At 44.1% G+C, this 72,089-nt stretch overlaps 1 protein-coding gene across 1 annotated transcript; it reads right to left on the bottom strand.

The window, feature by feature from the left end:
• Positions 1-19,093: 19,093 nt before the first annotated feature.
• On the bottom strand, positions 19,094-50,919 carry rnf212 (ring finger protein 212). Its single transcript, XM_033039540.1, has 5 exons — positions 50,880-50,919; positions 50,124-50,187; positions 35,964-36,006; positions 31,214-31,404; positions 19,094-19,356 (listed from the first exon to the last, which is right to left on the bottom strand). The coding sequence occupies exons 1-5, from the start codon at positions 50,913-50,915 to the stop codon at positions 19,094-19,096; spliced, it is 597 nt and encodes a 198-aa protein (XP_032895431.1). The 5' UTR covers positions 50,916-50,919.
• Positions 50,920-72,089: the final 21,170 nt, after the last annotated feature.

Genomic DNA, 72,089 nt, shown 5'->3' with positions numbered 1-72,089 from the left:
CCAGTTTCGCCACCTCCAACGTGACCCCACCACTCGCCACATCTTCCCATCTCCCCCCATGTCTGCCTTCCGCAAAGACCGCTCCCTCCGTAACTCCCTTGTCAATTCTTTCCTTCCCTCCCCTCCCGTACCACCCCCTCCCCGGGCACTTTCCGTTGCAACCGCAAGAGATGCAACACCTGTCCCTTTACCTCCTCCCTCGACTCCATTCAAGGACCCAAGCAGTCGTTCCAGGTGCGACGGAGGTTCACCTGTATCTCCTCCAACCTCATCTATTGCATCCGCTGCTCTAGATGTCAGCTGATTTACATCGGTGAGACTAAGCGGAGGCTGGGCGATCGTTTTGCCGAACACCTCCGCTCGGTCCGCAAGAACCTACCTGACCTCCCGGTCAGCACTTCAACTGCCCCTCCCATTCCCCGTCTGACCTCTCTGTCCTACATAGAAACATAGAAAATAGGTGCAAACAAGTTGATTCACATGTGTGTCTGAGGTTATAGGGAGAAGGCAGGAGAATGGGGTTGAGAGGGAGAGATAGATCAGCCATGTTTGAATGGCGGAGTGGACTTGATGGGCCGAATGGCCGAATTCTGCTCCTATTACTTAGAAACATAGAAAATAGGTGCAGGAGTAGGCCATTCGGCCCTTCGAGGCTGCACCGCCATTCAATATGATCATGGCTGATCATCTAACTCAGTATCCTGTACCTGCCTTCTCTCCATACCCCCTGATCCCTTTAGCCACAAGGTCCACATCTAACTCCCTCTTAAATATAGACAATGAACTGGCCTCTACTACCTTCTGTGGCAGAGAATTCCAGAGATTCACCACTCTGTGCGTGAAAAATGTTTTCCTCATCTCGGTCCTAAAAGATTTCCCCTTATCCTTAAACTGTCACCCCTTGTTCTGGACTTCCCCAACATCGGGAACAATCTTCCTGCATCTAGCCTGTCCAACCCCTTAAGAATTTTGTAAGTTTCTATAAGATCCCCCCTCAATCTTCTAAATTCTAGCGAGTACAAGCCGAGTCTATCCAGTCTTTCTTCATATGAAAGCCCTGACATCCGAGGAATCAGTCTGGTGAACCTTCTCTGTACTCCCTCTATGGCAAGAATGTCTTTCCTCAGATTAGGAGACCAAAACTGTACTCAATACTCCAGGTGTGGTCTCACCAAGACCCTGTACAACTGCAGTAGAACCTCCCTGCTCCTATACTCAAATCCTTTTGCTATGAATGCTAACATACCATTCGCTTTCTTCACTGCCTGCTGCACCTGCATGCCTACTTTTAATGACTGGTGTACCATGACACCCAGATCTCGTTGCATCTCCCCTTTTCCTAATCGGTCACCATTCAGATAATAGTCTACTTTCCTGTTTTTGCCGCCAAAGTGGATAACCTCACATTTATCCACATTATACTGCATCTGCCATGCATTTGCCCACTCACCCAGCCTATCCAAGTCACCTTGCAGCCTCCTAGCATCCTCCTCACAGCTAACACTGCCCCCCAGCTTAGTGTCATCCGCAAACCTGGAGATGTTGCATTCAATTCCCTCGTCCAAATCATTCAATTGCATTCAATTCCCTCATCCTGGGTCTCCTCCATGGCCAGAGCAACACCAGAAATTGGAGGAACAGCACCTCATATTCCGCTTGGGGAGTCTGCATCCTGCGGGCATGAACATTGAATTCTCCCAATTTTGTTAGCCCTTGCTGTCTCCTCCCTTTCCTCAGCCCTCGGGCTGTCTCCTCCCATCCCTCAGCCCTCGGGCTCCTCCTCCTCCTTTTTCCTTCCTTCTCCCCGCCACCCCCTATCAGTCTGAAGAAGGGTTTCGGCCCGAAACATTGCCTATTTCCTTCGCTCCATAGATGCTGCTGCACCCCCTGAGTTTCTCCAGCATTTTTGTGTACCTTCGATTTTCCAGCATCTGCAGTTCCTTCTTAAACCCCTTCTTATAGAGGTCTCCCACAGTATTAATTCCCAGGTTCTTCTATTGAGCAAACACCATATCTAAAGTAGACGGTTTAAACAAGGGATTGTTTGCAATAGGAAGGAGTGCCATGTTTCTCAATTTAAGACAGTTTCAATTTCAATTGTTTCCAGATACGGACAGTACTATGTATTATCTGATTTTGCTCATACGTTGACTTATTCAAATGTAATGGAGATAGGAGGATCGAGCCTATACTAAAAGGCAAACAATCTTCCCTCTCCATTTTTAACCAATTTACATGTTGACATGTATCGTCCAATCAGAAGATTATATTTTTAATGTTAGTTGCCCAGTAGGAAAAAATATTAGGAAGAACTAATCCTCCATTTTCTTTGGATTTGCACAAATGTCTTTTGTGTATTCTATGGGTTTTGTGGTCCCAAATAAAGTTAGTGATAATAGAATCAATTTAAAAAAAAAACTTTTAGGGAGATATATAGGTATTGATTGAAATAAATATAAAAGTTGCGGACGGAAGATTAGATTAGATTCCTTTATTTGTCATTCAGACCTTTCGATCTGAACGAAATTTCGTTGCCAGCAGTCATACATATAATAATAAATAACAAAACACACAATAATCACAAATTAACATCCACCACAGTGAGTTCACCAGGCAACTCCTCACTGTGATGGAGGCAAAAGTTTAAAATTTCTCTGTCTCTTCCCTCCTCATTCTCCCTCTGCGCTGAGGCGATCCAGGCCTCCGATGTTGTTATCCCACCGGGCGATGATAAATCAGTCCCGCGGCTCAACCGAGCTCCGCGAATGGGCCGGTTCAAGCTCCACGGCCCGGGGTGGTCGAAGCTGCCGAAGATGCCGCCCTCCAGTCCAGCGGACGCAGCTGTGGCTGCGAGAGCTCCGTAAAAACAGGTCACCAACCTGTGACCTGCGAGCTCCCGACGATGTCGTCCACTGGCCCCCCGCCGGGCCCCGGATTCAGGTCGCCGCCGCCGGAATGCCGCCTTAGCCACCGGAACATCGCCTCAGCCCCGAGTCGGGCCGCCACCACCGGAGCACCGCCTCAGCCCCGAGTCAGGCCCCCGACACCGAAACGCCGCCACAGCTCCGAATTCGGCCAGCCTCGCGTTGGTAAGTCCTGGCTGGCTCTGCTTACGGAGCCTCGAGGTCAGTCGCAGTTGGAGGCCGCCAGCTCCGCCATTAAGCCTCAGCGCAGACGGAGGCAGAGAAGGGGGATACGACAAAAAGAGTCGCATTCCGCCGAAGGAAGAGACAAAAAAACATTTCACCCCCCCCCCCCCCCCACCCCCACACATAACACAACCTAATAAACTAAAATTTTACTAAAACAAGACAAAAAAAAACAACAACAAAAGTAAAAACAGACGGACTGCATGCGAGCCGCAGCTGTTCAACAGCGCCGCCACTTCCGGAGAACATCTTTATGGCATTTAATCCAGCTATAAGGAAGATAAGAAGTGTTTTCCAAAAAAGTGTTTTCCTAAAAAAATCGTTTTTTCTAAAATCAATATACAGCGTAGACAGGAAGTGGTCAAGATGAGACTTTTAGTTATATAGATATTGCATGGATGAGTGCACTGAAGGACCTGTTTCAGTGCTCTATAATTCTTTGACTCTAACCAATTAAACTGGAGCAATTCAAAAGGCCAAAGGGACACAAGTGCTCTAGTAACTGAGCAGGTCAAGCCACATCTCTGGGGAAAATTAATAGCTCAAGAGCCTTCTTCAGACTGGGGACCAGCTAACTACCCAATCTTTAAAAGCATTTAGGAAAGGCAATAAATGTTGGCGTTGCCCATTATGCTCACTCCCCACAAATGAACAAAACCACGCTATTTTTCAAGCTTCGTAGATTTGAAAGATTCAATAACTTTATTAGAAGTTGATGATTCAACTGTTTAATTCAGGCATCTATCTTTAGTTTCTTCACTTTTAGAGATACAGCTCGGAAACTGGTCATGCCCACCAGCTATCACCCCGTACACTAGCACAATCCTACACACTAGGGACAAGTTAACCAAGGACAATTAACCATTAGGGGCTGTCCCACTGCGGCAACCTAATCCCCGAGTTCAGAAGAGTTTCCCTCGACTCATATTCGCAGCATGGTCGACACGAGGTCCTAGGAAGTCTTTGTAACTCTCCTTCATGCTCGAGAGTAGTCTCCGCATACTCGAGGCCTCAGCTAGGTCGCGGCGTATTTTTCAACATGGTGAAAAATGACCGCGAGTAAAAAAAGGTCGCCATGGAAAAAAATCTATATTTTTTTACTCGTAGGTTTAGTCGAGGTAGGTCGTTGTTGGTCGGCATGTTATTCGTAGGTAATCGAAGGTAGTCGTAGATAGTCTTCAACATAGTCAAAGGGAGGTCGAAGGAGATCATCTTCACTCTCCACTATTCGGTGTCCAATTTTCCCTAAGCTAGTCGAAGCTAGTCTTCCACATAGTCGAAGGAGATCTTCAACGTTTTTCAAACTCTCCTAAACTCTTCTAAACTCGCTAATTAGGTCGCCGCAGTGGGACAGCCCCTTGAGGAGTATGAGAGGAAACCAGAGCACCCGGTAAACCTACTCGGTCACAAGTAGAATGTACAAATTCTGTGCAGAAGCACTCGTAATCAGGATCGAACTCGGATCTCTGGTGCTGTATGGCAGCAACTCTACTGCTGCACCACTGTGCCGTGCCACATAAGACTATATTAGAAACATAGAAATTAGGTGCAGGAGTAGGCCATTCGGCCCTTCGAGCCTGCACCACCATTCAATATGATCATGGCTGATCATCCAACTCAGTATCCCGTACCTGCCTTCTCTCCATACCCTCTGATCCCCTTAGCCACAAGGGCCACATCTAACTCCCTCTTAAATATAGTCAATGAACTGGCCTCGACTACCCTCTGTGGCAGGGAGTTCCAGAGATTCACCACTCATTGTGTGAAAAAAGTTCTTCTCATCTCGGTTTTAAAGGATTTCCCCCTTATCCTTAAGCTGTGACCCCTTGTCCTGGACTTCCCCAACATCGGGAGCAATCTTCCTGCATCTAGCCTGTCCAACCCCTTAAGAATTTTGTAAGTTTCTATAAGATCCCCTCTCAATCTCCTAAATTCTAGAGAGTATAAACCAAGTCTATCCAGTCTTTCTTCATAAGACAGTCCTGACATCCCAGGAATCAGTCTGGTGAACCTTCTCTGCACTCCCTCTATGGCAATAATGTCCTTCCTCAGATTTGGAGACCAAAACTGTACGCAATACTCCAGGTGTGGTCTCACCAAGACCCTGTACAACTGCAGTAGAACCTCCCTGCTCCTATACTCAAATCCTATTTATTGCATTTTTACCATTATTGCATTAAGACCATTCTTACTCATTATGGTTCACATTGTTCCTATGAAATAAGGATAGTTTAAAGGCAGCTTCTCCTTTTCTCTTATGAACTATTCCAGATCCAAATTCTAATTCTTCTCATTTCAAACCACTGCCAGATTTACAATTCAAGAGATTCCCAAATTTCACATGTCCTGTAATTTCTTTCCCAGTTTTCCACTGCCTTCTCCAAACACTACCTATTTGTGAAACCCAACTTTGACACCCTCAAGCCCCCAATGACCCAATTCCTTTTCCTTATGCCAATGCTAGCAAATATTGTTTTCTATTTCTCATTATACTAGCACCTTAATGTTTCTCCACACCCTCAAAATTCACCCTTTAACAGATAATGCATTAAAAAATGTATAACCCTGGTATAGCCCTCAGGGCGGCACAATAATGCAGCTGTAGAACTGCTGCCTCAAAGCATCAGAAACCTAGGTTCGATTACATAGAAACATAGAAAATAGGTGCAGGAGTAGGCCATTCGGCCCTTCGAGCCTGCACCGCCATTCGATATGATCATGACTGATCATCCAACTCAGTATCCCATCCCTACCTTCTCTCCATACCCCCTGATCCCTTTAGCCACAAGGGCCACATTTAACTCCCTCTTAAATATAGCCAATGAACTGGCCTCAACTACCTTCTGTGGCAGAGAATTCCACAGATTCACCACTCTCTGTGTAAAAAATGATTTTCTCATCTTGGTCCTAAAAGACTTCCCTCTTATCCTTAAACTGTGACCCCTAGTTCTGGACTTCCCCAACATCGGGAATAATCTTCCTGCATCTAGCCTGTCCAACCCCTTAAGAATTTTGTAAGTTTCTATAAGAAATGCATTACGAATGCAGGTGCTGTCTCTGTGGAATTTATACATTCTCCCTGTGACCACGTGGGCTTGTTCTGGGTGCTCCGGTTTCTCCCCACATTCCAAAGACGTGCTGGTTTGTAGGCTAATTGGTTTCTGTAAATTGCCCCTAGTGTGTAAGATGCAAAAGTGGGATAACCAAAGAAGTAGTCTATGGGTCAGTGTGGGCCGAATGGTCTATATCTATGCTGTATCTCTAAACTAAAAATAAAACATTATTGCATTTTTACCATTATTGCATTAAGACCATTCTTACTCAATATGGTTCAAAGCTTTAGTTATAAGTCATGAATGAATGAGCTGTAGTTGGTCTCAATGTTGGAGTGTAGCTTCTGATACTATCCAGTGACTTCTTGTTGGAATGCTATGCATGTATGTCTGATGATTATACACTATAGTTGGAATTGGTGCTTCATATAGCCAAATGGGCTACGACTACAATGTCTTGCTTCATACGGGGATCTGATGTACTGCTACCAAGCATCCAGATGTATCTCTATAATATTTATTAGGGTTTAAATTTTACGGGGTTAAATAGTCTGCTGCCGTAACTCTGTTTAGAGACTGGCGGACGCCCAGTAAAATAACTGAAAAGAAACAGATTTTAAGAAAAGGATAATTTCTTCAACAACATTTTAAATGCCAACTCCTTTATGTGTGAGCGTGTTATGGACACACTTAGAGGCACTTAGTTGCATTCTTTCAGTTAATTGCACAAAATACCATCTGTATAATTTTTTTAAAAAGTATAGTTATTTGTGAACTGATATCATTTTTGGCGCAACAGTTTGTAGCAAATCCATTATTAAAAAGGATATAAATACAGATTAAACTGTCATAAAAATGCCAGTACATGCCAAAAATAGCATACAATCAAACAATAGGAGATGCTAACACTCAAAGTACAAGTACTGCTTTGTACTGACATTTCCGGCTGACAAATAGCTATGGCCATAATAAAGTACCTTTTAGCAAGAAACATTTTGATGGATACGTTTCAAAGTTATAAAATATTTAGGAACAAAATAGTAACCAAATATTTTGTACATTTGGAAATAGAAAGGATTATTAACGAGCAGTGAGATTTTTCACTTTCCCCAAAAAGTAATTTAAGAAGGTTTCTCTCCTTGAAATTCTTCTCAAGAGATTAAAATCAACAAAATAAAAACATGGCATGCAGTGACATCACCACAAAATCAGAACCCTCTTATTCATTTTCTGGCATAGGTAAAGTCATCATTTTATATTGTTTCCTTTTTCCACTCCAGAGCTTTTCTTGTGGCAGCAATAAACTCACGAAAAATGTTAGAATAATAAAGACGTAACATTAATTTACATTGGAATTACCAATGATCGTTTCAGCATACCAAAGAAAAGCAATGACAATATCTTTGGGTTATGTTCGCGATTTATGCTGGTAATGCTGGAACTCAAACACGAGGCCCTACATGCTGAATGAAAATATATATAAATATATAACAATTTTCTTCTGTGTTACAGGGACAGGTTCGTTCAAAATTTCCATAAGGACTCTAATCATTCAATTGTTGTGCACCTTCGCCACTTGCCATATTGTGGTGTGCTGATAACATGCACGGCATAAGAATGCATATTTGGTGGCACAGTAGCGATATCAGCATCAGCGACCCGGGTTAAATCCTTACGATGGGTGCTGTTTGTTCTCCCTGTGACTGCGTGGGCTTTCTCTGGGCACTTCAGTTTCCTCCCACGTACCAAATACATGCAGTTTTGTGGGTTAATTGGCTTCTATAAATTGTGTCGAATAGAACTAGTGTCCGAGTGACTACTGGTTAGCATGGACTCTGTGGGCCGAAGAGTCTGTTTCCACTCTATCTCTTTAAACTAACCCTGCTAAAATGTGCCCTTTTGATCCAGCTTGGCCTTCCCAAAGACGTGTCCCTGCACAAAACCTACAACCTCCTCAATCCACTTGCATCAGTTACAGGAATCACCGCTGATTTACGAAAGATTATTTAGAGGAATTGTGCAGTATATTTTTTCAGCAAAAGGTAGCAGATGTTAGATGCAAACATACACTTTGCGCATCAAATATTGTAGGTTTGTCTTTAGTCCTACCAGGCCAACAGCATGAAAAGGGGAAGAGAGGCCCCAAGGTAAATGAGGTCCTTGCCAGAAGAGGCCAAAGGGAAGGATTCTGTCCAACAGGACTACCTTCAACACTATTTATATGTTCATCTATATACAAATATGACAAAAGACTAAGAATGCCCAAGGAAACAGATACTGAAATCTTCTACCTGCTTCAGGTAGACTTCTATGTACAGAGCTGTGCCCGGCTCACTCTGTTGTGGCAGTGAAGGTCTCAGTGGCCATCAATTACTTTGTTTCTGATCATTAAAAGAAACTGCTGTAGACATCAGCCATGAGTCAAGTTTGTAGTACAACTTTGCATTTGGGAACGTAGAGGTTAGCTAGGTAATAGAAAACATAAACTTTGCTCCCCATAGGCAGAGTTATACATGGAAACAGGCCCTACTCTTCAATTCGTCCATGATAACAGAGGTGTCTTCCTGAGGTGGTCACATTTGCCTCCATTTGGTCCATAACCCGCACGTGAAATCTAGGGTGAGAGCTAATTGAATACAACAGACTTGAAGGTACAAAATAAATGGATATTTTTCATAAACAGGCCTATAACAAGTGGAGAGAACCACAGGGATAAGTGCTACATCCATTGTGGTTCATTATTATGTTTGTGGCTGACACTAAAATTAGGGGCAAAGTGGACAGTGAAGAAAGTTATGTAAGATTACAACAGGACCATGATCAGCTGGGCCAATGTATGGCAGATTTATTTTCACATAAATATGAGCTATTCCATTTTGGTAAGACAAACCAGGGTAGCACTTACATAATAAATTGTAGAGCCCAGGGGGTTAGCTGTAGAACAGAGAAACCTCGGGGTGCAGGAATATTGTCCCTTGAAAGTGGTGGCACAAGGACACAGGGTGTGAAGAAGGTACAGTATTTAACATGTTTGCCTTCAACGGTCAGCGTAATGAATATAGGAGGTAGGACAGTTGTAATTTTACAGTTGTACACGATGTTGGTAAGGCAGCATTTGGAGTACACATACGGCATGGAGATAGGCCCTTCGGCCCAACTTGCCCAGGCCGACCAAGCTGTCTCATCTTCACGTCCCACCTGCCAGCATTTGGCCCATATCCCTCTGAACCTTTCCTGTCCATGTAGCTGTCCAATTGTCTTTTAAATGTTGTAGTAGTATCTGACTCAATTACCTCCTCTGGCAACTCATTACATATACTCACCATCTTATAAAAACATATAAAATTCTTAAAGGATTGGACAGGCTAGATGCAGGAAAAATGTTCCCGATGTTGGGGGAGTCCAGAACCAGGGGTCACAGTTTAAGAATAAGGGTAGGCCATTTAGGACTGAGATGAGGAAAAACGTTTTCACCCAGGGAGTTGTGAATCTGTGGAATTCTCTGCCACCGAAGGCAGTGGAGGCCAATTCACTGAATGTTTTCAAGAGGGAGTTAGATTTAGCTCTTAGTGCTAAAGGAATCAAGGAATATGGGGAAAAAGCAGGAATGAGATACTGAATTTAGATGATCAGCTATGATCGAAGGGCCGAATGGCCTAGTCCTGCACCTATGTTTCTATCCTCTGTGGCAAAAAGATGCCCCTCAGATTCCTATTAAATCCTTCCCTTCTCACCTTAAACCTATTTTCCCTGGGTAAAATACTCCGTGTATCTAATCTATCTATTTCCCTCATCCCCAGAGGGAAATTGGTTTGCCAACAGTCACAACTCACAAGGTACACAAAAACTTGAAATTAAAAGTGAAAACAAGAAGAAAAAGACAAGCGACTGTTGTCTGGCTGCCATGGGCACAGCGCCTTCACCGGAACAAATGTACAAACAAACACAGACTTATCCCCTGGGCAGAGGATTCTAAACTAGTGTCCCCGCCCGCACGCCGGGTCCCACTTTGTTCTCCCACTGTCCCTCACGGCTGTCCCTCCAAGCCTGGTCCACATTGTCTTCCCCTCCCCCCTCACGCTCATCGACCACAAGGCCCCACTGCTGCCGAGGCTCCCGCTGCCGCCGCGGACTCCCCGGGACATCTTATACCCTATAAGATGTCCCGTTTGTACATTTGTTCCGGTGAAGGCGCTGTGCCCATGGCAGCCAGACAACAGTCGCTTGTCTTTTTCTTCTTGTTTTCACTTTTAATTTCAAGTTTTTGTGTATCTTGTTCCCGATGTTTGGGAAGTCCAGAACAAGGGGTCACAGTTTAAGGATAAGGGGGAAATCTTTTAGGACCGAGATGAGGAAAACATTTCATCGGTGAGACCAAGCGTAGGTTGGGCGATCGTTTCGCCGAACACCTCCGCTCAGTCCGCAATAACCTACCTGACCTCCCGGTGGCTCAGCACTTCAACTCCCCCTCCCATTCCCAATCCGACCTCTCTGTCCTGGGTCTCCTCCATTGCCAGAGTGAGCAACAGCGGAAATTGGAGGAACAGCACCTCATATTCCGTCTGGGGACCTTGCGTCCTTATGGCATTAACATTGAATTCTCCCAATTTGGCTAGCCCTTGCTGTCTCCTCCCCTTCCTTAACCCTCTAGCTGTCTCCTCCCACCCTCCCATCCGCCCGCCCTCGGGCTCCTCCTCCTCCTCCCATTTTCCTTCTTTCTTTCCCACCCCCCATCAGTCTGAGGAAGGGTTTCGGCCCGAAACGTCGCCTATTTCCTTCGCTCCATAGATGCTGCTGCACCCGCTGAGTTTCCCCAGCAATTTTGTGTACCTTCGATATTCCAGCATCTGCAGTTCCCTTTTGAACACTACATCTTATCCCTCACTGGTCTATAGTTTCCTGACTTTCCTTGCAGCCGTTCTTAAATAGAGGCACAACATTAGCCATCCTCAAATTTGCTTGCAATTTCTTTTCGAGCTTCCCAGTGTCCTTGGATATATCTGATCAGGCCCTGGAGATTTGTTTACCTTCATACGCCTTAGGACTCAGCACCTCCGCGACCATAACATTGACTGTCCTGAAGACACTTCCATGGACTATCTCAAGTTCTGAGTCTTCATGTCTTTCTCCACAGTAAAAAAAAAAAATGCATTGAGGAATTCTCCCATCTCCTGAAATTCCACAGAGATGACCACTTTGGTTTCCGAAGGTCCCTATTCTCTCTCTAGTTACCCTCTTTCCCTTAATGTGCATAAAATCTCTTGGTTTTCATTAATATTACCTGCCAGAGCTAACTCTTATCCCCAGTTTTGCCCTCCTGATTTTCTTCTCAAGTATGCTTCTCAGTTCTCCAAACTCCTCCAGGTTTACACGATTCCAGCTGCCTATACCTGTCCCATGCCTCCTTCTCGTCATCCAAGCTTCCATACACAATCTGCCTTACCTTTCACTCTAACATGCATGCCCTGAACTCTAGTCAACACACCTTTAAAGCACCCCTCTTTCCAGACGTTCCTTTGCCTGCAAACAACCAACTCCAAACACATTGGGCAAGTTCCTGTCTAATACCATCAACATTGGTCTTGACCCAATTCAAAATCTTCCTGCATCTAGCCTGTCCAACCCCATAAGAATTTTGTACGTTTCTATAAGATCCCCTCTCAATCTCCTAAATTCTAGCGAGTATAGGAGATTGAGAGGAGATCTTATAGAAACGTACAAAATTCTTATGGGGTTGGACAGGCTAGATGCAGGAAGATTATTCCCGATGTTGGGGAAGTCCAGGACAAGGGGTCACAGCTTAAGGATACGGGGGAAATCCTTTAGGACCGAGATGAGAAGAAACTTTTTCACACAGAGAGTGGTGAATCTCTGGAACTCTCTGCCACAGAGGGTAGTTGAGGCCAGTTCAATGGCTATATTTAAGAGGGAGTTAGATGTGGCCCTTGTGGCTAAAGGGATCAGGGTGTGCGGATTGCTGGTCAGTGCAGGCTTGGTGGGCCGAATGGCCTGTTTCTGTGCTGTATCTCTAAACTAAACTAAATAAATAAGGCGAATAGGAACAATCTTTATCCTCACGTAGGTAAGTATGAAACTAGAGGGCATAGGTTTAATGTGCGAGGTGAAAGGTTTTAAAATGACATGACGGGGAAACCTTTTCCCACAGAGGGCGTGTGTATGTGAAACAAGCTGTCAGAAGATGTGATAAAAGCAGTTACAATTACAACATTGAAAATACACCTGGATAGGTACATGGATAGGAAGAGTTTGGAGAAATATGGGCCAAGCACAGGTAAGTAAATCTCACTCGGTTAGGCAGCTTGGTCAGTGTGGATAAGTTGGGCAGATGGGCCAGTTTATCTGCTGTATATGTAGCTCTTTAGCTTCTCCCATCCATGTATGAGTACAAATATCTTTAAAATGTTATAATTGTGCCCACCTCTACCACTTCCTCTGCAAAAAGCGTGATAGAATACTTTCCTTTTGCTGAAAAGGATGCAACATCAGCGACTCTCATTTTGACAGCATCCATGACAAGTGACTGTGAATAATCTAAGCGATATTCCTTCCTTCAATTACACAGTACCATAGTGAGAGTATGTAACATCTCCAAAATGCTTTACAGCATATTTTCAGGGCTTCTTCAATGTTACTTCCTGAACCTACAACCTCCACTACCTAGAATGACAAGGATAGCAAGTATATGTGAAGATCATAAAATCCCCACCAAGATACACAGCATCCTGAATTGGAAATAATTTCACTGTTTTTTTGGAAAGGTGAAGAGTCTAAAAATAAGACATACCATATTAAACACTGGAACTCCATATCTAACATCATTATGGCAGTATATTAACCTTATGGAATAGAACAGCGAACATAAAAATGTACAACACAGGAAGAAGCCTTTCGGCCCATAGTGTCTATACCAAACATAATGCCAAGATAACTAGACTGATCTAGCTACACATGATTCATATCCCTCCATTCCCAGCATTTCCACGTGCCTATCTAAACGCTTCTGAAACTCCACTTTCATATCTGAATCCACCACCACCTCTGGCAATGCATTCCAGGCACCCATCACATTCTTCACAAAAACCTTGCCCCATACATCTCCTTTAAACTTTGCCCCTCTCTTCTTAACGCATCTCTCTATCTTTTGACATTTCCATCCTGGGAAAAAGGGTTCTGACTGTCTACCCTGTCTATGCCACTCATAGTTTTATATACTTCTATTAAGTCTCCCCTTAACCTCCGGCATTCTAGAGAAAACAAACCAAGTTCATCCAACCTCTCCTCCTAACTAATCTCCTCTAATTCTGGTAAACCGAGATAACTCATTATCAGCTTACCAAAGGAAATTGGAGATTCGTGTTCACCATGCCAGCAACACCATAAACCGCAAATTAATTAAAATTATAGAAGGGTGGAGTTCTATTTTTATTTGTGTACATTTGCAACGTGCAATGTCATAAATATTACATCTCATCATACGTTTAAACAAAAGTGAGAAAAATAAAGAATTTATTAAATTTGTTTCATATATCTTAAAGAACTGTACAGCATTACACTATCAATTGAGGATGATAAAGCAGATTCGGTAAAGGAGTTGCAGTAGAATTAGATATTGAGCAGGTCCATGGATAAATGTTCCATTCTTTGCAGGCGCCTTCTTGATACAAATCTTCAAATTTCTGTAATGCATAAAATGTAATGATTTCACTGTTTAAGTTGGAATGTATTATGTAACTTAATAGTATACGAAGAAATATAATTTTCTAAATCCTCAAAATATCTGTCTGTATCTATGGTGACCAATGGGAAGGATGCATCTACCCTGCAATTTCTTGCTGTTCCCATGGCCTGTTTGATCATCTTCCACTTGATCTAACTGCTTGCTATGCTCAATACTCCAGCATTGGGTTTGCCAACAGTGATCACCAGGTAAATCTGAATTCCTCGAATTGAGTGGCGGCGGACGTCATCCATCAGTACACATGGGGACTGAAAGGAGCACTATGAAGTACTCCTATTAAGCAAAAAGATGAAAATTTACCACAGTAAATCTCTGGTACTGTGGCAGGTTTTGGTGGGGCTGGATGGATTGATTGATTTTCCAGACTATTGGGTGTTATTTCTTGTAATACCACAACTCTCTTTAAATTCAATTTTTAAATATTACACAGTATGATAGATAGATTCTTGATTAGTACAGGTATCAGAGGTTATGGGGAGAAAGCAGGAGAATGGGGTTAGGAGGGAGAGATAGGTCAGCCATGATTAAATGGCGGAGTAGACATGATGGGCCAAATAGCCTAATTCTATGCCTATTCCTTATGACCTTATGATAAGTTTTCCAGTGAACTAGGTCAATTGAATGGGAGCAGTGGAACCAAGGTCTTAGCAATTTCAAGGGATTTGCAGGATCTGGGGCACGACAGGTGAAAGCTTGTGGAAAAGTGAAAAAGCTTGCGGAGTGAATATCTTCTAATTTGTGAGCAAACATAAAGGGCGATTAAAAAGAGATGAGGGACTGGATATCCCTCAGGGTATGTTTCGCCTCCTGATTCCCCTAGGCCTTATATATAGAATATACAAATTACAAACATTGTGGAATAAATTCCATTAGCCTGGTGAACTGCTCCAACCGTGCAAGAGATTCAACATCATGCATAACCAACTTACTTAAATGACACCCTCTTGATCCATCTAGTCATTCCCTCTGCCACCAGCACACAGTGACTGCAGGGTGTACCTTCTCCAAGCTGCACTGCCAATACTCAACCAGGCTGATTTGATTGCACCTCCCAAATTTGTGACCTCTACCATCCAGAAGGACGAGGACACAAGGCACAGATCTCAAAAAAGAAATATTAAAACAAAACTCGACAAGTCTGTTCTGAGGCTAATAACTCATGCAAAATAGTATATGACAAAATAATCTTTGATGGTCTGCATTAATTAATTAGTGGAATGACAATTGGCTAGTCAAGTAAGGCCTTTGATAGAGTATTACGTATATACATAAGAACCAGCTCTTCAAGATAGGATGTGAAGAGAGATCCCTGTACACAAACAGCAACCGTGCAATCCAAATCAACAGGCGAGAAATAGAAGTCCTTCTAACCAAATGTGGAGTCAATGGGGCGGCACAGTAGCGCAGCGGTAGAGTTGGAGCGCCAGAGACCCGGGTTCGATCACGTCTACGGGTGCTGGCTGTACGGAGTTCTCTCTGTGACCGCGTGGGTTTTCGTCGAGATTCTTCGGTTTCCCCCACACTCCAAAGACATAGAGATTTGCAGGTTAATTGGCTTGGTATGTGTAAATTGTCCGCGGTATGTGTAGGATAGTGTTAATGTGCGGGGATCTTTGGTTGGTGCAGATTCGGTGGGCTGAAGGGCCTGTTTCCACGCTGTATCACTAAACAAAAAGTATGGCTATCCTCTGTTCCGTTCTACTGAGCCATTTTACCAAACCCATCAAGAAAAATAAGGTGGTAAGATGGGTTGGCAGTGTTGGCACTCAGAAGGAAGCATCCCTGAAAATGGATAACTTCATCATCTTCTGCTTCAACCCAATGTTGATCCGCAGACTGATGAGCATCTGCCCATATGAGCTGGCCTTGAGGGGGGGGGGGGGGGGGGCAGGAAAAGCTGTAGCAAAAGCTAAGCATGTTATTTAGCAAATGGAACCTGTTGATCCTTGATTCCTTCACCTTCGGGTTTGGTTAACTGAATGTGTTGAGAATAACCAGAGGGGCCAGAGCATGCACCAATAACAGGGTAGAGGGCACAGCTAAATAGAAACAGAAACTAGGAACGTAGAAACATGAAAAATAACTTGTTCCTCAACTGTGAGATGGTGTGGTTATCTCTGGTATAACAGTGTCCTTGGCTCAATTCTTGCCCTGCTGCAGTCACCTGTGCCTACTTCAACTTTGTCTAGAGATCCAAGATAGATATGGAAATTCCATACATCATGATGTGCGGTGGTTCTACCTGTACCTGATGTTGCAAGGCATGATGTCTCAGAATGTTCCATTCATTTGGACTATGCAATATCACCAATCCATTGCAGAGGAATTTGTGATGAACACCTCTGATAATGATGCCACTCTAATGTGATATCCTGTGGGGAAAGTTGACAATGGATCCTTCTCTGTATATACAGGTACTCTGCTTAGTTATCCCAAAAAGTGCTGATCCTATACTTCCTTGGCTTGTAGAAAAAGTAGGTTTTACCAAAAAATATAAACAAAAGCAACAAAAATTGTCAGACTGTTTGAAAATTGACCACATGCAAGAAACTGTAGATTTAAAATCTCGAGCAAAACTCATAGTGCTGGACCAGTCTGAAGAAAGGACAATTCACAGAACATTGTCCATTCCCTTTGTTGCTTGACCCTCTGAGTTCTAGAACTTTGTGCTTAATAATTTAGCAACTTGCCAAGTGATCCAGCCTACTGTTTAAATCATTCGATTTGTTAACATTCAGTTTGCCACTGCAACTCCAAAACATCATTGGCACTTGACCCATGAGGGCACTGAATGTATCTTGACCCTTTGCCAATAAGAATGGATGTGCAGTTTAAACCTCAGGTAATTCTTGGTCCAAGGTGTTTATGGTGGAAGAATTGGTGTTGCAATACCATTTTGTTACTGATATGTATTAAGGCCCTTGGTGCCATGTATTAAAGCATTACTTTATCCTAGATGGAAATTATCTGATACACGCAACATAATATTACTTGCTTTGATACTTTTCTAGATATCTACATATTAGCATGAACTATTCTATTCTTCCAGATTCAGATTCAGATTCAGATTCAGATTCAATTTTAATTGTCATTGTCAGTGTACAGTACAGAGACAACGAAATGCATTTAGCATCTCCCTGGAAGAGCGACATAGCAAATGATTTAAATAAATAATAATAAGTGATAATAAGTGTCCGGGGGGTGGGGGGGTGATTGGCAGTACCGAGTATTTGTGATTAGAGTGAGCAGCCGCCGGGAAGAAGCTGTTCCTGGACCTGCTGGTTCGGCAACGGAGAAATGATTGCTTTACGATTACCGGATGGTAGAGAGCAGGTTGAGGTGTTAACATGGTTAGTTTGAGCTAACCCTTTTTAAAATGTGATTATTTGCAAAGAAAAAGGTTGATAGAAATCTTAATGCCTCAGATTCAAAAACAGGGTATGCAATACTGACAATAGTAAATAGTTCTTTAACATTGGCAAGACAATAAGTTGCACATTGAAAATAGCTCTGATCTGCTGAAATCAATTTAACTGGATAGAGCAGCGTGTGAATTTTAAGTGTTTCAGGAACAAGAAATTAATCAGTCCTTTTCAGCAAGAATTTGGTCTCTTGAAACTTTTTGTCCAAAGTCTCTCTGAAATGTCATCCCAGTGTAGCCATACGGAGCATGTTTACTCAAAGAGCAATGAGGTTTGGCTAACCCTTTCCCCCTGAACTTCCCAAACAAACTACAATGTTCCTTCCTCACTGGATTTATCTTGCCTAAAGTTATTCCAATCAGTATCTCTACTCTGTAAATGCTTGATTGTAAACATGTATTGTCTTTCGCTGACTGGATTGCATGCAACAAAAGCTTTTCACTGTACCTGGTACGTGACAATAGTAAATTGATGAGGTGTGACCTCTATCACTATGGCCGACGCACTGATGGGTTCACTCGCCCCCCTGCAGGAACGCATCAGGAGGTGCAAAGAGGTAAAATCATGGGAGCCCCTTCAACCCCTGCAACGGACTGTTCCAGCTGAGGGTCAGAAAGCCTCCGTTGCCAGCGGTGAGAACGGAGAGGTTGAGAAAGAGTTTCCAGAGGCCATTTGGACTGTATCGATGCCCAGGGACTAACTTTACTGAATGTTTTTCCTGGCCCACAATATTTAAATGTAAGAATGTGATTCTGTTGTAGTTTGTTTGGTTGTGTGTTTGTTTGGGGAAAGTCCGGAGTGCCACTTTCATTTCATGCACATCTCGTATCCTGTTGTGACGGTACAAACTGACTTGACTTGAGTGTGGGGGGTAGGCAGCTTTGAGGTTTTGCCAGTGACCAGTCACTCTCAGAATCTTGGTGAAAGGATCATTCCAGGTTGCTGAAGTGTTGAGGCTTGCCACAGTGGAGTTTGTTGGCACTGGCATTAGGAGGTGGATTTAGATTCACAATGGGGCACAGAAAAAGGCTTTGTCAACTGTGACCAGGATGCCATCAAGCTGACCCATTTGCTCGTTTGGCCCACAGCTTCTATACTATTATTAAAACCCTCAGTGACCACTTCCGGTGCATTAGTCCTAATTTGTGCAAAAACGGTACCCTATGATAGGTTTTTTTTGCCACCTACTCACCGTTCTCCTCTACTCCAGCCCACCAAGTTTTGTTCCGATCAGTGGAATAATACAAGGTTATGAAGGATCTTGTGAGATCAGCAGATGGTCTTGGCCTGTAGTCACGTGAAGGTCACGCCCCCTTCCGGCACCCGCAGGAGAATCCGGAGGCGGGGCTGAGTCCGCAAGTCCTGTTTGAGTCCGCAGATGGAGTCGGAAAAGCCGGCTGTGTGGAGTCGAAAAGCGGCCTGTGGAGTCGGAAAATTGTTTGCTGTCGGAAAAGCGGCTGTGTGGATCGGGAAAGCCGCTGTGTGGGGAGGGTAACCTGTTGGGGAGGGTGACACTTGGGGGTCGGTAGTTTGTGGGGTAGGTAAGCCCTGTGTGGGGGTCGGGTCCCTGTGTGGAGTCGGGAGGTGCTGAGTGGAAACCCCTCCAGTCAGTGTTTCCAAAACACTGCTGAAGTGTGAAGTCCGCTTCCCTCTGATCCCCCACTTTAACCCCCTCACAGTTCATTTAACCCGATCTGATGAGTGGAGTACTTAGGGACAGGAACAATGTTTGTGATAGAACATGGTCAGTTGTTTGTCTTTGTACTTCACAATTTGAGATTTGTCCAGTGTCTTGTTGTGGTTAAAGTCACATGTGGAGTTGTAAAGTCCTTCCAACAGTTTGGTTTCCTCACTGGTGACAGTGAAGTCTGCTTCTTCTGTGCTTCTTGATTTCATTGGCAAACTTGGCATTGCAAACAGGATATAAGCATCCAAGGTGATAAGGCTGGAGGTAAGCAGTGTTGGTGAACTTTCTGCAGTAGACCAAGAGGAAGGAAACAAGAGGAATTGACTCAGCTGGTGGAGTGAGTGTCACCGAACATTATGGTGCCCGGCAACATGCTTTATTTGGCATAAACACAGATGAATTGCACTTGGGAGCATCAAATGGATATATTGCTTTTTGAGGAAATCTGCAGTTAGAAAGTGCATTTAACAAGAGGAACTCAAGAATTCTGCAGTATTGATGATTTGGATCCGTGCACCTCTTTAACCATAAGTATATGGATGAATATGGATGCAACTGGGATCTATATAATGAGGAAGTTATTCAAGTTAGTTGCTCGAGGGCATTTCCTTGAAGAATTCCTGCAGTATTGTCCTGGGATTTGGATCATTGACCTCCAATAACCACAGCTATTTTTATAGGGTATATAATTTAAACTACTGGATATTTATAATTTGATATCCTTGTTGTCAAGGATGGTAGCTATTACTTCTGTTAGTATTTGTGCCCATTTCTAAGCTTGAGCTGCAGTCAGGAAGCAAGTGTTTCTGGAAGATGGCAAACTGAGTTTTGATGAATAGATGTCAAATGATTGCTTTACGATTACTTATTTATGACTAATTGAGAGCAGGTTGATGGCTGTTAACATTTTAGTTTAGTTTGTAAACTAACCAACTTTTTAAAATGTGATTATTTGCAAAGAAAAAGGTTTGATAGAAATCTTAATACCTCAGATTCAAAAACAGGGTATCAATACTGACAAGATAGTAAATAATGTTCTTTAACATTGGCAAGAAAATAAGTTGCACAACTTGAAAAATAGCTCTGTTCTGCTGAAATCAATTTAACCTGGAGTAGAGCAATCGTGTGCATATTTTAAGTGTTTTAGTGCCCAACAAGAAATTAATCTATTCCTTTTTCAGCAAGAATTTTGGTCTCTTGAAACTTTTATGCTGCCAAAAATCTCTCTGAAATGTCATCAACAGTGTAGCAACATACAAAATTGGATGCATGTTTACTCAAAGAGCAATGAGGTTTGGCTAACCCTTTTCCCCCTGAAACTGTCCCAAACAAACCACATACTCAAAATTAATTCCTTATCCTCACTAAGATTTATCTTGCTCTAAATGTTATTCCATTATCATGTATCTCTACTCTGTAAATGGCTTGATTGTAAACATGTATTGTCTTTCCGCTGACTGGATTGCATGCAACAAAAGCTTTTCACTGTACCTCGGTACACGTGACAATAAAGTAAATTGAACCGAAGGTTTGTGACCTCTATCACTATTCGGCCGAACGCACTATGGGAACTTCACTCGCCCCCCTGCAGGAACTATACATCAGGGGGTGCAACTCCAGAGCCAATAAAATCATGGGAGACCCCTTCCACCCCTGCAACAGTCTGTTCCAGCTGCTACGGTCAGGCAAACGCCTCCGTTGCCATGCTGTGAGAACGGAGAGGTTGAGAAAGAGTTTCTTCCCAGAGGCCATTTGGACTGTAAACTCCTATCTCACCAGGGACTAACTTTACTGAATGTTTTTCCTTCCGCCCACAATATTTAATATGTAAAAGAATATGTGATTCTGTTTGTAGTTTGTTTGGTTGTTTGTTTGTTTGTCTTTTTGCACAAAGTCCGTGAGCATTGCCACTTTTCATTTCACTGCACATCTCGTATGTGTATGTGACGAACAAACTTGACTTGACTTGACTTGACTTGACTCAAAGACAATATTACAAATGCTCCTTAATTGTTTTGCCCACAGTGGTTTGGGTCACAGTCACTCTCAGAATCTTGGTCAAAGGATCATTCCAGGTTGCTGCTGCTGATGATGATCATTGCCACAACTCAGTTTGTTGCTGCTCTGCTGCATTAGGAAGTCACTCCATATTAGATTCACAATCACACAGCACAGAAAAAGGCCCTTTGTCCCAACTGACGACCAGGATGCCCCATCTAAGCTGATCCCATTTGCTCGTGTTTGGCCCACATCTTCTATACTATTATTAAAACCCTCATTGTGACCACTTCCGGTTTGCATTTTTTTTAAATTTGTGCAAAAACGGTACCCTTTATCGATAGGATTTTTTTTGCCACCTTACTCACCGTTCTCCTCTACTCCAGCCCACCAAGTTATCAGTGGAATAATACAAAGGTTATGAAGGATTAAAAAATTGTGAGATCAGCAGATTGGTCTTCTCGCCTGTCAGTCACCATGAAGGTCACGCCTCCTTCCGGCACCCGCTGGAGAATAAACTCCGGAGGCGGGGCTGAGTCCGCAAGTAGTCCTGATTGAGTCCGCAAGAGTGGAGTCGGAAAAGCCGGCTGTGTGGAGTCGGAAAAGCCGGCCGTGTGGAGTCGGAAAAGTTGTTTGGTGTCGGAAAAGCCGGCTGTGTGGAGTCGGGAAAGCCGCTGTGTGGGGTCGGGAAAGCCGCTGTGTGGGGTCGGGTAAGCCGCTGTGTGGGGTCGGGAAAGCCGCTGTGTGGGGTCGGGTAAGCCGCTGTGTGGGGTCGGGTAAGCCGCTGTGTGGGGTCGGGTAAGCCGCTGTGTGGGGTCGGGTAAGCCGCTGTGTGGGGTCGGGTAAGCCGCTGTGTGGGGTCGGGTAAGCCGCTGTGTGGGGTCGGGTAAGCCGCTGTGTGGGGTCGGGAAAGCCGCTGTGTGGGGTCGGGTAAGCCGCTGTGTGGGGTCGGGTAAGCTGCTGTGTGGTGTCGGAAAAGCCGGCTGTGTGGAGTCGGGAAAGCCGCTGTGTGGGGTCGGGTAAGCCGCTGTGTGGGGTCGGGTAAGCCGCTGTGTGGAGTCGGGAGGTGCTGAGTGGAGTCCCTCCACCCCCCCCCCCTCCCCCTCCCCTTCCCCCCTCCTCCCCACACCCACACACATCTTTACCCCTCCCCTGATCCTCCCACCACCCCCCCCCCCCACACCACCCCAGTTCACTTGCCAACCGATCTGATTCTTGCTGTAATATATGATAACTACAGTGCCCTCCATAATGTTTGTGATAAAGCCACATAATTTATTTATTTGTCTCCGTACTTCACAATTTGAGATTTGTAATAGAAACAAATCACATGTGGTTAAAGTGCACATTGTCAGATTTTAATAAAGGCCATTTTTATACATTTTGGTTTCATCATGGGTTGTACAGTTTTATTCTTGTTTCTTAGTCTCATAATGGCTTCATTGACTTTCATTGGCACAACTTTGGTCCTCATGTTGGCAAACAGCAATATAAGTTTCCAAAGGTGATAGAAAGACTGGAGGAAAGACTAGGTGCTGGGAACTATCTTATACCTGCATAAAGGAGGCAATTAAACACACCTGAGCATTTACAATCACCTGTGAAGCCAGGTGTCCCAAACATTATGGTGCCCTGAAATGGGGGGACTATGTATAAACACAGCTGTAATTTATACATGGTGAAACAAAATGTATAAAATTGCCTTTAATAAAATCAGACAATGTGCAGTTTTAACACATGTGATTTTTTCTATTACAAATCAAAAATTCTGGAGTATAGAGGCAAATAAATAAATGACAGGGCTTTGTCTCAAAGAATATGGAGGGAATGTATGTTCACAGTCTACGAGACCACCTATCCAAGAAAAAAATACTTCGGTGTTGACACATTTCTGTGTGGAATTTTGAAGTAAGACATTTTTAAATGTGTCACTGACCTCTACTGAAGACACAACATTATTGCAGTTTAAAATGTTCACAAAACTCATGGACAAATATTTCATTTTAAAAACAGTTTCCAGTTTTTAAAATGAGTAAGGAGTAAAAAGAAGGAATTTCCTTCCGAAGAAGGGTGAAGAAGGGTCCCGTTCTGAAATGTCACCTATCCATGTACTCCAGAAATGATGCCTGGCCCACTGCGTTACTCCAGCACTTTGTGTATTTTTTAAAAATCGGCATCTGCAGCTCTTTGTTTCTACAAGGCCCAATGTAAGCTTGACGAACAACACCTCATCTTGCATCAGTTTGAGGAGGGGCCCAAACTCGAAACATCACCTGTCCGAGTTCTCCAGAGATGCTCCCTGATCTGCTGAGTTACTCCAGCATTTTGAGTCTTTTTTTGCAAACCAGCATCTGCAGTTATAACTTTTTGCATTTGGGCTCATTGCAGCCAGCTTGGTTGTTATATAATTCAACATAAAACACAGAACAGCACAGGAACAGGCTCTTCGACCCATAATGACTGCGCTGAACATGATGCCAAGACCAAATCTCATCTGCCTGTGCATGATCCTCATCCATTCTCTGCATATCCGTATGCCTACCCAAAACTCTCTTAATCTGCCTCAAACACCACCCCCGGCAGCGTGTTTCAGGCACTCACACTCTGTGCAAAAATATTTGTTCTGTACATCTCCTTTAAATTCGGATTAAACTCCATCTGCCATTTCTGTAGTTGATCTCTTTCCCACTTCTGACAGCCTTCCTCACAGTCTGCAACTCCTCAAATGTTGGTGTTGCGTTATACACACGCACATTATATACATAAACATACACACATATCTATATATAAAACATATGAACATACACACATATCCAGGGCTCGAAATAAATGGTTACCCGGGTGCCACTGACCACTCAAAGTGCGGCGGGGCAACCTAAACCGCGAGTCATTTTGCCCGGCTTGGCAACTTAGTTTATACCGAAGATAGACACAAAAAACGGGAGTAACTCCGCGGATCCGGCAGCATCTCTGGAGAAAAGGAACGTGACGTTTTGTGTCGGCGACGGTTGTGGGAAAGATCCTAAGTGTGGTGTGACGGAGGGTCGGCGCGAATGACGGGCCCCGCCCAGCCGCAGCGGCGACAGCTCCATCTCCTCCCGCTCCCCTCCCCGCCCTGATAACGCTATAGGATTTTTGCTGATAGCGGCCACTGCTGCCACTCCGCCAACGGCTCTTTCAAAACAAATCCTTGGAGGAGGGAGGTGTTGGTCAGAGGCGGAAGTAGAGTGGGGGGGGGACTGAGGATAGAGCACGGTGATTGGAGGAGGGAGACGTGCCAAAACACTCTCGGCAGACCTGCACCGCAGCCAGGACCAATCCCGGCCTCTGGCGCTGCAATCGCTGCCGAACCGCCACTGGACCATCCCCGTCCCCACCCGAGAGCCCCCCCACGCCCGAGGGTGGCCAGAGGCGTCGGGAGTCAGACGGGCGCGGTGCCCCCAACCAGCGCAGAGAAGCAGCGCCGCTCACCTCTGCCTGTCCCTGTCTGGATTGAGACAGGGCTGTAGGCGAGACCAGAGATTATAGAGGAGCTCCTCTAGTATCTTTGGGCGAGACAGGCAGCTGAGCTGAAATGACCGTTCACAGAAGCCTCCGAAGCCTCCCGTGCGTGCGTGTGTGTGTGTGTCTGCGCATGCGCACTCACACACGGTCTGTCTGCGGTCCCCTCCATATTTTGATTGCGATTTCCGTGCCTGACAGGTGTTGTCCGAGGAGCGCTGGCCTTCCTTCCCACATCCTCTGCCCCTTCCTCTCTCTCTCTCTCTCTCGTACGCCCCCTCCACTCCCATTATCCCCTCCCTTCCTCATCTACCCCCCCCTCCCCCATCTATTCATCCTGCACCGATCTCCCTATCCACCTCGCATTGATTCTCCTGCCACTCCCCATCAATCCTACACTGGTCCCCCAATTCATCCTGTACTGACCCCCCTTCCCATCCATCCTGCACTGCTCCGCCCCTTCATCCTGCACTGCTCCCCCCCGTCCATCCTTCACAGATCCCCCCATTCAACCCCACTGACATCCCCCGTGCTCTCCCCTCATAATTTTACCTACTCCAACCAACACGCACTAATTCCCCTGCCTCAATCCATCCAATCTGCACCAATTGCCTTCTCAAGCCCCCCCCCCCCCCCCCCACCACCACCATCTAGCCATCCTGCACTGATTTATACAACCGCCCCCCCACCGACTCTATTGTGCTGGAAATGTCTTCAGAGCTAACATTGACTATGTTTGATAATGGAATGCAATCAAATATGTTTTAATTCCCAATGTTATTATTTGTTTTAATCCATAAAGATGGATTAATTAAATTGTGAACATGACATGTTATTACAGAATTCATTTTAATGGCAAATCAATGCTCTATATATGGAGTATCAGAACTGTAGTTATTTAATGAGCAACATTCACAACTATACGTTGGATTTATCCAGGTTTTACTTCTACAGTCAGTCATATATATCACAAATTTGGTCAGGAGATTTCAGTTGAAATTTTAATGTTAATTCTGAAGAGGGAATGATGGAAAAAGCGTTTATCACCAAATTAAATAAAAAATTGTTGCTTACAAACTGGGTATCTTCATTGCCACATACATCTAATCTGAATGTCCGGTAATGTGGCGTCTTGACACATTTAAATATATTACCAAAAGAACATTTGCTGCATTTATGTCCTTTGGCCATCTTTTGTCAGTTAGTGTAATGTTTAACCTGTCAGATGGGTATAGTCAGTTTTAACAGCTATTATCATAAAATGCCTTTAGAAAATTCCTTGCAACCTGTATATTTTGTTGTGGATAAATTATGTGGGAAGCGAGAGTGTTTCTGTACCAATAGCAATAACGACCCATGCTATGGCCATGTCATGATAATTTTCGGTCCTTCACAGAAAACATGCTTGCATCAATCTGTAGTGTGCATGGTTAAGCATATATGTTATCAAGGTCCAGGATTTATTGAGACAGGTTGATCATACGCTGAATAATCCAACCACATTTTTGTTTGGAAGTGGAAAGAAATAATAAAAATTGCATTAACTGCAATGTGTAAAAAGAGTTGAGATACCGTATTATAATTTTGCTGCATGTCATTGTGGTATATATCATGTCTTGATTGGTGAATATGTTAGTTTGTGACTTTATTTGGAGCAGAAATAATATGTGAATGCTTCATTGAGCATTATTCCGACTGGTAACTACGCACTTCGTCCGAGCACGCGTCATGCAAGCCATCTTAAATGACCACCTAAACTGTCATTTGGCAACCTAAGCTGCCAAGGTTGCCCGGCTGGCAACAGGGAAAAAAAGTTAAGCGAGAGCCCTGATATCTATATATAAAACATATATATAAAACATATGAACATATATATACACACATATATATATATATACACATATATATATATATATACACATATATATATATATACACACACACATATATATATATAGATCTATCTATCTATCTATCTATCTATCTATCTATCTATCTATCTATCTATCTATCTATCTATCTATCTATCTATCTATCTATCTATCTATCTACCTGTGTGTATATATGTATGTGTATGTGTGTATATATATATATATATATGTGTGTGTGTGTGTGTATATATGTGTGTGTGTGTATATATATGTGTATATATATATATATATATATATATATATATACACATATATATATATACACACACACATATATATATATATACATACACATATATATATATATATGTGTGTGTATATATATATATATGTGTATATATATATATATATATATATATATATATACACATATATATACACACATATATGCACACATATATACACACACACACACATATATATATATATATACACACATACACATACATATATATACACAGGTAGATAGATAGATAGATAGATAGATAGATAGATAGATAGATAGATAGATAGATAGATAGATACACACACATACATACATACATACATACATACATACATACATACACACACACACACACACAGTTTTAATATATAGAATATATATATATATAGACAGAGCCGGCATCTCCAAAATCAGTACCCAGTTCCTGCTTTCCCCCCCATATCCCTTGATTCCGTTAAGAGCTAAATCTAACTCTAACTCTCCCTTGAAATCGTCGGACGATTAAGATCTACTTTATGGTAAATGACTGCACATCCGATTGACATTTGAAACACGAATTACGTGGTATGAACAGGATGCTGATTCACAATTAATGCAATGTGAATCGTGAATGTTCTTTAATGCCATGAAGGATTAATTAACAGTTACTTTAGTAAAACTACATGTTTACTCAAACACCAAAAACAGAATTTAAAATTAATTTGTTGCACAAATCCATTTAGCCTTACCTGCATTTCATTTTTGCTATCCAAGTAACTTATGGTCCTGAAAAATAGAAAGGTTTTGGATGAGAGAAACCAGCCTCAAAAAGTACAATGTTAGAATGGGTAAATGAACATCTGTCACATGTTTATTCATAATACCTCAGTGGTGTTAATTCTGGATCACACTTTTCTCATTGCTGCACAATTTTGGGTGTTCAACTTGCTCGTTACTGAGGCGCCAATGTAAACTGTTCCTTGGCCATGAAATGACAGACAAGTTGGCTTTGAAACTATACTGTGCAAACTATACCATAGACCAGGAGTCTGCTCCGACATTCGATCTTGGCTGATCTATTATTCCCACTCGACCCCATTCTCCTGCCTTCTCGCCGTAACCCTTGACACCCTTATTAATCAAGAATCTATCAATTTCTGCTCTCAAAACTTTGAGGATTATAGGAAGTAATACAACTACTTTTATATTTTCATGAGTGCATGTTCCTGCAGTAATAAACTTGTATCATTGTGAAACCTTTGATCCCATGGATGGATTGTCAAATGGTCAACCATGCTTCTCCTGACTCAGGGAATTGTTTCAATTCTTTCCGAATGGGAGAATGCATACAAGATAGATGATAACTTTTGTGTTAAAAAAAACCCGGAGCAATGTAAATTTATTAAGTTTATGAATTCATGTTTAGAATAAATGAATACATAGGCTCCTGATTTTAGTGCCTGTGCATGTGTGTCTATATATGTGTGCACGTGTGTATATTAGGTTATGGAGTTGAAGCCTACAATCACATTGCTGGTGTCAGACAGATTGTGAAAAGAGTGCCCTGTGTGACACAGTGCAAGGGAACGCAATTGTCCAGAGGGAGTGCGGTAGGTCTGGTGCTTCCGTGATCAATAGATACAAATCTAAGAGGTAAAAGGGGTGTGATGGTGTAGGAGAAGCACATGGCAGTAGAGCAGATGATAATCGGGGCATCGGGCATCAGTCAATGGCACTCTAAGGAATAGAGTTGTTAATGCATCCAATCATGGACATAAACATCTGCTGACATTCAGACAGAGCAGATTGTGGTTGAAAGAGACGGACCTGGAGAGAAATGCTCGAAGTCCACCATTCCAAAAACTGTGTTTTGAAATCATGGTTTAATCACTGTTTACATCCTTTCAACCACCAGATTTCCCAAAGCCTAAGAAACCAATCTGCATATGATTACAATAAAATGACATTTAAAAGATCTCCCTTTCAATAAGATTATGGGCGATTCTCTACCTCACCCCTATATTTCCATGTGATCTACATATTCTTCAATTCCCTATATATTGACATTGATTTCAGCATTGAATATACTCAATGGATACCTTTTGAAAGTCAGAATAGACTTTAAATTTCTATTTTACATGTCTAGTAAAAAGAATCACCACAGGCTACATAAGATCATGAATCGTTAACCCCACGCCTCTAGTTCTGAAATTGTATCTTTCTCAGGATTGTGTCTCACCTTGTCTCCTGCTTTCTTCCAGCACACGTTGTCTATGAGGATCCCTTCTTGTTCACTAATATCCTAATATTCCCAAATACAACTTCACTTTGAGACATATTGTAATCAGTTCTCTCTTTTCAAATATTTTTCTGCTTCTTCTTTTCATCATCAACTTCACCTGAATGGTGGCCGATTAGGAAAAGGGGAGATACAACGAGACCTGGGTGTCATGGTACACCAGTCTTTGAAAGTAGGCATGCAGGTGCAGCAGACATTGAAGAAAGCGAATGGCATGTTAGCATTCATAGCAAAAGGATTTGAGTATAGGAGCAGGGAGGTTCTACTGCAGCTGTACATGGTTTTGGTGAGACCACACCTGGAGTATTGCGTACAGTTTTGGTCTCCTAATCTGAGGAAGGACATTCTTGCCATAGAGGGAGTACAGAGAAGGTTCATCAGACTGATTCCTGGGATGTCAGGACTTTCATATGAAGAAAGACTGGATAGACTCAGCTTGTACTCGCTAGAATTTAGAAGATTGAGGGGGGATCTTATAGAAACTTACAAAATTCTTAAGGGGTTGGACAGGCTAGATGCAGGAAGATTGTTCCCAATGTTGGGGAAGTCCAGAACAAGGGGTCACAGTTTAAGGATAAAGAGGAAATCTTTTAGGACTGAGATGAGAAAAACATTTTTTACACAGAGAGTGGTGAATCTCTGGAATTCTCTGCCACAGAATGTAGTTGAGGCCAGTTCATTGGCTATATTTAAGAGGGTTAGATGTGGGCCTTGTGGCTAAAGGGATCAGGGGGTATGGAGAGAAAGCAGGTACAGGATACTGAGTTGGATGATCAGCCATGATCATATTGAATGGCGGTGCAGGCTCGAAGGGCCGAATGGCCTACTCCTGCACCTATTTTCTATGTTTCTATGTTTCGCCTTTGAATTACAAATAGTCACTTCATCTACAATCTCCTTTTTTCTTCCAAAGTTCTTGAATGTGTTACAACATCCTAATGGGCCTGCCCCAATTAGGCGATTTTTTTGGCGACTGTCATAGTCGCGGCAGGTCGCCGAAAAATTGGCGACTGGACCCCCCAAAGTACAATGTCTACGACAATGTCTACAACAACCTACCACCTAGTCGACGTCCAGCTATGGCAAGCTACCGACAACCGGCGACCCTTTAGGATGTCCACCTATGACCACACCTACATCCACCCACGACAAGCTACGACAAGGTAAGACAATTCAGTCGTCGGTACCTGTCGCTGGTTGACGTAGGTGGTCGCCAATGGAATTCACCGAAGTCAGCACCAGCGACAACCTACGTCACCCGACGATAGCCTACGTCAACCTGGCGGCAACCTACGACAGCACCTACGTCTGGAGAAGACAAGCTACGATCATTGGCGTCAAGCCCACTGTCGCCAAAATGCTTTGAACATTTCAAAATCCAGCGGCAACCAGAAAAACGCTACGACTCTTTGGGCGACTTGAGGAGACTACTCACAACCATATAGGCGTTACCCCGCGACCATGTGGCAATAGCCTAGCCGCCTGTAGTCGCCTAAATAATCGCTTAAGTTGGACAGGGGCATAACTTCATGCCAATCTTTCCAGAATTATATGCTTAAATCTCTCAGATTTAGCTACCAACCAGCCTCTTCTAACTTGGCCCCGTTTTTAAATTATTGGTATACACTCCCTGTCTAAGTAGATCTTTGATAATCTATTCTGATATCTTTCCATGCTGTGTCAAATTGTATTTTATTATATCCTTGTATCTATTTCAGTTCATTAGTCTAGCTTTATAAATTCAGTTTGTTGTTATAGTCCCACATGTGTGTTTCAGACCAATGCAACTATGGTTGATACCCAAAACCTTTTTGAGATGAAGATGGTTCATAAAAAGAGTCCTATTTGGAATAACTGCAAAGTAAGTAAAATCTCAGCCAACTGCAGTTAAGTTAAAAAATGCACTGCCATTGTCATAACAGTGGAAAACTAACACTAATCTCAAGCATTTCTCCAGCATTTTTGTGTACCTTCGATTTTCCAGCATCTGCAGTTCCTTCTTGAACACTAATCTCAATACTGATTAATAGCAAAAAAATTGTCAAAGGACATGGAATTAAATCTAATCCTTAAATTTTAGCAATATGGCATGATGGCTGGGTTACAAATAATTTGGCATTATGTGGTATCTAAACTAATGTTCTTAAATGTTTTTATGACTTTGCACCTGTCATATAACTCAAGAGGAATTGAAAAAAAAGATACTTGCTCATTAGGAGATTTGAAATGCTGATGGGAGTCCTCGAGACAGATGTCTGTGGTGAAGATGGTGTTGAAGGACAAGATAGCATGGTTCTGTAGTTCGAAGAGTCCCAAGATCCTCCTCTGTGACTCAAAGTACCAGATGATAGATAACCTGAAAGTCCGATCTGCTGCACTGGTGTTGAGTGAGCTGAAGTCCTTTTTCAGAAAAAAAGAAAAACACAAAAATGAAGGCAAATGTTAACTGTAAAATGTCAACATTTCTTAGAAATGCATCCACAATGGGCCTATCTGGCTTTCACATGTTTTTAATAATAGCAATATACTTGTAAAAAATATAAGTTTGTTTTATGTCCAAGCCAAGGTTATTTGTTGAAATTGGTCTTTGCCAATTGTGGGAAATGGTACCCGCCTGCATGTTCCTTTCCATTGAAATCAGATCATATCAAGTAAAATGGCCTGCCAGTCTCATCTTGTAAATATTTCCATTTAAATCTCTGTGAGTTTTGCATCTGTAGGGCCGAATGGCCTACTCCTTGAAGAGCCGAATGGCCTACTCCTGCACCTATTTTCTATGTTTCTATGTAAGACCCCCTCCCACTCTGATCAAGAAGGCTCACCAGCGTCTCTTCTTCCTGAGGAGACTGAAGAAGGTCCATCTGTCTCCTCAGATCCTGGTGAACTTCTACCGCTGCACCATCGAGAGCATCCTTACCAACTGCATCACAGTATGGTATGGCAACTGCTCTGTCTCCGACCGGAAGGCATTGCAGAGGGTGGTGAAAATTGCCCAACGCATCACCGGTTCCTCGCTCCCCTCCATTGAGTCTGTCCAAAGCAAGCGTTGTCTGCGGAGGGCGCTCAGCATCGTCAAGGACTGCTCTCACCCCAACCATGCCGTTGCCGAACCAGCAGGTCCAGGAACAGCTTCTTCCCGGCGGCTGTCACTCTACTCAACAACGTACCTCGGTGACTGCCAATCACCCCCCCACCCCCCGGACACTTATTATCACTTATTATTATTTATTCAAATCATTTGCTATGTCGCTCTTCCAGGGAGATGCTAAATGCATTTCGTTGTCTCTGTACTGTACACTGACAATGACAATTAAAATTGAATCTGAATCTGAATCTGAACCATGTCACTGAACCTTCTAATTTAGATGGAGACACAGGTGATTGCAGATGATGGAATCTTGAGCAAAAAACAATGTGCTGGAGGAACATGGCAGATCAGGCAGCATCTGTGGAGGGAAATGAACACATGACGTTTCGGGTCAAAACCCTTCTTCAAACTGGACCAGGGTTAGGATTTTCTGTCAACCCAAATGTCACCTATTCCTTTTCTCCAGAAATGCTGCCTGACTGCTGAGTTACTCCAGCTTTTTGGGTCTATCTTCATTTTAAACCAGCATCTGCAGTTCCTTCTTGCACATGTCGACTGTCCATTTCCCTCCCCAATGCTGACACAAGTAGCTGCAGATGCTGGTTTACAAAACAACTCTCCAGGAACTCTGGATTATTTAGCCACCTTCTCTGGAGAACATGGATACATGATGTTTTAAGCTGTGACTTTTCTTCAGACTGATTGTGGTAGAAAGCTGGAAGAGAGGAGGGGCAGGATAAAGCCTGGCGAGTAATAGGTGGATAGAGGTGAAGAGGGGGTTTGATAGGCAGATGGTTCAACAAAGGGAAAAGATAGAGTCATAGAGTGTTACAGTATGGGAAATAGGTCCTTCGGCCCAACTTTCCCAGACTGGTCAACATGTCCCAGCTACACTCGTCCCATCTGCCTGCGCTTGGTCCATAACCCTCCAAACCTGTCCTATCCATGTACCTGTCTATTTCTTAAACATTGGGACAGCCTCAACTGCCTCCTCTGGCACCTTGTTCCATACACCCACCACCCTTTGTGGGAAAAAGTTACCCCTCAGATTCCTATTAAATCTTTTCCCCTTCACCTTGAACCTATGTCCTCTGGTCCTCGATTCCCCTACTGGGCAAGAGACTCTGCATCTCAGATGAAAACACAAAAGGTCTGAGATAAGAATAGAAGAGGTGAGAATTGAAAAGCCAGAGGAAAGCATATGTGGAAGGGGAGGGGAAAGGAGGGAAATGTTGCGAGTCCAGGTGAGGCACGGGGAAAGGGGGTGGGTTAAATTGAGGGAGAATGAGACCAGACTGATTCCTGGGGTGTCAGGACTTTCATATGACGAAAGACTGGATAGACTCGGCATGTACTCGTTAGAATTTAGAAGATTTGAGGGGGGATCTTATAGAAACTTACAAAACTCTTAAGGGGTTGGACAGGCTAGATGCAGGAAGATTGTTCCCGATGTTGGGGAAGTCCCGAACAAGCGGTCACAGTTTAAGGATAAGGGGGAAGTCTATTAGGACCGAGATGAGAAAAACATTTTTCACACAGAGTGTGGTGAATCTCTGGAATTCTCTGCCACAGAAGGTAGTTGAGGCCAGTTCATTGGCTATATTTAAGAGGGAGTTAGATGTGGCCCTTGTGGCTAAGGGGATCAGGGGGTACGGAGAGAAGGCAGGTTCGGGATACTGAGTTGGATGATCAGCCATGATCATATTGAATGGCGGTGCAGGCTCGAAGAGCCGAATGGCCAACTCCTGCACCTATTTTCTATGTTTCTATGATTGGTTGTAAGTTAGTTACCTAAAATTGGAAAATTCAATGTTCATACCGTTAGCTTGCAACAGAATACGAGGTGCATTCCTCCAGCTTGCACATGGACTCACTCTGGCAATAGGGAAGATCCAGGACACAAAGGTCAGTATGGGAGTGGGGAGGGGAGTTAACATGGTTGGCAACCAGGAGATCACGCAGGCTTTCGTGAACTAATCAAAAGAGTTTGGCAAAAAAGTATTTTTCCCCTACACAATGCTGCCTGACCCACTGAGTTCCACCAACTGCTCTCCTTACTTTACATGCCAAAATATATCCAACCCAAGCAAAACAGCCAGATCACCAATTCCCCATAACCCTCTGTTTACATCCTTTCTGCTATTAAATGGGCACTTCAATTTCCATGCGGAAATTACGTAAGCCTGGGAAAGAAATCTAGGTTGTGTGAACTTCAGCAATTGTTCTTGAGACCCCTCCCCCTTCCCCCAGAAGCATTAGCCTGAATCGTTTATTCTATTTTATTTTTAATATGTTTTATTATTTATTATTATTTATTTATTTTTATTTTTATTTTTATGATACTGCCTGTAAGGGAAATTCATTTCGTTGTCTCTAACTGAGACAATGACAATAAATTTGAATACAATATGAATACAATACAATATTAGTATCTCAGGACACATTTAAACGAACCCTTCCAAAACTGCAAATAATAGTGTAAATGGGGCAGAATCTGACAATTCATTAGAATGGCCAAGGAAATACCTATCACTGCTCAGAGAAGGAAGAATTATCTCACAGTCTGAAGACGCATTTAATAGACAATAGGTGCAGTAGGCCATTTGGCCCTTCGAGCCAGCACCGCCATTCAATGTGATCATGGCTGATCATCTCCAATCAGGACCCCGTTCCTGCCTTCCCCCCATATCCCCTGACTCCACTATCTTTAAGAACCCTATCTAACTCTCTCTTGAAAGTATCCAGAGAACCGGCCTCCACCGCCCTCTGAGGCGGAGAATTCCACAGACTCACAACTCTCTGTGAGAAAAAGTGTTTCCTCATCTCCGTTCTGAATGGCTTACCCTTTATTCTTTAACTGTGGCCCCTGGTTCTGGATGCCCCCAACATCGGGATCATGTTTTCTGCCTCTAGCATGTCCAAACCCTTAACAATCGTATATTTTTCAATTAGATCCCTTCTCATCCTTCTAACCTCCAGAGTGTACAAGCGCAGCCACTCCATTCTCTCAGCATATGACAGTACCGCCATAGAGTTGCTGCTTTACAGCGCTTGCAGCGCCAGAGACATGGGTTCGAACCCGACTAGGGGTGCTGTCTGTACAGAGTTTGTACGTTCTCTCTGTAACCGCGTGAGTGTTCGCCGAGATCTTTGGCTTCCTCCCACACTCCAAAGACGTACAGATTTGTAGGTTAATTGGCTTGGCATAAGTTTAAATTGGCCCTAGTGGTTTGTATGATAGTGTTAATGTGCGGATATCGCTGGGCGGTGCCGCCTCCCGATGCAGCCTGTTTCTGCGCTGTATCTCGAAACTAAACTAAAAATTACAAAATATTGATCTAGTGTTAGACTATGATAACAAACCAAGTCCGAGAAGTAAAAGAAAATTGTAAGTGCAAAAGGGTAAGGTGGCAGAAGAATGGAAGGCATTACTTGTAACTCCAGAATCCCAAATAAATTTGATCCTTCAGCGGCGCTGAAATATTTTCCAACAGGTTACATTCACCAAATGTTCAATTTCACTGCAGCTCATCACTCTCGTACCAATCGTGTGACATTAATGTTTTCCATCACTCCAGTTTATACTTGGCAGAATTTATACTGTAAATGCTATTTTAGTTATGTAAAAAAAAACCCCGCAAGCAAGATGTCACAGCTTACATAAATCATGACCAACACATACTTATTTAAGATTAGATAACTTCTGGCGAATCTGTCAAAGAAAATAATGCCTGTTGAATTAATAGTGGTATGTATTTCTTCAAAATCAAAACAATCATTTAAGACCAGACAAAAATGGATCACATGCATGCTCAGAAATTTTATAAGCAGCTTATCAGTCCGACTCCATATATGTTTTTTTTGCACGTACCTAAAAGATCCTAGTTTGCCAGCTGCCCTCTGAGGCACGGTACCTAGAACAAACAGTAACATTTCATTTTTATGAATAACCTATTTACACATGAAATGTCATACAAGCAGTACCTATTCTGGTAGCTACATATAATGGGGTCATACTTAGATAGATCCACAACAAGAATAAATGTACTACTAAAGGGAGGAGGAAAATGGCAACTATTAGAAATTATATCTGTTGATTAGCTAAGTGCAAATGCAGTTTCTATACAGTTGTCAGCACAAGGAAAAAATAGGGTACAGGAACAAAATACGTGAAACTTTCTCAAAAGCGAGTACAAAATGGAGTCTGCACTCCAAAAGATTTGATCTAAGACAAATAAAGTGCTTAACTAAACAAGCCATTCCTTACCAATTACAAAAGGAACTATTAAACTCAGCAATACTTATGGGATATTAAATGCCCTATAGAACACTTTGTAAAGAAAGATTGGGACCTCAGAGCACTAAAGCATAAATATTTTCTTCTTCTGATGAGCTGTGGCTTAATTGACAAGCTCTGTACTTAATGAACATCCATAACTCTTATTGAGAAGGTAGTAATGAACAGCTTTCTTGATGGATTGCAGCTCACCAGCTGAAGGTACAACAGCAATTCTGCCGAGTGACGAGGTTCACATTTTCAACCGAGTTAGGATGCTGTACGACAAGGCAGAATGGCTACAAATATCGGTGTTTTTATGCACTTACTGACCATCTAGATAGAGGGCATGGGTGCAGAGGCTCTCAAGTGTTGCGGTCACTTTTGTAGGCAGTACTGACTGCCACATTGCATAGGTAATGGGGGGAAATAAATGAATAGCCTGCAGCACTGGGTGGATTGTGAACCAGTATAGCTTCCATGCTCTATGACTTCAGGGCTGCCAACTCTCACGCTTTGAGCGTGACACTCACGCATTTCAGCCAATTCTCACGCCCTCACGCTGAAGACAGAATTCTCACGCCCTCACGCTGAAGACAGAATTCTCACGCTGTCTTCAGTCCCTGCACATGCAGTTTGTCTCTTTGCACCACATGACAGCGATCTGCACGGTTTGGGGAAGCGCGTCGGTCCCGGGCAGCGGGTGTCAGCGCTTTTGTGAGCCGTCTGCGAGCGCTGCGCTTCTGGCTGCCGCGGCAACCTCGCTCCCTCCCTCCCTCCCTCCTGCCCTTCAACTCACACGGTAACGCCAACGCCGCCAATCCACGCTACACCGTGCCCGCCATTGGGCGGCCGGGGAAAGAGAGGGAGGGGAGAAAAAGAGAGAGAGAAAGAAAAAAGGGAGGGATGGAGGCAAAGAGAGACAGGGGGAGGGAATGTAGAAAGGGGATGAAGGAAGGGAAGGAGAAAGGGGACAAAGAGGATGCGTGAGGAAAAAGAGGGAGGGTGAGGAAAGAGAGGGAGGGAAGGAAAGGGAGGGAGGGGAAGGAAAGAGGGAGGGATGGGGGGAGGAAAGAGGGAGGAGGGAGGAAGGGGAGGAAAGAGGGAGGGAGGGTAGGATGGAGGGGGGGGGAAGGAAAGGTGTGTGTGTGTCTGTTTCCCTGTGTGTGTCTCCTTGTGTGTGTGTGTGTCTCCCCGTGTGTGTGTGTGTGTCTCCCTGTGTGTGTGTGCATCTGTGTCTCCCTGTGTGTCCCTGTGTGTGTGTCTGTGTCTCCCTGTGTGTGTGTTTGTGTGTGTATCCCTGTGTGTGTGTGTGTGTCTCCCCGTGTGTGTGTCTGTCTGTCTCCCTGTGTGTGTGTGTGTGTGCATCTGTGTCTCCCTGTGTGTGTGTTTGTGTGTGTATCCCTGTGTGTGTGTGTGTCTCCCCGTGTGTGTGTCTGTCTCCCTGTGTGTGTGTCTGTCTGTCTCCCTGTGTGTGTGTGTGTGTGTGTGCATCTGTGTCTCCCTGTGTGTGTGTGTGTCTGTGTCTCCCTGTGTGTTTGTTTGTGTGTCTCCCCGTGTGTGTGTCTGTCTGTCTCCCTGTGTGTGTGTGTGTGTGCGTGTGTGTGTGTGTGTGTGTGTGTGTGTGTGTGTCTGTCTGTCTCCCTGTGTGTGTGTGTGTGTGTGTGTGTGTGTGTGTGTGTGTGTGTGTGTGTGTGTGTCTTCCTTTGTGTATCCCTGTGTGTCTGTTGTCACATCCTGGCCTTAGACAGGGCTGCCAGCTCTCATGCTTTGAGGGGATGAAGGAAGGGAAGGAGAAAGGGGAGAAAGAGGATGCGTGAGGAAAAAGAGGGAGGGTGAGGAAAGAGAGGGAGGGAAGGAAAGGGAGGGAGGGGAATGAAAGAGGGAGGGATGGGGGGGAGGAAATAGGGAGGAGGGAGGAAGGGGAGGAAAGAGGGTAGGATGGAGGGAGGGGAAGGAAAGGTGTGTGTGTGTGTCTGTTTCCCTGTGTGTGTCTCCGTGTGTGTGTGTGCGCGTGTCTCTGTGTGTCTCCCTGTGTGTGTGTGTGTCTCCCCGTGTGTGTGTGTGTGTGTGTGTCTCCCTGTGTGTGTGTGCATCTGTGTCTCCCTGTGTGTGTGTATGTGTGTGTATCCCTGTGTGTGTGTGTCTCCCCGTGTGTCTGTCTGTCTCCCTGTGTGTGTGTGTGTGTGTGTCTGTCTCCCTGTGTGTGTGTGTGTGTGTGTGTGTGTGTGTGTGTCTTCCTTTGTGTATCCCTGTGTGTGCTTTGAGCGTGAGAGTCACGCATTTCAGAGAATTCTCACGCTGTCTTCAGTCCCTGCACAGTTTGTCTTTTTGCGCCATATCACAAAACAATCTGTGCAGTCTGGGGAAGCGCGTCAGTTGGCGGCTGTGAGTGACGTTGCATCTCTTCTCTTCTTTCTTGGTTGGATGTGCAGCAGCTGACAACATGAAGCAGCCGGAGATAAAACTAACCAGGTGAATCAGTTGTAAAACATGGGGGGGACCACAATGAGGCCAAACATCAAGGACAGGGTTCGGCAACCTACGGCACACGGGCTAAATCCGGCCCGTAACCCGAAAAACCACGTTTTTTTACAATTCGTTTTCGCAGGGTCGGGGCAGGCGAGCCGACCTGAGAACTGCAGCCAGTCCCTGGGACGCGAGCTGATACAATACAATACAATACAATACAATTCAATTTATTGTCATTTGGACCCCTTGAGGTCCAAACGAAATGACGTTTCTGCAGCCATACATTACAAACAAATAGACCCAAGACACAACATAATTTACATAAACATCCATCACATCGCTGTGATGGAAGGCCAAAAAAACATCTCTCTCCACTGCACTCTCCCCCCCGATGTCAGAGTCAAAGTCAAAGCCCCCGGCGGGCGATGGCGATTGTCCCGCGGCCATTAAAGCCACGCCGGGTGATGCAAGGTCGCACACCGGGTTCTAGATGTTAGAGCCCCCGGCGTGCGCTCGCAGTCCCGCGGCCATTCCAAGCCGCGCGGGGCGGTGATGTAGGCCCCGCACCAGGAGCTCTTCAACCCCGCAACTCGGGCGGGAGAAGTCGCCGTTGCGGAAGCCCCGAAAAGCGGTCTCCCTCCAGGGACCCGCGGGCTCCCGGTGTCACTGTCCGCCAAACCCGCAGTTGCAGCCACCGAAGCTCCGGAGGTCGGGCCGCAGCAGCGTCCACCACCGCTCCACCCGCTCTGGACTCGGCCAGCTCCGCGACGGTGAGGTGAGTAGTCGGCACCACAGCCCCCGGTCTTCCTGTTGGAGGTCGCTCCTCATTGCAGCCCCAACGACAACGGAGACCCGACAAAGAAAAGGTCGGGTCTCCCGTGCAGGGAGAGATTTAAAAGTTACCCCCTCCCCCCCACACCACCCCCACCGCCCCACACACATACCCCAACAAAAAATAACAAAAACTACATAAAAACATAGACATAAAATAATAAAAACGCAGACGGACTGCAGAGGCCGCTGCCACGAAAGTCGCGCCGCCCACTGATCTGGGAACGGCAGCCAGTCCCTGGTCACGCAGAATGCCAACTTGATCATTATGGACAAATTGGGCCAGCCACGTACATGTTGTATAACTCTATGAAGATCTGAATGGGCTTAGAATGACCATTTAAGCAAAATTGCCCTCACTTTCCCCATTTTGATTCTTGAGATTAATATCCCTTTGCTCTGTTAACAGCGTTAAAGTACTTATGAGGTTGAGTCAGGAAAGGGAACATGTTATTTCTTTTTAGTTTGCTTTAATTTGTTAGTTGATTGTTTGTTGAGTGCCATCATTTCTGAAATGGTCTTAAAGTAACTTAACTGTTATAAAGCAGTAATAAGTGATTTTTGTCCAAACAATTGGAACTTGCATAAAATGTTTGCATTATTAGCAGGACTGCCAACTCTCACGCATTGAGCATGAGACTCACGCATTTCACAAAATTCTCATGTTCTCACGCTGATCACAAAATTTCTCACGCTCAAATATCTGCGAGTGCTGAAAGTTGAAAATAAAGCAAAATTTGTTTTAGAGGTGAGTAAAAACCATGAGGGGAATATCAGGTGAATGCATAGTCATTTTCCCAGGATATGTGATTCAAGCACTAGAGGGGATTGGTTTAAAGCAGGGCTGTCAAACTACCGGCCTGTGGGATGACCCTCCCCCCCTCGGTCACTACGCTCCCTCGCAATTTCTCACTCTCAACTCTCACCCAATGTTGGCAGCCCTGTGACTTTGTGACGCCACTTTCAGGGAACCATTTCACATAGATAACTACTTTGGTTTCTGAGGTACACAAAAAAGCTGGAGAAACTCAGCGATTGCAGCAGCATCTATGGAGCTGAAGGGCTCTACTCTCTCTCTCTCTCTCTCTCTCTCTCTCTCTCTCTCTCTCTCTTCTCTTTCACTTAATGTAATGTAAAATCTCTCTGGATTCTCTTCAATATTATCTGCCAGAGCTATCTCTTGCCCCCTTTTTCGCACTCCAGATTTGCTCAGGTCTGTCCTAGAGTGGAAAGCCTCATCTTAAGAGCTGATGCAGTGGAGACGGAGACATGAAGAGTAAGGGTTGACATCCTTGCAAGAGGCAAGGTGGGAAGAGGTGTAGTCAAGGTAACTGTGGGAGTCAGTAGACACAGGAGTCACCAGACAACACTGGTGCACATATAAATTTGGATGTGCTCATGTTTGAAACACTGAAAGCTAGTGAGCAGCACAAAAACTAATTAGGAAGATTGTACAGAGAATTGTCTACTGAAGTGGGAAATGTAAAAAATCAGCAGACATTAAAAAACTGAAATCAAATTTTGCAGTTGGGTGGGAATTTATGCTAAATTCATACTGAATGGCAAACAGGAACTCAATTGTTTCATCCTACTCATTTCTTATATTGTACTATACCTCCAAACTTGGTACTATCTGCAAGTTACACAATTTACCCTGCACCCCCATTTTTAAATCAATTTAGACCAAAAAGCAATGAGCCTGTACCACTGTACCATCCTCCAATTCGCATTCTCTGATTTCTGTCATTAAGCCAATTTTTAATCCCCACTCCAACTCACAAAATTTTATTCAACTGGCCTCAGTTTTGCACTTTTATGTGGGCCTGCCAAACACCTAATGAAACCCTTATGGCCAATATCAAGTGTGTTCCTTTCATCAGCTGTTACCACTGTTATTTTTTTTAAACAAAATCAGGTTAATCAAGCATGACTTGCCTTTAATAGATGCAGTTTGATTCTCCCATATTAATTCATTTTTCTCAATTACAATTGGTAACGATGGATTTTTAACTAGTGATATCCAACCTCTTGATTTTTTTTCTTTACACAGTGATTCTCATTTGATTAATTCACTCAATTGCATCTAATGTCCTTTTTAGTTTACTTGTTATCCCTGTTATCAGGCAGCTCTGGCTTTGATCCCCAACCCCTTTCTCAGTTTGGGAAAGTATCTTTTGGTTGTGATTACTCTGGCCAGATGCCCTCCCATCTGGCAAAATATAGTTCTTCTCCAATTAAGGAGTTCTACTTTAAATTGATCCTTGTTCATTTCCAAAAGATAATCCATTTGGCCAACCTTATTAGGCAGAAGAAGATTCAACAACGTCACTGTGTGTGTGTGTGTGTGTGTGTGTGTGTGTGTGTGTGTGTGTGTGTGTGTGTGTATGTATTCCTTGAAATTCCATTTCAAGCTGGGTGCAAGGCCACCAAAATCGTGCAGTTTCTTACAACTTCAAGCAGGGTGCAAGGCCACCAAATTCGAGTGCAGTTTCATACTATTTCAAGCAGTGTGAAAGGCTACTAAAGACAGCGAGTCATGACATCTCCTTCCTCCATCTAGCAGAGACTGAGCCACGCCCACACTTCTGGGTTTTATAGTCCCTCCCCCCCTCCCACCAGAAGGGGCATGGCCTTCATGGCGTGATTGACAGGAGAGAGAATCTTAACATTTTTTAAACACTAATAACTCTTTTATTTTTCATCGATGGGAAAAATCCTCGGCACCTGATGAGCGGAAGGGGTCTCTGAGTACGATGGCCAAAAATCACAGCCGTACGTGGTAGCGTTTTTTTTCTAAAATCAATATAAAGCGCTAACAGGAAGTGGTCAAGATTAGACTTTTAATTATATAGAAGGCAAGTCAACTTTAATTAGACAAGGCAACTTTAATTAGGCAAGGTAACTTTAATTAGGCTAGACAGCTTTGGCATTTCCAAAGCTTAGGCAACACAGCTTTGGCATTTCCAAACCTTAGGCAACACAGCTTTGGCATTTCCAAACCTTAGGCAACACAGCTTTAGCATTTCCAAACCAAAGGCAACACAGCTTTAGCATTTCTAAACCAAAGACAACACAGCTTCAGCATTTCCAAACCAAAGGCAACACAGCTTTAGCATTTCCAAACCAAAGGCAACACAGCTTTAGCATTTCCAAACCAAAGGCAACACAGCTTTAGCATTTCCAAACCAAAGGCAACACAGCTTTAGCATTTCCAAACTATATTTTCAAACCACATTAAGGGCACTGACAGGTCAGTGAAACCACTCACAGTTTAGTAGACGTTCAGTGTTATTCACAGCTCAGACTGAGAGACATGACCCTCTCGCTCCCCCATCTTGCAGAGACTACTGAACACTTCCGGGTTTTATAGTCCCTCCGGAAAGGGCGTGGTCTTCAGGAGAGAGAATCTCAACATTTTTTAAACACTAATAACTTTTATTTTTCACCGATGGGAAAAATCATCTTGTCCTGCGCAGCGGAGGGGGACTATAAATATAGATAGATAGATATATAGATAGACAGATATATAGATATAGATAGATATATAGATATTTATAGAGATACTAGACTAAGTGGGACCCGTTGGGTCCCAGCATCACACAGGAGGGCTGGTCATCCAACGCAATATTCCACCTCTCCACCAATTCTAATATTGGTGGCCAGTTGGGGGGGGGGGGGGGCTTTCTGGAGCGTTAGTATGGGTGTTGTGGGCTGAAGGGACTGGTTTCCAGAGGGCTAGTATGCAAATTGTGCGCCAAATGGATTCTTGGGCTGGCGTCTCAGTCAATCAAGCCTGTTGTGCTGGCAACTCACTCACTCACGGCTGGTGGGCTGGTAGTGGACTCACGGCTAATCCTTGAAATTCTATTTCAAGCAAGGTATAAGGCCACCAAATTCAAGTGCAGTTTCTTACCACTTCTAGCAGGGTGCAAGGCCACCAAATTCAAGTGCAGTTTCATACCATTTGAAGTAGGGTGCAAAGCCACTAAAGACCGAGTCGTGACCTGTCCCTCCTCCATCTTGCAGAGACTGAGCCACACCCACATTTCCGGGTTTTATAACCCCTCCCCCCCCCACCGGAAAAGGTGTGGCTTTCATGGAGTGATTGACTGGAGAGAGATTCTCAACATTTTTTTTTTTAACTGATAACACTTTTATTTTTCATTGATGGGAAGAATTCTCTGCACCTGCTCAGCGGAGGGGGACTGAGTAAGATGGCCAAAAATCACAGCCGTAAGTGGTAGCGTTTTATCTAAAATCAATATACAGTGCAAACAGGAAGTAAGTGCATTTACAGTAGTGCCTTTTAACATCAAGCCCAAGTGCCCAAGCCACCATTTGCAGTAAGTAGTGCCTTTCAACTTCATGCCACCATTTGCAGTAAGTGGTGTCTTTCAACTTCAAGTCACACCCAAGCCACACCCAAGCCACCATTTGCAGTAAGTAGTGCCTTTCAGCTTCAAGCCAAAGCAACCAATCCACCATTTACAGTAAGTAGTGCCTTTCAACTTCATGCCACCATTTGCAGTAAGTGGTGTCTTTCAACTTCAAGCCACACCCAAGCCACCATTTGCAGTAAGTAGTGCCTTTCAACTTCATGACACCATTTGCAGTAAGTAGTGCCTTTCAACTTCAAGCCAATGCACCCACGCCCCCATTCGCAGTAATAGTGCCTTTCAACTTCAAGCCAAAGCTCCCAAGCCTCCATTTGCAGTTAGTGCCTTTCAACTTCATGCCACCATTTGCAGTAAGTGGTGTCTTTCAACTTCAAGCCACACCCAAGCTACCATTTGCAGTAAGTAGTGCCTTTCAACTTCAAAGCTCCCAAGCCTCCATTTGCAGTAAGTGGTGTCTTTCAACTTCAAGCCACACCCAAGCCATCATTTGCAGTAAGTGGGGTCTTTCAACCTCAAGCCACCATTTGCAGTAAGTAGTGCCTTTCAACTTCATGCCACCATTTGCAGTAAGTAGTGCCTTTCAACTTCAAGCCAATGCACCCACGCCCCCCACTTGCAGTAAGTAGTGCCTTTCAACTTCAAGCCACACCCAAGACATCATTTGCAGGAAGTAGTGCCTTTCAACTTCAAGTCAAAGCTCCCAAGCCACCATTTGCAGTAAGTAGTGCCTTTCAACTTCAAGCCAAAGCAACCAATCCACCATTTGCAGTAAGTAGTGCCTTTCAACTTCATGCCACCATTTGCAGTAAGTGGTCTTTCAACTTCAAGCCACACCCAAGCCACCATTTGCAGTGTAGTGCCTTTCAACTTCAAGCCAAAGCAACCAAGCCACCATTTGCAGTAAGTAGTGCCTTTCAACTTCAAGCCAAAGCAACCAAGCCACCATTTGCAGTAAGTAGTGCCTTTCAACTTCAAGCCAAAGCAACTAAGCCACCATTTGCAGTAATAGTGCCTTTCAACTTCAAGCCAATGCACCCAAGCCACCATTTGCAGTAAGTAATGCTTTTTAACTTCAAGCCATTGCATCCAAGCCACCATTTGCAGTAAGTGGTGTATTTCAACTTCAATCCACACCCAAGCCACCATTTGCAGTAAGTAGTGCCTTTCAACTTCAAGCCAAAGCTCCCAAAGGAGGGAGGGAGGGAGGAAGGCTTTCTGGAGCGCTAGTATGAACCATTTTAGAACCAATAGAATTTTTTTTGCAAGCTTTAGAACCAATAGACATTTTTTGTAAGCTTTAGAACCAATAGTCATTTTTTTTCAAGTTTAGAACCAATAGTCATTTTTTTGCAAGCTTTAGAACCAATAGACATTTTTTGCAAGCTTTAGAACCAATTGAGACACATTTTGCAAGCTTTAGAACCAATAGAGACACATTTTGCAAGCTTTAGAACCAATAGAGACACATTTTGCAAGCTTTAGAACCAATAGACATTTTTTGCAAGCTTTAGAACCAATAGACATTTTTTTGCAAGCTTTGGAACCAATAGACATTTTTTTGCAAGCTTTGGAACCAATAGACATTTTTTTGCAAGCTTTAGAACCAATAGACATTTTTTTGCAAGCTTTAGAACCAATAGACATATTTTTCCAAGCTTAGAACCAATAGATACATGTTTTTGCAAGCTTTAGAACCAATAGAGACATTTTTTGCAAGCTTTAGAACCAATAGACACTTTTTGCAAGTTTTTAGAACCAATAGACATTGTTTTGCAAGCTTTAGAACCAATAGACATATTTTTCCAAGCTTAGAACCAATAGAGACATTTTTTTGCAAGCTTTAGAACCAATATACATTTTTTTTGCAAGCTTTAGAACCAATAGACATTTTTTTGCAAGCTTTAGAACCAATAGACATTGTTTTGCAAGCTTTAGAACCAATAGAGAGACATTTTGCAAGCTTTAGAACCAATAGAGACACATTTTGCAAGCTTTAGAACCAATAGACATTTTTTGCAAGCTTTAGAACCAATAGACATTTTTTTGCAAGCTTTAGAACCAATAGACATTTTTTGAAAGCTTTAGAACCAATAGACACATTCTGCAAGCATTTTAGAACCACTAAGGGCACTTACATTTGAGTAGACATGTGTTCAGTGTTATTCACAGCTCAGAGAAACGTGACCCTCTGCCTTCCTCCATCTTGAAGAGACTGTGTGGCACACCACTTCCTGGTTTTATAGTCCCTCCCCCTTGCCGCCAGCAGAGAGAATGGGGAATTTTGTAAAAAACATTAATATCTCTGTCATTTTTAATCGACGGGTAAAATCCTCGGCACACATGTGGCGGAGGGGGGCTCTGAGCAAGGTGGCCAAAAATGACTGCCGTAGGTGGCGGCGTTCTCTCGGAAATCGCAGCACAGATGGCCAAAACCGGTCAAGAACAGACTTAGTAATATAGATATAGATATATGTGTGTGTGTGTGTGTATGTATGTATATACATAATATATATATACATTGTGTGTGTGTGTGTGTGTGTAGTAAGGCCCTTGAGTAATTAATTCAGGTTTTTTGACAGAAACTTTGATGGAAACTGGAGCCCAAAAAAGGCTCTGGATGATGGTAAAATGCAACATCCAAGATAATGAACGACAAAGAGTTGAGGAAAATAACAATCACTATGGGAGCTAAATGGCTTAATGCTGTTCCAATGTTCATCCTTAATTAATAGAATATCTTAACTTATTCAGACAGATGTTACTAGACAAGCTAAACTCTCAACAAAGCTACCAAAAAGTAGGAAAAATAAATTAGTCCCAGTCATTTTAAAAACAAATAGTGCTTGGAGGCATCCAGTTTAGTTGTTTGCTCAAACTCCAATTTATCAAAATTCAAGCAGGTTAGGTCCGTGTGGTGAAGAAAATAATTTTCTCACGTCCAATTAATCTTGCTGGATTTTTGAAAAAATCTGAAACCCATACCACTTATATGTTGCATTCTTTGTTTTAGTGTTGCTCCATGGAAATAAACAATTCCTTTGATTTTCTGAAACTAATCCCTGGACTAGGAGATCAAAGGAATAGCTAAACTCCAATAATTTCAAGTAATAAAGATGAGATAGTACTTTATTTGGGAACTTTATAATGAGTGTCTCTTCCTATTAATGCCTTTACTCTTAGAATTGTGTTTAAAAGATTGTGGACCTAGGAGTCAAGTCTGAAATTCAAAAAGAGGCCTCTTGAATAGGAGTTGCCATTTAACAAAACTCTTCCAACCTTAAAGCATCCCGTCTTCAATATCTGCATCAAATGAAGATTTAAACAAAATCTGATACAGGTTTATCTTTGAAAATATGCAGTGATACTTTAATTACGTTTCTATGTGAGTGGCTGACAAGAAATTAATTTTATACACAATCAGGAAGGCTCTGGGTTATACAAAAAATTAAATTGTTAGGCCTTTAAATATGCCCTGCAGTTCTCAAGTATTTACTTACACAGGGTGCATGTACAGTAAATGGTGGCTATGAATCCAATGGAGAAGCAGGAAACTGTGCATCAGGAACAAACTTCAAAAGATGACATTTGATCCTCTCAGCTAAAACATTGATTTTGATGATGAATAAAATTAATCACAGCCTGCCAACCTAAGAAAGATCCAATTATTCCTACTATTCGCTTCCTGCTCAATAACCATTTCTCATTTCATGTGAGAGTGTTTTGTAACATGGTGTCAGGAGAACAACCTCTCCTGCAGTGTCAGAAAAATTAAGGAGCCAGTCATAGACTTCAGGGAGCAGGGCACCATGCATGCCCAGTCTGCCTCAATGGTGCTTAAATGGGGATACTTGATAGCTTCAGATTCGTAGGTGTAAACTTCACCACCTATTTTCCCTGGCACAACGACATTTGCGTCAAGGCCATGGAAACTTACCATCACCCCTACTTCCTCAGAGGACTGAAGAAATGTAGGATATTTCAGATGACTAAGTGATTTATTTAGATGTGCCATAAAAAGCATTTAATCCGGATACAACGCACCTTGGGTTCAGCCCAAGACCACAAAAAAATTGCAGAGAGACATGGATCCAACTAGTAGATCACACAAACCAGCCTTCCTGCAATTTAATCCATTTACACTTCACAATGCCTCACGAGAGCAGCTAATATAATCAAGGATTGCTCACACACTTGGCCTTACATTTCCTCACCTCTCCTGTCAGGAAAAATTTGCTAAAGCTTGAAAATACCGCCAGATTCAAGAACAGCCTTTTTCCCTGTTGCTACCAGATGCTCAAACAGGACTCTCATTGGAATATATTCCCAATCTCCTGAACTACCTTGTTGCAGACTGTACACTTTTTTTAACCTGCACTTTGTCTGTATCTGGACGACCATGTTCTGCACTCTATTTCCTTTCTCTTTTTGCGCTACCTGTAGAACTCATGCAATGGTTTGTTTGTCCTCGTGCACAGTTTGATTTGTCTGGATTGCACACAAAACAAAGATTTCCACTGTATCTCGGTGTAGGTGACAATAATAAACCAATAATTCCATCTATTATCCTTGACCTTATTTATCAAGTGCATTTGTGGAAATTTATCAAAAGCCTTCAGAAAATTCAAATACCATATTCATAGGGTCTCCCTTATCAATTCCACTGATTATATCCTCAAAGAACCCTAGTACATTAGTAAAACCAGGGCTCAAAATTAGTGGTTGCCCGGTTGCCAATGGCAAACTAAAAGCCATGCTATTTTGCCAGGCTTGGCAAGCACCCGGGACACCTCACGTTTAATTCTGAGCGTGCCCCTTCTCTATCTTTCTCTCTCTCTCTCTGTCACTCTCCGTCTCCGCCCGCTGTCCGTGTCTCGGGTCTCCGCCCGCTCCTCATCCGCTGGCACGGCCGGCCGCCTTACACATGCGCACAACCATGGCCTGCACCAAAGATCCTATAGCGAGGATCTTTGGCCAGCACATCACCGCCCTGCACATGCGCACTGCAACTGGTCGGCGTGGCCACTTTCTCCCTCCCTTTGCATGGTGGGAGATCTGGCTGCGATTGCTGTCCACTCGCCGCGACCGCTGAAAACCATCGCCAAGCCTGCGCTTGGTCTCACTGAGGTTGATCATACGCTAAATAATCCAACCAGAATTTTATTTGGAAGTGGAAAGAAATAATAGAAATTGCATTCTTTGCAACGTGCTAAAGGAGATGAGATACTGTATTGTAATTTTGCTGCATGTCATTGTGGTATATATCATGTCTTGGTTGGTGAATATGTTTAGTTTGTGACTTTATTTGAAGCAGAAATAATATGTGAATGCTTCATTGACCATAATTCTGATTGGTAACTACGCACTTCGTCCGAGCACATTATCTCACGTGTCATGCAAGCCATCTTAAATGACCACCTAAACTGTCATTTGGCAACCTAAATAGCTGCCTAGGTTGCCCGGCTGGCAACAGGGGAAAAAAGGTTAAGCGAGAGCTCTGAAAACATGATTTTCCTTTCATAAATTAAGTGGCAAGAAGACTGATTACTGCTGCCTTCCTCCAATCATTCCCCCGTCTTCTGGCATGCACTCAAATGTTTTCGATAGTATCATCAAGGCCGAGCACTGATAATGTAATATGACGGTTCCCTGTGGTTTCAGTTACTATCATTAATGTTAGTGCCCTGGGCTAAATATTTCCAAGCGGTTCTGCTCTGCATAGCTAACCAGTAATGTAAATTTTAAAACAACAGTTTATGAGTTGACTTTGGCAGTCAGGCTCTCCATGTCCATGAAGCCCACTGCCTAGGAATACACAAGGAAGAACCATTTCAGCAAGCAATCAGAGTCTTGTTCGTGCCGGTGGAGCAGAGAAACGGGAAACCTAAATTAACTGACTCGTGACTACACAATTATTATCCTTGGAAAGCTCTAGTCTGTTGCAATGCATTACCTTTAAGGTTCACTTTGTATACCTTTAAATTCAAATGAAGTTAGCAATCAACTCAAATCTCCTTGAACTTAACCTAAGTTTATATTTTTTTAAAGTGCCACTTACCCATTCTTCCATCCTTGGGGGGACTTAATAATGACAATCTAGGTGGACCCATAGATGAATCAGGCTGTACACATGGCAAAAAGATCAAAAGTAAGGGAAATGCAGAAACGTAATAAATTGTTCTTCCTCAAAACAAAATCATAATTGCCCTTGAAAACAACAGCTCAAGGCAGTAATTAGAATCGAGGTCTATTTGTTTTAAGTTTTTCAACCAAAGATCTCAAATTAATATAAATATAATGGAAAAACACAGTAAACATGGGTAAATGAAGTGAAAAGGGAAATCACACTGTCCCCATTACTTCCTTAGCAGATGCTAGTCCTCAAATCTAAATTCTTTAACACTGCTACTAAACTAAAGAGAAACTATACACAATTTTAATTATATTCAGCACACATTTTTCATGATACGCATCATTATATATCTTCTATATGGAAATCCTATGATTGCTTTTACCCTGCCATTTACAAGAAACAGATTCCAAAACGAGAAGTGTGTAGGAAGGAACTGCAGGTGCTGGTTTATATCGAAGATAGACACATAATGCTGGAGTAATTCAGCGGGACAGAAAGCATCTCTGGATAGAAGGAACGGGTGACGTTTCCGGTCGAGACCTATTCCTTCTATCAAGAGTTGCTGTCTGTCCCACTAAGTTACTGCAGCCTTTTGTGTCCATCTCCAAAACTAGAAGGCCACGTTCATGGTACAAATGGTATTGCATCCCATGTTCCAGACTATCTCTTGTGCACACTTACCTTCCCTGAAGAACTTGGTCTTCCATCAATCTCCATCTTGTGAGCCCTGAGAGGGAAAATATATTTAGCTGTTTTACTACATGATTTAATGCATGTTTTACTACATGCATTAAAGAATGAAATCTCATTGTCAAAGGAAACTGCCAAAATTTAAATTCTAACAGTATTTAACAACAAAATGTTTATCAACAATAATGGGCTATTTTAATCAGGGGCTGTGTTGCAAAGTCAACATTTATTCTGTCTCCCTGAATACCCATAAACACAGTAGATTTTCACTGGGCATTTAATGAGGGAAGCACATTGACACAGCAGTAACGTTGCTGCATTATTGTGTCAGAAACCTGGGTTCGATCCTGACTACAGATGCCATCTGCACGGAGTTCGTACGTTCTCCCTGTGTCGTGGGTTTTCTCCGGGTGCCCCTGTTTCCTCCCACACTCCAAAAACATACAGGTTTGTAGGTCAAAGGTACACAAAATTGCTGGGGAAACTCAGCGGATGCAGCAGCATCTATGGAGCGAAGGAAATAGGCGACGTTTCGGGCCGAAACCCTTCCTCAGACTGGTGTACACAAAATTGCTGGGGAAACTCAGCGGGTGCAGCAGCATCTATGGAGCGAAGGAAATAGGCGACGTTTCGGGCCGAAACCCTTCCTCAGACTGGGAAGGGTGTACCTTTTGTGTACCTTCGATATTCCAGCATCTGCAGTTCCCTTTTGAACAGGTTTGTAGGTCAATTGGCTTAGGTAAAATTGTAAAGTGTCCCACGTATGTATGATAGACAATTGGTGCAGGAGTAGGCCATTCGGGTCTTCGGGCCAGCACCGCCATTCAATGTGATCATGGCTGATCATACACAATCAGTACCCCGTTCCTGCCTTCTCCCCATATATCGTCTGACTCGGCTATTTTTAAGATAGTGCTTTTGTACGTGGTGATCATTAGTCGGCGGGGACTCAGTGGGCCGAAGGGCCTGTTTCCATACTGATTAACCCCATTTCCATTTCTCACATAGCTACATGTATGACAGTTAAGAACAAGAAAGTTTCTTCCTTGAAAGACACCAGTCACCATTCAACAGAAATATTTTTTAAAGTTAACTTAATTTTCCCCACACGTGGATTTGAACACAGGATACCAGATCAAGTATCCAGTCCCTGGAACATCAGTCTGGTAAATTAACCATTGTAAAATCCTATCTCTGAATATTTATGCATTTGAATGTTGTTAAAAATAATTTCAATGTAAATGCTTTACTTTCCATTCCAAAATTATTTAGTCGGTTGCCTTTGCAGTCTAGTTATTTATTTCCATTAAAGCCCACCAGCCTAAACATTCAGGTGGGTTATTTTTTTCTTCCTTTTTATCTACATGCGAAAATCAATTTCTTCCACAGTGGAATGTGATTGTGGTGGTTTTCAGGTTGAATCATGCTATTACAGAAATACAACTAAATATTTGCGATCATGAATCATAAAATTTGCATCTGCATATTTTCAGTACAAGTCACAAACCTAATGGCATCATTCCCAGAGCAACTGTGGAATCAGTTCATGATTGCTGTCTGACTTTGTGAAACCTCAGCTCAAATGGAAAAGTGATTACTTAAATACATTCCTTTGGAACTCTCAAACATTCCAACAATGTTCCTACCTCCGCTTCACCCACCACCTTCAGCCAACTCCACCTTGCTAACAATGTTAAATTCACATGGTCGCAATCTGATGACTTCCCTCTTTCTCTCTCATCAGGCAATATTCTAACTTCTATCTTGACCACTAGTGCCGATTGTATACCTGATATATAATATATCATATGTCCTGCCGCTCAAAACATCATCCCCAGACCCGACCTATCTCCTGGATTTTATTGTTATTTTCTTTAAAATGGAGTGCTCATTCAGTAACATTCATACCCCGGGCTTCAAGCACTTATAGATTTTTAAAAACACAGGCCCATGACCTATATAATCATCAGACGGCTGCATGATGACCTGCTGGTAAAGATTTAGCATCCGCACAATTGCTCAGGATGCTTGGTGCTACTGAAAGGACATGTATGTTTCACATTGCAGGCCGCACCATGGTAGACTGCACAACATAAAATTGCGGGTCTATTCCAGGCATGGATCTGGGGGTATATCTGGTCCAGTTATGGTGGGATAAAAGGCACAGCATCAGTGGTCAAGTTGGGTTAGAGCCTGTTAAAGGCTGATCTTGGCTTGGAGAACAGCAAGGGTCATCTGACTGGGAACCTAGAGAGTGAAGAGCGATTAAGGCCACCATTTTAAGATAACATACATTTCAGTGGAGGATGGTCTTGACAATGGAACGGAAGAATACATCGCTGATTTCAAGGAAGGTGCTAAAAAGTAATCAAAATAATTACGTTAACATTTGAAGATACATTATGCATTGTCATTTTTCAGAATAAAACCAGTATACAAAATATAACCATATAACAATTACAGCACGGAAACAGGCCATCTCGGCCCTTCTAGTCCGTGCCGAACACTTATTCTCACCTAGTCCCATCTACCTGCACTCAGACCATAACCCTCCATTCCTTTCCTGTCCATATACCTATCCAATTTATTTTAAATTATAAAATCGAACCTGCCTCCACCACTTCCACTGGAAGCTCATTCCACACAGCTACCACTCTCTGAGTAAAGAAGTCCTCCCTCATGTTACCCCTAAACTTCTGTCCCTTAATTCTCAAATCATATATGTACAGAATAAATTAATAAATGTCATAATTAATACAAATTAATATTTTCTTATTAAATAACCCTGTTTCTTGCCAATAAAAATAAATGATTCTTTCATTTTTACACAAAAGGGAAATGGTATTGATAAGTCTTGGTTTATTAAAACTAGTCTCCACAATGAGATGAAGAATAATTACTTAATATTGCAATTCCAGTTACCCGAGAAATGTTTTCTTACATATACATTTAGCTTTGGCCCAATTATAACCAAAACATCAAACTCGATTTAACAGTTCAGAAATGGACATTTTCCAGTTTCTCCTGCTCAACTCATCCTAAAGTCTGCGGCTCATTTCCCATGTTAAAATAAAAAAGTGTTCTGAAATAATACATGATTCACTCCATACTTTGTTAACACTGGCTCAATTGGTAGCACTCTCACTTCAGAGCCCAAGGATTATGGGTTTAATTTCATCTAATGTTTATATTTATAGAAATAACAGAATATAACCATAATATTCAACTAATGAGATTTTAACCATCTATGCTTGACATGCAATGGCATTAACCAGCATAAGTCCGCCCACCTTCAACATCCTGGAGGGCAACCAGAAACTCAATGGGAACAAGCACTTAGATACAGTAGCTACAAGGACAGATCAATGCAATGTACCCTGCAATACTCACTGCCTGCTTCTCCGTGGATTGTCACCTTGACGTGCTGGAGAAGCTTCTATGGTCCTGAGATCCTGAAAGCGATGCCGTCTGGGGCTATGCTCCTGGTAGGGTCATCCATGGCGGTAAAGTCGAGGGGGAAGTCTCTGACAAAGAGCAATCCAACCAAGACCTCAACGATAGAACAGGCGGAGGATGATGGCTGACTTTAGTGGAGCTGGGAAGGTGGACGAAGGCTGCAGCAGAAAAGCGTCCCCGGTCGTCTTCGATGCCATGCCACTGGATCCTGGCCGAGATCTGTCAAGGATCGTGTGGTGGCTGTCTGTGCACCAGTCTCCTCACGTTAAACAAAGTCACGCACAGGCGTCCTCCATGAGAGGACATACTCATACTCATTTCGAGTGACCGCCGATGATGACTCACTGCCTGATTTTAACAAAGCCTTTAAACCATTTGTGAGGCTCTAATTGGGAATGCAATGGCATAATATCCAACTGCCTGGATGAGTGTTGATCCAACACACATCATTTTTCAGCCTGCTTGAAGGCACCTCATCCACACAATAAACATTTAATGGCCTGTCCCACGAGTATGCGACTCCATGCGGCAAGCGCGACCTAACGTGGTCGATTGAGCCGCACGGCCTCGCGGGGCCAGTCCCACTTCGCTCGCCGGAGCCGTATGGAGTTGTGTGGCGCTGGTCCCGACGTCGCGCAGGGCTCCGAAAAACTGACCAAGTTCAAAAATTCCGCACGGGAACGGCCTACCGGCCCGCAGCCGCCTCGACGGGCATACGCAGCATCTCAACGGCGTACGCACGTCTTGACGCCGTACGTCACACGCGAACTTCCCGCAGACTTCGCTCGAACTTCATGTCACTCACTCGACCTCCACGTGGCCCCCGCTTCTGGTTTGGTCGCGCTCGCCGCATGCAGGCGCATGCTGGTGGGACCGGCCCTGTACGGGGATCACTCGACCTCCGCGCGGCCCCCGCTTCCGGTTTGGTCGCGCTTGCCGCATCCAGGTCGCATGCTCGTGGGACAGGCCCTTAATTCCCTCCACTGCTGGTGCATTGTACTATGCATGTCATCTAAACGAAAGGACGTTACTGTGTTTCTGTTAAACTAGATGTTATGCATATGTGCTTTCTTATCTTCAAAAGTAGTATTAATTGTGGGTCTGTGAAATGTTGTTGAAGCTGACTTTTCAAATTGCTGGAGTGCATTTTGTAGATCATACACAATCTATGTGACAATTAAATACTCTTGACTCTTTTGAACTGTATTCTATTGGGCAACTGGAGTGTATTCCATCACAATCCTGATTTGCCTTGAAGATCATGGAAAGGTTTCAGGAGTCAGGAGATGAATCATTCTATGTTGAAAATGTAATGATTCTGGCTATTACAGGGTTGATTCATTTGGCATCAAGACTGGAAAATGTTGGAGTGAGAAACGCACTTAAAGAACACCCAGTAGTATTAGGGAAAATATAAAAACCACTGTGTAACGTGTCTTAATCCAAGCCAACATGCAATAAATTATGAAGATTTGTTGGATAATGGGTTTTTGGAAATTGTGCAACCTGATTATGTCAAAAATCACACACAATTCATGTGGTAACAGCCAGGTCTCAGGATCAAAAACGTATTTGTAAATTGAAACAGGGAACTTTAAAACCGAGAGCAAGAATCAATGGTTGTACAAACTGAAGAGTGGTACTGTCTACAATGATAAGGAAAACTGAGTCAGGTGAATAATGCATAATCAATCTAATACTTTCCATTTTGGTCAATAAAAATAGCGTGCAAGCTTGCATCCAGTTGGGTATTTCCAATTTTAGGAAGGAAGAGGGCAGGGCATTGAACACAGAAATGATAGAGCATCATCTGCTTTGCACAGCGCCAATGTTAGAGTTTAGATATTCTGATTGGCAACCATCATATGTATTCAATCTTCTTGAAATGAATTTGAGGACCATAACTCAGTTCTTAATGATTCCACTGCACAAAAATACCAATAATTTGTGCTGACACTTTGACACACAAACAACAAGACAGCGTACAGAGATGAGATTGAGAACCTTACAACTTGGTGCCAAGACACATCAACACAAAGGATATTGTGACTGAGTTCACATAGCGAAGCAGTACACACATCCCAGTATATAGATCAGTCTGGAGAAGGGTCTGGAGTCGAAACATCACTCATTCCTGCTCTCCAGAGATGCTGCCTGTCCCGCTGTGTTACTCCAGCATTTTGTGTCTATCCCCAGTGTACATTGATGGTGCCAAAGTAAAGATGGTTGAAAGCATCAAGTATATATATTATCGTATCATATATAGTCATATCATATATTGTCATATCATATCATATATAGTCTTTTCTTTGACAAAAGCTTTTCACTGTACCTTAGTAGACATGACAGTAATAAACTAAAAAAAAACTAACACAACTCTTTGTAAACTTACCAGAAGAAAGAAGTGGCCAATATTAAATCTATTATGAAACTTATTAATACCGTATAGTTCTCGTGAGATTTAAAAATAAAATATGATTTTGGTACAAGGTGGGAACCAAATTCTTTCACACAATTCTGAACCTGTCACTGACCAAAGTACAGGTCAGTTGTGCAGCACTGCTGCACTTGTAATATTACCTGTAATAATATTAGTGGAATATTGGGCGCAATCTTGGTGATTCGATCCTAACTACAGGTGCTGCCTGTGCGGAGCTTGGATGTTCTCTTCCCTGTAAGTGTGTGGCTTTTTTTCCATGTGTTCACCAGTTCATTAGTGATAGGAGCAGAATTAGGCCAGTGGGCCCATCAAGTCTACTCTGCCATTCAATCGTGGCTGATGGGTTGAATCTGCCATTCAATCGTGGCTGATGGGTTGAATCTGCCATTCAATCATGGCTGAAACATGTTCCCGATGTTGGGGGAGTCCAGAACCAGGGGCCACAGTTTAAGGATAAGGAGTAAGCCATTTAGAATGGAGACAAGGAAACACTTTTTCTCACAGAGAGTGGTGAGTTTGTGGAATTCTCTGCCTCAGAGGGCGGTGAAGGCAGGTTCTCTGGATGCTTTCAAGAGAGAGCTAGATAGGGATAAAATAGATAAAATAGCGGAGTTAGGGGATATGGAGAGAAGGCAGGAACGAGGTACTGATTGGGGATGATCAGCCATGATCACATTGATTGATAGATAGAATTTATTGCCACACAACCAGGGTCGGTGGAATTTTGGGTTTTTGTGGAATTGAATGGTGGTGCTGGCTCAAAGGGCTGAATGGCCTACTCCTGCACCTACTGTCTATTGTCTATTTTTCCCTCTTAGCCCCATTAGAGTCATAGTCATAGAGTGATACAGTGGGAAAAAGGCCCTTTGGCCTAACTCGCCCACACCGGCCAACAATGTCCCAGCTACCCTAGTCCCACTTGCCTGTGCTTGGTCCGTAACCCTCCAAACCTATCCTATCCATGTACCTATCCACATGTTTCTTAAACGATGGGATAGTCCCAGACTCAACTACCTCCTCTGGCAGCTTGTTCCATACACCCACCGCCCTTGGTGTGAAAAAGTCACTCCTCGGATTCCTATTAAATCTTTTCCCCTTCACCTTGAACTATGTCCTCTGGTCCTCGATTCCCCTGCTCTGGGTGAAAGACTCCGTGCATCTACCCGATCTATTCCTCTCATGATTTTGTACACCTCTATAAGATTTCCCCTCATCCTCCTACGCTCCATGGAATAGAGACGCAGCCTACTTAACCTCTCCTGATACATCACACCCTCTAGTCCTGGCAACAACCTCGTAAATCTTTTCTGAACTCTTTCAAGCTTGACAATTTATTTCCTATAACATGATGTCCAGAACTGAACACAATATTCTAAATGCAGTCTCACCAACGTCTTATACAATTGTAACATGTCCTCCCAACTTCTATAATCCTGCCTTCTCCCCATAACCCATGACACCCGTACGAATCAAGAACCTATCTATCTCTGCCATAAAAATATCCATTGACTTGGCCTCCCCAGCCTTCTGTGGCAATGAATTCCACAGTGTTCTGGTTTCCTCACACATTCCAAAGACATGCAAGTTTGTAGGTTTTTACATACTTGGCTAATAAATTTATTACAATTATAATCTCTGAAACTATATCAAAGTGTAATGGTTAGGATTCAAAGAAAGCTTGTATTGATTGTTCATGCTTTTGGATTATTGAACTATAGAGACAATAACTGTAATTGGACCAAGGAAGTTAAATGATTTTCACATAAATATGAAAATGCTCAACGTGGTATCTGCAATGTAAGTTTTCAGTGACCCTCAAAGATACCCAACAAAACCAATGTTCTTTTTGCTTTCTGGTTGCACTGCAGAGGAGACATAAGTCTGGGCATTACCCTTATACAACCAAACACACTGTTTTTATAGTATTTGCGGATTTAATCCAAGTTTTAAAACTTCAAATGAATCTACCGGATAAAAGCAGAAATAGTTTATGGGAAGCAGGAATATAATTATGAGCTCAGGAAGTCATAAAAAAGTTAACTGAAAATGCAAAAACTTCTGAAACAGTCGACTCCAATGCAAAAATATTCGAGTTTAACAAGTAATGGTATATGTGTTTGAGCCAGGACTGGCAGGGATAAAGAATTGAATAACAAGAAATTTGGAAAGACTGAATGTTTTTCTATTCTCATTTTCAGTTATTTTTTTTTAAGATCCAACAGAAATGCCATTCAAATTTACATCACAGCTGCAAAATTCATTTGCTGCCCAAATGCACAGAAAATAATAATTCATATCATAAGGCACTGAAAGCCAATTTTCCCCCAATCCACCTCCATCCAGAATGGATTATTTTAAAAACAAGTAATCACATTTCAAACAGGTTATCTCTGCTTCAAGGTCAAGCGGCAATAAGGTTAAAACAAGTAGTTAAAGTTAGTCAGGAGGTAGTGATTAGGTAAAACTTAGTCTGGATTGTAAAAGCTTGATAATTATAGAAGGAAAAAAAATAAAAATAAATAAAATACATTCATTTATAGTCTTGCGAAAAGAAAGGTTCCAAGTAAAATGGTATACAAATGCCCTTGATTTCAATGGTGCGTAAGTAAGTGGAAGAAATATGAATATGGTACAATTGCAGTTAAGAATATTTGCATGTATGTAGCGTCATGCGACAAAGTAACTCAGAAAGAAAACAAAAACTTAATAAAGTGGACTTCATGACTGCATTTTGCAATGTAATCTACAAGCCAGATGCTTACTTGTATCTTGTCTCTATTCTCTATGCCAAGAAGGATAAGAGAGCCAGTGTTAGAGTGGCATAGTTTGCCCTACATATTATAGTTTCTACGGAGCTATTAAAATGGCCAACACAGGGGTAATGATGGTTTATCCCACAACATGCAGAAACATTGGTTTAGTGCCTTCTTGGTAGAAGAATTGAAGGATACACAAGGAGCAGGGTCTCCAATGATCATTAAGATTTTGATTGACAATTAGGTTGCCCAAAAATTTACAGTGTCATTAAAGAGGCTACACAATACAACATATCAACACTGTGCTCTTGCTCCCCCTCCCCCTATTCGTAACAAGGACAGAGTCCCCCTTGTCCTCACCTTCCATCCCATCAGCTGTCGCATACAGCATATAATCCTCCAACATTTTCTCACCTCCAACTGGATCCCACTACTGACCACATCTTCCCATCTCCACCCCTTTCTGCTTCCCTGGTCAACTCGTCCCATCCCACCCAACACACCACCTCCCCTGGTACTTTCCCCTGCAACCGCAGGAGACGCAACACCTGTCCCTTTAATCCCCCGTCGACTCTATCCAAGGACGCCAACACTCTTTTCAAATGAGGAAGAGGTTCACTTGCACCTCCTCCAACCTCATCTTCTGCATCCGCTGTTCCACGTGTCAACTCCTGTACATCGGCGAGACCAAGCGCAGGCTCGGCGATCGTTTCGCTGAACACCTACACCGCACAGTCCGTCTTAACCTACCTGATCTCCCAGTTGCCCGGCACTTTAAGTCCTCCTCCCATTCCCACACTGATCTTTCTGTCCTGGGCGTTCTCCACTGTCAGAGTGAGGCACATGCAAATTGGAGGAACAGCACCTCATATTTCGCTTGGGTAGCTTACACCCCAGCGGTATGAACATTGACTTCTCCAACTTCAAATACCCGTTGCTTTTCCTCTCTCTCCATTCCCTCTCCCTTCCCAGTTCTCCCACCCGTCTCACTGTCTCCGACTATATTCTATCTCTGTCCCGACCACTCCCCTGACTTCAGTCTGAAGAAGGGTGTTGACCCGCAACGTCACCCATTCCTTCTCTCCAGAAATGCTGCCGGTCCCGCTGAGTTACACCAGCATTTTGTGTCCACCTAAACAACATAATGCTGGTTAACACTGCAATTAACAACCTCAACAAACAGCATTAAACATGTGGTTAGAAAGAATTTCAAGTGCTACTTGCAACCATGCTCAGATTTCATTGTTGACTTCCTTCTGAAGATAGAATGACTGAATTGCCTTCATGGAAAGGATCTGAAATACATTGTGAATTTTTCAGGAATAGTGTCTGACCATCAAATAAATCCATATTCCTTTCATCAATTTTATGCAGAGCTTCATTGAGTGTGAATGCAGTGTTACTGTACCTCAGTAGTCACTGAGAGCAAGGGTGTACCAGGATCTACAGGAAGAGAGAGAGATGGAGATGCATCCAGGCAGAACATTTCCAGCAGAGCGCCAGTTTTTCAGAGAATTGCCAAGTGTCCACAATTTGGTGAATGACATAAATCATCTCTTATGACCCGAGCCAAAAAGAAAGAGCAGAAGAGGATGAGACAAGAGAATCAAATGCAGCATAAGAGGACACCAGATATATTGTCTGCAGAATTCCCGCTCCCAGCAGTTTGAAGGCCAGTTCTGGGAGATGTTTTTTGCCATCAGACTTCAAACCACTAAAAGTGCCCTCTCAAAACTACCCCCTTCCCAGGTACTTACCCATGGTTGGTTGCAGGGGTTGCAACACCTATTCCTATACATCCTCCCTCGACTCCGTCCAAGGTCTCTGACAGTCATTTCAGGTTAGGCAGAGGTTCACTTGCACCTACTCTAACCTCATCTACTGTATCCGCTGATCTAGGTGTGGATGCCTACATATCAGCACGACCAAGCGCAGTCTGGGCGATCAATTCACTGAACACCTTCGCTCAGTCCGCCCACACTGACTTTTCTGTCCTGGGCGTTCTCCACTGTCAGAGTGATGCCACATGCAAATTGGAGGAACAGCACCTCATATTTCACTTGGACGCTTTACAGCCCAGCAATATGAATATTAATTTCTCTAACTTCAAGTAACCCTTGCATTCTTTCTCTCTCCGTGCCTCTCCTACCCTAGTCATCCTACTAGTTCCACTGTCATCCTGCTTAGTTTCACTGTTATATCTACTCATTATCACCTCCACAGCTAACAATGGACCATTGTGGGCTCCACCTTTCCTTAATCATCTAGCTGGCTTTGATTTTGTGTTTATCACACCTTTCATTCATTTCTTCTTTGTACCTTTTCATATCTCTAGTTTCCTTCTCCCCTAACTCTGTCTGAAGTTCAAGTTCAAGTTCAAGTTAGTTTATTGTCATGTGTCCCTGTATAGGACAATGAAATTCTTGCTTTGCTTAAGCACACAGAAAATAGTAGGCATTTACTACAAAACAGATAAATGTGTCCATATACCATGATATAAATATATACACACATGAATAAATAAACTGATAGTGCAAATAACAGAAAGTGGTTGGTAATAATCAGAGTTTTGTCCGAGCCAGGTTTAATAGCCTGATGGCTGAGGGGAAGTAACTATTCCTGAACCTGGTTGTTGCAGTCTTCAGGCTCCTGTACCTTCTACCTGAAGGTAGCAGGGAGATGAGTGTGTGGCCCGGATGGTGTGGGTCTTTCATGATACTGCCAGCCTTTTTGAGGCAGCGACTGCGATAGATCCCCTCGATGGAAGGAAGGTCAGAGCCGATGATGGACTGGGCAGTGTTTACTACTTTTTGTAGTCTTTTCCTTTCCAGGGCGCTCAAATTGCCGAACCAAGCCACGATGCAACCGGTCAGCATGCTCTCGACTGTGCACCTGTAGAAATTAGAGAGAGTCTTCCTTGACAATCCGACTCTCCGTAATCTTCTCAGGAAGTAGAGGCGCTGATGTGCTTTTTTGATGATTGCATTAGTGTTCTCGGACCAGGAAAGATCTTCAGAGATGTGCACGCCCAGGAATTTGAAGCTCTTGACCCTTTCAACCATCGACCCGTTGATATAAATGGGGCTGTGGGTCCCCCTCCTACTCCTTCCAAAGTCCACAATCAGTTCCTTGGTTTTGCTGGTGTTGAGGGCCAGGTTATTGCGCTGGCACCATATGGACAGTTGCTCGATCTCTCTTCTGTACTCTGACTCATCCCCATCAGTGATACGCCCCACAATAGTGGTGTCGTCAGCGAACTTGATGATGGAGTTCGCACTGTGGTTCGCTACGCAGTCATGGGTATAGAGTGAGTACAGCAGGGGGCTGAGCACGCAGCCTTGAGGTGCTCCCGTGCTGATTGTTATTGAGGCTGACACATTTCCACCAATACGAACAGACTGTGGTCTGTGGACGAGGAAGTCGAGGATCCAGTTGCAGAGGGATGCGCAGAGACCCAGTTCTGCGAGTTTGGTAACCAGTTTGGAGGGGATGATTGTGTTAAATGCCGAGCTGTAATCAATGAATAACAGCCTGACATATGAGTTTTTGTTGTCCAAGTGGTCCAGTGCGGAGTGGAGGGCCAGCGAGATCGCATCCACCGTTGATCTGTTGTGGCGGTACGCGAACTGCAGTGGGTCCAGGTTTTTGTCGATGTAGGAGTTGATTTGCTCCATGATCAACCTCTCAAAGCACTTCATCACCACCGCCGTTAGTGCCACTGGTCGATAGTCATTGAGGCATGTCACCTTACTCTTCTTGGGCACCGGTATAATTGATGCCCTTTTAAAGCAGGTGGGGACCTCAGACCTCAGAAGTGAGAGATTGAAAATGTCCGTAAAAACTCCCGCCAGTTGGTCCGCACAGGTTTTTAGAACACGGCCGGGTATACCATCAGGACCAGGTGCTTTTCGGGGGTTCACCCCTCTGAAGGATTTCCTGACATCGGCCTCTGTGACTGAGACTGAAATGCCATCGCAGCGAATGGGGGATCGGGAAGGCACATCAGTATTCTCCCTGTCAAAGCGTGCGTAAAATGCATTGAGCTCGTCAGGGAGTGATGTTACACCGGCATTCGAGCTGCCTCCTGGTTTTGCCTTGTAGGAGGTGATTGCATTCAGACCCTGCCACAGCTGCCGAACATCTGTCTCGTCCTCCAGTTTGGAGCAGAAGTCCCTTTTGGCCTTTCTGATGGCCTTACCAAGGTCTCAACCTGAAACGTTGCCTATTCCTTTTCTCCAGAGATGCTGCCTGACCCGCTGAGTTACCCCAGCATTTTGTGTTTATCCCTGATACTCACAATAGATTTTGTTCTTTTCAGTAAGATTAGCTCTCATAGAATTATAGTCATATAGCACAGAAACAGCCTCCTTGGCCCTTCTAAACTAGAAAACAGAGGCCTAGTATGCTGAATCTCGTCAAGTCGTCAAGAGAGTTTATTGTCATGTGTCCCAGATAGGACACATGACATTCTTGTTTGCTGCAGCACAACAGAATATTGTAGACATAAATACAGAGCAGATCATAGTGTGACCATATACCATAGAATATATATATATATACACACACACATAAATAAACAGATAAAGTGCAATAGGCTGTTAGAGTTCAGAGTTTGAAGTTGCGTTTAATAGTCGGGTGGCTCTGGGGAAGAACCTGGATGTTGCAGATTTCAGGCTCCTGTACCTTCTACCTGATGGCAGCGGAGAGATGAGTGAGTGGCCAGGATGATGTGGATCCTTGATGATGATGGAAGCCTTGAGGCAGCGACTGCGATAGATCCCCTCGATGGTAGGGAGGTCAGAGCCGATGATGGACTTGGGCAGTATTTACAACTTTTAGCAGCCTTTTCCACTCCTGGACGCTTAGGTTGCCGTAGCAAGCCATGATGCAACCGGTCAGCATGCTCTCTACTGTGCACCTGTAGAAGTTCGAGAGAGTCCTCCTTGACATACTGACTCTCCGTAATCTTCTCAGGAAGTAGAGGCGCTGATGTGCTTTCTTTATGATTGCATCAGTGTTCTGGGACCAGGAGAGATCTTCGGAAATATGCACGCCCATCTCCCCCCATATGCTGGATCCATCATTATGCAGAGATGATTTATGTTACCAGGACCTGAGCTAAAGGGTGAAGTTAGACAGGCTAGGACTTTATTCTTTGGAGCACAGGAGCCGGACGGATGATCACATAAAAATGTATAAAATTGTGAAGGCAATAGATAGGGTGATTGCACGGAGTCTGTTTCCGCATGGTAGGGAAATCAAGAAACGAGAGGGCATAGGTTTATGGTAGATGGGGAAAGATTTAACAGGAAGCTGAGGGGCAACTTTTTCCACACAGAGGAAGATGGGTATACACAACGAGCTGCCAGAGGACGAAGTTGAGGCAGGTACAATAACAACATTTAAAAGACATTTGGTCAGGCACATGGAAAGATTTAGAGGGGTATGGGCCAAACACAGGTAAATGGGACTAGCTTAGATAGGGTAACTTAGTCAGCATGAACGATTTGGGCTGAACAGTCTGTTACTATGTTGTATGACTTTATGAATCCAATAAAAAAAGAACAATCAATACTGAATGAAACAAATACATAAATAAGTAAAAAACAAATAAGATAATTTGATTAAACACTGTGAAGTAAATATTCAATGGTAACAGAAGGAAAAAGTAAAGAATGTCCCAAAAATAAACTGCGGTGCAAATAACATAATAATCTTTATAATAATCCTGTAGAAACAAGGAATTGATACCTCTTTACAAAATAGGCACTTAATGCTGGAGTAACTCAGTGGATCAGGCAGCATTTCTAGAGAAGATAGACACAAAGAGCTGGAGTAACTCAGCATGTTTAAGAAGGAACTACAGAGGTTGCATAATCGAAGGTAGACAAAAATGCTGGAGAAACTCAGCGGGTGAGGCAGCATCTATGGAGCGAAGGATTTGGGTCGGGACCCTTCTTCAGATAGCGTGAAGAAAGATCCCGACCCGAAATGTCACCCATTCTTTTTCTCCGGAGATGCTGCCTGACCTGCTGAGTTACTCCAGCTCTTTGTGTCTATCTTCAATATAAACCATCATCTGCAGTTCCTATCTATACATATCTGGAGAACATGGATAGTGCCATTTTTGGTCAGGATTGTAGCCATCTGAAATCCTGGTTTTCTTTCTGCTTCAGTTATTAGTTAAGTAATAATTTTTTTTCCAGCTTAGTTTTTATTCCATTTATTCATTTCTTTATTATGTGGCGGCTCCCAAAGGTCGGGCCATTCCGCTATCGAACCCCTCGGCAAGAGAATGGACTAGTCTGGGGGCGGCCCTTAGCTACAGGGATAAAGGGCAGGCGTGATTTTTCTCTTGCAGACCCGACTGGACAAGAGAACAACACCTAATACCTTGCTCCTGGCCTTCATTTCGGGCTTATCGCCGCATCACATTGGTGACCCCGACGCTCCATTGGTGTCATAATGGAGTCAAAGGACAGAGCCGCCTGTTCGTCCGCCTCACAGGCCACCCTGTCTCTCGACGCGGTCTCCATTAAACTACCTAAGTTCTGGACCGCCCCGCCTTGCGTCTGGTTTCAGCAGGCGGAGGCCCAATTCCAGCTGCGGGGCATTACGGGACTTCCCGCGACTTCTACCTGGTTGGGGCCCTCGAACAGGACACGGCCGGTGAGATCACTCAGTTCCTCGAAGACCCCCCGGCCGCTGAGAAATACCTTGGCTTCAGGTTTGCGGGCTCAGCCGGATGGAACGGGCTGCCAGGCTCCTTCATATGGAGGGCCCAGGCAACCGGCGGCCATCAAGCCTCCTTAGCGAGATGGTCGCGCTCCTGGATGGGCACACGCCGTGCCTCCTTCATCTGCTGCCGGCCTACATCCCCCTGCAGATCATCGATGCCTCATCGACAACACCCGTGCCCTCAGCAGGTGCGCTGATGCTCTGTGGATGGCACGCCGGGATGACGTCAGCGCGCTGGCCGTTATTCCGGCAGCGCCCAATTTCCTCTGGTTGGGCGGGGGGAGCTGTGGAAGGAGTGACAGCTGCGCCCCGGAGGCCTGCGCGATCGCCCCCCCCCCTCCTGCGGCCGTGGTGGGAACCACACCTGCAGTCCCGCACCAGCAGGCTCCAAGCGCCACCGGCAGGAGGCCCTGGTGCTATTACCACCAGCGTTAGGATGCTGCAGCACAACAATGCCGCCAGCCATGCACGTTCCCGGGAAATGCCGGGGCTGCCCACCAATAGTCCCCGCGGCATCCGGCCAGATTCACCGCCTCTTTGCCTGGCAGTCGCTTCCTCGTGGATACCGGGGCGGAGCTGAGCGTCCTGCACCCCTCGCTGGTGGACATTCGTTCCAGTAAGCGGGGGCCCGTCCTCACCGCGGCGAATGGCAGCCCCATCCGCACGTATGGGGTTCATACGGTCCGGATCGTTTTTGGCTCCTGTCATTTCTCGTGGAAGTTTACCATCGCTGATCTCTCCCAGCCGTTGCTTGGTGCCGACTTCCTCCGGGCTCATTCCCTCCTGGTGGACGTCAGGTGGCAGTGCTTGGTCCACGCCGCCACGATGGAGCCAATCGCGCTGCGTCTGAATGAGCCGATTGCACGCCCCCTGTAGTCCGTGCATTCCTGCTTTGCTCGGGTCTTGGCTGCGTTCTCTGACATCCTGAGCCCACAGTTCCGGTCGTCGACCCCCAAACGCGCATTTCATACCAACTACCGGCCCACCCCTCCACGCACGAGCACGTCGACTGCCGACTTCCGCACGATGGAGTCCTTGGGGATCGTCTGCCCTTCGAACACTCATGGGCTTCCCCACTCCACACGGTCCCCGGAAAAAGCGGGGGCTGGCGACCTTGCGGGGATTATCAGCAGCTGAATGCCGCTGCCGCCGCAGACCGATTCCTCGTGCCCCACATTCAGGACTTCAGCACCCATTTGGCAGGGGCTTCTATTTTCTCCAAAGTGGATTTGGTTCGGGGCTATAACCAGATCCCAGTCCACCCGGAGGATGTGCCCAAGACGGCAATCATTACGCCGTTTGGGCTGTATGAGTTTGTGCGGATGCCGTTCGGCCTTAAGAATGCACCGCAGGCATTTCAACGGTTATTGGACGGGGTGTGTCGTGGTCTCGAGTTTGCGTTCGTCTACCTCGACAGCATCCTGGTGGCCTGCCGCTCGCGGCAGGAGCACTGTGCCCACCTCCGGCAGCTCTGTCAGCGGCTCAGCGAGCATGGTTTGGCTGTCAACCTCGCCAAGTGCCGGTTTGGGGTGACCACCATCGACTTCCTCGGCCACCGCGTGACTTCACAAGGCGCGGTTCCCCTGCCGGACAGGGTCGACGCCATCTGCCGGATTCCCCTTCCATACACGGTGCGCAACCTGAAGGAGTTCGTCAGCATGGTGGCCCTTTATCACCGTTTCGTGCCATCATACATCTTGTGGCCGCTGTATCATCTTCTGGTGGGTAGGCGTAAGGACGTTGAATGGACCAACAAGGCGGTGGCGGCATTTGACGGTATGAAGGAGGCCCTTGTTCGGGCTGCGCTGCTGGTGCACCCGCAGGAAGATGCCCCGACTGCTCTCACGGTGGAAGTCTCGGAGTCGGCGGTTGGTGCTGTGCTGGAACAACCGACGGACGGGGGTTGGCGACCCCTGGCCTTCTTCAGCCGGCACCTCAACCACACCCAGATGAAGTATAGCGTAATCGACCGCGAGCTCCTGGCTCTGTACCTGCGCCGCTTCCGCTACTTCCTAGAGGGCCGCCCATTCACGGCTTACACGGACCACAAGCCGCTCACGTTCGCCCTGGCAAAGGTTTCCGACCCCTGGTCAGCACGGCAGCTGGCGTACATCTCGGAGTACACCACCTCCATCCGCTTCATCGAGGTGAAGAAGAACCGGGGGGCCAACATGTTGTCCCGCCCCGCCGTCTATGCCGTTTTCGAGGTGGCGCCCGGCATTGAGTATTCTGCCCTGGCGGAGGCTCAGTTCACAGACAGTGAGATGCCCACCTACCGATCTGCCATCTCCAGCCTGCAGCATGCGGATGTCCCTCTCGGCACTGGAGGAACAACAATACTGTGCGATGTGTCGTCCGGTCAACCGTGCCCCATCGTCCCTGCCGCCGGAGGGTTTTTGATGTGATCCACGGGCTGGCTCACCCATCCATCTGGGCGACGACGGCACTTGTGGCTGCTCGGTTCATGTGGCACGGTCTGCGCAAGCAGGTTGGCCACTGGACCCACACCTGCATTTCGTGCCAGACGGCAAGAATCCAGCGCCATGTCCGGGCGTCCCTCCAGGAGTTCGGTATACCATGCCGGCGGTTCGACCACCTCCACGTGGACATTGTGGGGCCTCTCCCGCCGTCCCGGGGCAACACCCACCTCCTCACGATGGTGGACCGTTTCACGCGGTGGCCGGAGACCATAACACTGGCCGATACTTGCACTCGTGCATTGTCCGCGCACTGGTTTGCTCGCTTTGGGGTGCTGGTTGACATCTTCTTGGACCGGGGGCCATAGTTCACCTCTGAGCTGTGGTCGGCCATGGCTCACCTGTTGCCTTTAACATTTGCCCAGCCTCGGCCACGAGGTCGTCCCTCTTCGCGGCTCCCTCCACCTGTGCCTCCGCAGGCCCCTCTGTAGGCCGACTTCCGTATGCGGTCCGGTCGGGTTGTAAACTCGCCGGTGCGTTTCATGCCTCCTGTTCTGTGGAGGGGGGGGGGGTCCTGTGGTGGCTCCCAAGGGTCGGGCCATTCCACTATCGAACCCCTCGGCACGAGAATGGACTAGTCCGGGGGCTGCCCTTAACTACAGGGAAAAAGGGCAGGGGTTTAGGCGCGATTGTTCTATTGCAGACCCGACTGGACAAGAGAACAACGCCTAATAAAAGTCCTCACGAAATACCTGGCACCTGGCCTTCATTTCAGGCTTATCGCCACGCCACAATCAATTCATAGAAAATGTATGTCAGTAACTCATGGAGTATTTTATTTTTGACTGATTATTTTAGTCTTTTAAGTCCTGTTTCAGCCTCTAGGTGGTATTATGCAGACATACAGGGCCAGTACTGCACAATGCCCCCAGCAGCTAAAACTAAGAACAATGTTGCATTTATTTGTGCTGATGTAAAGGCACTGCTGAAAAATACGCAGAGCTCATTGCACAAGCCAATCAAGAAAGTAAACCTATTAAGTAGACAAACTTGCAGGATTAATATAACATTTGTAATAAATTGCAACTACAGAGCCCTCCATAATGTTTGGGACAAAGACCCATCATTTATTTATTTTCCTCTGTACTCCATAATTTGAGATTTGTAAAAATCACATGTGGTTAAAGTGCACAGTGTCAGATGTTAATAAAGTCCATTTTTATACATTTTTGGTTTCACCATGTAGAAATTACAGCTGTGCTTATACATAGTCCCTCCATTTCAGGGCACCGTAATGTTTGGGACACAGCAATGTCATGCAAATGAAAGTAGTCATGTTTAGTATTTTGTTGCATATCCTTTGCATGCAATGACTGCTTGAAGTCTGCGATTCATGGACATCACCAGTTGCTGGGTGTCTTCTCTGATGATACTCTGCCAGGCCTGTATTGCAGCCATCTTTAGCTTATGCATGTTTTGGGGGCTAGTCCCCTTCAGTTTTCTCTTCAGCATATAAAATGCATGCTCAATAGACAATAGGTGCAGGAGTAGGTTAGTTTAGAGGGTTTAGAAGGATGAGAGGGTATCTTATTGAAACATATAAGATTATTAAGGGTTTGGACACGCTAGAGGCAGGAAACATGTTCCCGATGTTGGGGGATTCCAGAACCAGGGACAACAGTTTAAGAATAAGGGGTAAGCCATTTAGAACGGAGACATGGAAACACTTCTTCCCACAGAGAATTGTGAGTCTGGAATTCTCTGCCTCAGGACCGGTGGAGGCCGGATCTTTGGAGAGAGCTAGATAGGGCTCGTAAAGATAGCGGAGTTAGGGGATATGGGAAGAAGGCAGGAACGGGGTACTGATTGGGGTTGATCAGCCATGATCACATCAGTACCCCGTTCCTGCCTTCTTCCCATGTTTGTTTGGGATCATTGTCTTGTGTTGAATGAAGTGCCAGCCAATGAGTTTTGAGGCATTTGTTTGAACTTAAGCAGATAGGATGTGTGCCCATAAATGGGGCGATTATGTATAAACACTACTGTAATTTCTACATGGTGAAACTAAAATGTATAAAAATGGCCATTATTAAAATCTGACAATGAGCACTTTAACCACAAGTGATTGTTTCTATTACAAATTTTAAATTGTTAAGTACAGGGGCAAATAAATAAATGATGGGTCTCTATCCCAAACATTATGGAGGGCACTGTAAGTTAATCTTCATCTCTGCCCACAAGACCTTTTTCCAGACTGTGTTTGCTCTTTTAAGTACATCTTGGCAAACTGTAACCTGGCCATCCCTTTTTTTGCGGCTAACCAGTGGTTTGGATCTTGCAGTGTAGCCTCTGTATTTCTGTTCATGAAATTTTTTGCAGACAGTGGTCATTAACAAATCCACACCCGAATAGTGTTTCTGATGTTGGACAGGTGTTTGTTTTTTTTTTAATTATAGAGAGAATTCTTCTGTCATCAACTGTGGAGGTCTTCTTTGGCCTGCCAGTCCCTTTATGATTAGTAAGGTCACGAGTGCTCTCTTTCATCTTAATGATGTTCCAAACAGTTGATTTTGGTAAGCCTAAGCTTTGGCTGATATCGGTAACAGCTTATGTTTCTTTTTTCTCAGTATCATAATGGCTTCTTTGACTTTCATTGGCACAACTTTGGTCCTCATGTTGATAAACAGCAATAAAAGTTTCCAAAGGTGATGGAAAGACTGGAGGAAAGACTAGGTGCTGAGAGCTCTCTTATACTGCATTAAGGAGCCAATTAAACACATCTGAGCAATTACAAACACCTGTAAAGCTATGTGTCCCAAACATTATGATGCCCTGAACTGGGGGGGGGGGGGGACTATATATATATATATATATATATATCTCTTATCTTATATTACTAAAACTCTGTTCTTGACCGCTTTTGGCGATCTGTGCTGCGATTTCCGAGAGAACGCCGCCACCTACGGCCGTCATTTTTAGCCACCTCGCTCAGAGCCCCCCTCCGCCACATGTGTGCCGAGGATTTTTCCCGTCGATGAAATATGACCGAGATATTAATGTTTTTACAACATTCCCCATTCTCTCTGCTGCCCCTGCTGGCAGCAGGGGGAGGGAGGGACTATAAAACCCGGAAGTGTCCTGCTTCAATCACTTTCTTCCGGACCATGAAGTGAAAGGGTCACGGCTCTCTGAGCTGTAGCTCTACTACAAGGTGAGTCCCCTGCATATGTTTTTTCAGCCAATTGATATGTATGTTGTTCACCATTCACCATGGTCTGAAGTTTCTTGGCATTTTGTTGGAAAGAGTTTGTAAATTTGTCTATCTATATTGTCTTTGAAATGTGTATTGAAAATAAAAAGCATTTGCAAATTTGTCTATCTATATTGTCTTTGA

Source organism: Amblyraja radiata, chromosome 1 (assembly GCF_010909765.2).
Source record: "Amblyraja radiata isolate CabotCenter1 chromosome 1, sAmbRad1.1.pri, whole genome shotgun sequence".
Classification (NCBI taxonomy): Eukaryota; Metazoa; Chordata; class Chondrichthyes; order Rajiformes; family Rajidae; genus Amblyraja; species Amblyraja radiata.
This window is presented reverse-complemented; position numbering and strand designations above follow the sequence as displayed.

Excerpts from the sequence above, each read along its gene's own strand:
- rnf212 (XM_033039540.1), bottom strand. The coding sequence starts at position 50,915 with ATGGAGATTGATGGAAGACCAAGTTCTTCAGGGAAG. Across the intron at positions 50,188-50,879 it reads GACCAAGTTCTTCAGGGAAG|CCTGATTCATCTATGGGTCC; the intron begins GTAAGTGTGCAC and ends CCATGTGTACAG. Across the intron at positions 31,405-35,963 it reads GGCAAACTAGGATCTTTTAG|GACTTCAGCTCACTCAACAC; the intron begins GTACGTGCAAAA and ends TTTCTGAAAAAG.